Here is a 70,812-nt window from a genome sequence, read left to right on the forward strand (position 1 = left end):
TTGATCTGCTGTTGGAAATATGGATTGTTTCCAGCTTTCGGTTATTACAAATAACATTCATGAACAAGTATAAATATATGCTTTATTTATACTGAGTAAATAGCTAAGAAGGAAATGACTAGGTCATATGATAATTTTAACTTAAGAAACTGAAAAATTGTTTCTCAAAGTCGTTGTATCATTTTACATTTGTACCAACCGTGTATGAGAATTTCCGTTGCTATACATCCTCATCAACAATTTAACATCTCATCTACATTTTAACTTTTGACTTTCCAGTAGATGTGCAGGCTTACCTTATTGTTGTTCTAATTTCCTTTTCTCCAGAGACTAATGATGTTGAGCATCTTTTCATGTACTTGTTGCAATCCATATATATTCTTTGATAAAGTGTTCAAATCTTTTGCTTTTTTAATTTGGTTGTTGATTGTCTTATTCAGTTTTGAGTGTTCTATATATGTTCTGGATACAATTTCCTTACTAGTTGTGCAATTTGCAAATATTTTCTCCCCATGTGTGGTTTCTCTTTTCAATTTCTCATCAGTGTTGTTCAAAGAGCCAAAGTTCTTAATTTTAATGATGTTCCATTTATCAATTATTTCTTCGATACGTTGTAATTTTGGTGTTATATCTAAGAAACGTTTACTCAACACAGGATCAAAAAATTTTCTCTCACATTTTCTTTGGTGAGAGAAGTCACTTTTATGGTCTTTGGTGTTACATTTAGGTCAATATACCACTTTGAGTTTATTTTCGTATATAGAGAAAGATATACATTTTGCATATAGAGAAAGGGAAAGAAATTGGTGAGGGAGATTAAGAGGTACAAACTTCCAGTTGCAAAATAAATGAATCACAGATGTGACATGTATAGTGTGGGGAATATAGTCAATAATTATGTAATATCTTTGTATGGTGACAGATGGTAACTAGACTTATTGTGGTGATCATTTTGAAATGTATAACAATATCGAATCACTATGTTTTGCAACAAGAGCTAACAGTGTAGGTCAATTATACTTCAAAAGCAAACAAGCTCATAGAAAAAGAGATCAGAGTTGTGGCTACCAGAGATGGTTTGGATGAAGGCAGTCAAAACGTACAAGCTTCCATTTATAAGATAAATAAGTACTAAGGATGTAATGTACAAGATGATAAATATAATTAACACTGCTATAAGTTATATATGAAAGTCGTTGAGAGTATATCCTAAGAGCTCTTATCACAAGGAAAAATATTTTTTTTCTATTTCTTTAGTTTTGTATCTATATCTCATATGATCTATACGAGATGATGGATGTTCACTAAACCTATTGTGATAATCATTTCCTGATGTATGTGGTCAAATCAGTATGTTGCACACCTTAAACTCATACAGTACTGTAGGTGAGTTATATCTCAATAAGCCTTGAAGGAAAGAAAAAGAAAAGACCCTGAGTCTAGTAAGGGAACTTACAGATAAGCTTTAATTAATTAATTAATTAATTATTTAAAAGAATCAATTGATTGTGGCTTCTGTGAAAGGATGTGGGTGGAAAATTCCCTTTAGCATTTGTGTGCATCGGCAAGTTCTTATTTAACCCCAACTCTTGAATAAAAGTTCGGCTGGACATGAAAGGAGAGAAAGATATGGATCAAAGTTCACCATTTTTTTTATAAATGGATATTCAATTATTCCCATACAGTACAAGAATTGTATTCCTTCTTTGTGAAATTGACTTTGCACCCTTGATGAACTGACCATGTACATACATGTATGTCTATTTCTATAATCGCGATTCTATTTCATCAATCTGTTCATCCTCACACCATCATCACACTATATTGACTACTGTAACTTATAATAAGTCCTAAAGTCATATTCCTAGTCATCTAAGTTTAATCTTTTTTTTCCAAGTTGTTTTGTCTATTCTAGGTAATTTGTATTCCTGTACGAAACTTAGAATGACCTTGCCGATTTCTACAGTAGAAAACCTGCTATAATTTTGACTGAGATTGCATTAAACCTATAGCTCAATTTTAGGAGAAATGACATCTTAACATTATTGTGTGTTCCAATTTGTAAACAAGGCATATATCTCTACTTACTTAGATTTTCTTTGAAATCTTTTATCAGTTTTGTAATATTGATTGTACAGGCATTGTACATATTTTTCAGATTTGCTCTTAAGTATTTTATATTTTAGTTCTATTGTAAATTGTATTTATTTAAGTTTCAATTTCCAATTTTGTCTAGCTAGCATATAGAATAAAATTAATTTTAGTATATTTATCTGGTCTCCTGCACTATGTTAAACTCAGAGTGAGTTTAGTTTTCATTGTCCAATCTGTACGCCTTTCATTTAGTTTTCTTGCCTTACTGCACCTACTAGAACCTCCCACACAATGCTGAATAGAAGTGGTGAGAGTAAACTGTCTTGACCTCTTGCTTCTCTTACAGGGAAGGTAATCAGTCTTTCTTCATTACGTATAAATTTAGCTGTAGATTTGTCACAGAAGCACTTTATCAGGTCGAGAAAGTACCTTTCTATTCCAAGTAAGCTGAAAGTTTTTCATCAGGACTAGATTTGGATGTTGCCATATGCTTTTTCTGCATCTGTTGGGACAATCATGTGTTTTTTCTTTTTTTTCTACTCTGTTAATATTGTGAGCTATATTGATTGATTTTCAAACTCTAAAACATTTCATTCCTTGGGTAAAACTCAGGTGGTCAGTATATTATACTGTTAAAAGTATTGTTGGGTTCAATTTGTTATCATTTTGTTTAAAATTTTTGCATCTATATTCACAAGGGATGTAGGTTTGCTATTTTCTATTTGTGTATTATCTTGATCTGGTTTTAGGATCATGGTAACAATAGCCTCATAGAATGAGTTGGGAAATATCTCATCTTGTTTATTTTTCTTGATGAGATAGAGTAGCATAGGTATTACTACCTCTTTACTGTTAGAATTCACCTCTTATCTAGAACTAGATTTTCTTTCTGCAAAGATTTTAACTGCAATTACATTTTTTAAAATAAATTTATTTATTTATTTTTGGCTGTGTTGGGTCTTTGTTGCTGCGCGCAGGCTTTCTCTAATTGCGGCAAGCGGGGTTACTCTTGGTTTTGTTGCATGGGCTTCTCATTGCGGTGGCTTCTCTTGTTGCGGAGCATGGGCTCTAGGCATGCGGGCTTCAGTAGTTGTGGCATGCGGGCTCAGTAGTTGTGGCTCGGGAGCTCTAGAGCGCAGGCTCAGTAGTTGTGGCACACAGGCTTAGTTGCTCTGCGGCATGTGGGATCTTCCCTGACCAAGGCTCGAACCCGTGTCCCCTGCATTGGCAGGCAGACTCTTAACCACTGTGCCACCAGGGAAGCCCTGCAAATACATATTTTTAAATAAACCTATGGAATTCAGGTTATCTGTTTCTTCTTGAGTAAACATTGTAGTTTGTGCTTTTCATGTTATTAGCTTAATATAAATTTTCAAAGTTATGACACAAATTGTTCATAATACCCCCCTTTATCTTTTTAATAACTGTAACATCTGTAGTAATATCACCTCTCTCATTCCTGATATGGGTAGTTGGCTTCTTTTCTGTATCTTTTTTTTTTCCTTTTCTTAATTATCCTGACTAGAGTTTTATTAATTTTATTGATCATGTCAAAACCACCTTTGATTTTATAATTTTTTCTATTTTGTATGGTGTTCTTATTTCCTAATACACTGATTTTTGCTTATTTATTATTTCCTGTATTTTGAGTTTCATATAGGCAGCATCTAGTTGAGTTTGTTTATTTGTCCCTGTAGTGTGGTTATGGTATTCAACTGAAACACAATTAGGTCCTTTTGTTTCAGTGTTCTTTCAGTTTTTGAGTTACTGTTTTCCTTTCCCATTTATATTAATTTATATTTAAAATACGTAGAAATGTAAAACTATGCTTAATAATAACTTTAAATATAAATGGCCTAAATTTCCAACTAAAAATAGAGCTTTCAAATGTCAAAATTATACAAAAGCATATACTCAAGAAAGTGTCATTCTCTCTCCCTTTTATTCTACTTCATTCTCTGCTCAAGTTTTCCCATCAATTTTGTCTTTTCAAACTACGGTGAAACTCTGATTCATCAATCAAGCCATGACAGCATTTGAACTTGGGGAAAATACAACATTTCTATACTAATTATTAATTTGACTCCTGCTGTTTTCACTGTTCTCTTAGCTCAACTCAATTAGTATAGTTTTATTTGGCACCCAAAAGCTGTAAACACAAACGTAAAGACAAGGACTATTGTTTGGCACCACTTGATTACAGAAGTGCCAAACATTATCCAGAGTATACATATGTGTGCATGTGTGTTTGTGTGTATCATCAAAATGAGAACACAATAATATAATATCTCATAGGGAACTCATTGGCCTCTGAGAAAGCATCTGTGGGTCCAAGTACAAGTAACACATATACTTGTCCAATTCTCTCTTTTTCAGGAATTTTACCATAATTCAGGGAGAAAAAGAAAGAAAAAAGATAAATCCTACCACTTTTATTAGTTTATGTACACCCCATTGTTTCTTGCTCTTCAGTGGTATATATTTTTCATGGGGTACATAAATAGAGAGTGTTTTTTTTTAAATAAGTAGTTTATGTAGGCTTTATTAAATACAACATGCCCATGTTCTTCCTAATGGTATGAATGGTAAATGTAAGGAAAACTCTGAACTGAACTGACAACTTTTTTTTCACATTCTTTATTTGAGTTTTGGTAGGAAATGTACTCTTATACAGGATTACTTATTAACTGAAGAATGAGTAGAAATTTAATGATAATAATCAAATTATGGGTATAAAAATAAAATAATGTTTGCCTAACTACCTTTTCTTACATCTCTTTCTCCTTTCTTCTATTCCACTCTAAGCTAGCCAGCATGCTTGCACCTACATCACAAACTTGCTCAGTACTTTTTCCATCTCAAAATTTCAGTCTAAATTCCTTTTCCAAATTATGCCATATGCTAATTTCACATTCTTTTCTCTCACTTCTCAGATCTCACTTTAACATACCAAGACTTGTTCGTTTCATATTTCTAGAAATCACGTTGCAGTAAATTGACAATTTTGTGGTGAATTAATATCCAACATATTATTGAATCACTTTGCTAGTTGAAGTTAAAGCAGAAAATCAGGAAGTAACCAGAATTAATATCCAATATTTGGCTTTAAATAATGACATTTGACAAGATCTCATTTTCTTAGGTTAATATTTATTAATTTTTAAGTCCTATCTCCCACATTTTACTCCTTTATTCAGTTAGGAAATGGTTGTTATAGTCATAGGTGTCTTATGTAAGCAGAACTAGAAGAAAAGCATTACACTAAAATGCGAGTTGAGTATATTTTGATGAAAAAAAACTTCAAGGCACGATGAAACAAACAACGAATAAAATGTTCACAATGTTCACCTGTAAAATTATTCCCTGTAATTTTTTAGTTTTGTTGTTACTGTTGTTTGGTTTTTTAGTGTGTGTTTAATTTTGCCAACATGGTATGAAAGAGAAAGTTCTACTTAAGCTCTACTTAATAGGAGCGCCCCGTCAGCATTCTTGTCTTAAGCATGAAGATAGAGTTTAGTCCTCTGAGACCAGGTGGTGGACTATCCTGCAGCATTAGCTCATAGTCTGTGGAGAATTATAACACATGACAGACTCAGCAAAGAGATGGATTCCAAACCCTTTCAGAGCAGAGCTCTGAAAGATGGCAATAATATTTTGGCAAGGAAAAATCAATACACATGATGGCAGCAGTTTCAAGCTCAGACTGACTCCACCCTTTTTCTTCACCTACATTTCTAGCTTTGTTTCAGAATGTTTATTGCTGCAGATTTGAGAGGAGTGGACAGATGAGAAGCCTCTTATCAGGCTATGAATGTGTGAGGATCCACCTGGCCTTCTCTACAGTGAGGCTTCTAGGTCCAGGCGGATTGGATTTGACACTTGTCTCAGTATCCTTGAAAGGCAAGAGCAGATAAGAAATTTGATCAAAGTTAGGGGAAATAAGAGGGAAGTTAATCATTTGGTGGTTTGGAGTGGTTCAAGAAGTCTGGCAAGATTAGAAGTACTGGGCACCCTTGAAAGCTTTGAATAGGTAGTGTTAGAACAACTGAAAACACTTATTTAATACAGTGACTGATAATTTGTGGAACTTGACTGCCCAAGGGTTAATGCTGTTTGAAGATGGAACAATTTAATAGCAATTTTAAGGAATATATAGATAATAAATTACAGTTAGTTTAGAAGAACTTGATTAAAAATCCATTGCACAGAAATGACCTCTGAGAGGTCTCCCATCCAATTCTTTTCATGGAGTCACTGTTAGTCTCATGGTGAACTGGGGTGGGTGCACTGAGGTCCTGGCCTAGAGGGCATTTTAAATGCTCTCACTAAAATACAGTAAATTTATTGAACAAATATTCTGTGTATATTCACACAGATTATGTCTTATCTGGCTGAAAAAAAGAACAGTCTTGTGTGTTATTTACCAGATATTTATTTAGTACCTGTTATGGCCTGGGGAGCATATTGGATTAAATAAGAGAGTGATTTAAAGATAACATTGAAACATCTTCTGCTGGATTTTAAATGTGTTTTTATTATCTAATTAAAATGCTTAAGATAAGAACATTTATCTCCATGGGCAATCTAAACTTGTCTTCTTTTAAATACAGAATAAAGTCTAATCCCCCCACCTCCTCCCTTTCCGTTTTTCCATATTCATTCTTTCTCTCTTTTACTTGCAACAAATATCAAATGCATACCATAAGCTAGGCACCATGATAAGCTCTAGGGATCTGGATGTGAGCAAGACAAATGAGATGACCATCTGCATGGCACTTAGACCCCAGTAGAGGACACGGAAAAATAATCAATTTAAATAACATGTGATGACTGCTTTGAGAAATGCCAGTACTAAGTAGGTACTTATCAGGAACAACTGGTTTTTCTGTCCTTTAGGGAAAGCGTCCCAGGGCGAGAACATCTGACACTGAAGAATGCATAAGAGCTAGGCTAATAAAGTGGGTTGTGAAAATCGTGTGTCAAACAGAACGGAGGTGAAGATCTCGAAGTAAGAAAGAAGGTGGTGAGTTAGAGGAACTCTAACACCAGTAGTTTAGGATGATCAGAATGAAGACTGGAGTGTTAGGACCCGAGACAGCAAAGTGAGATGAGGAAAGCTAACGTGATTCTTCTTAAAATGTAGGTTTTTCTTCTAAGGGTGGTGAAATCCATTGGAAAATTATAAATTGGTGAGTGACAGGATAAGATTTGGACTTTAGAATAATTTCTCAAGAGATGGTATAGAGAATAAATGTAAAAAGAAGAAAGACTGGAAGCAAGGCTAGAACCTAGGAGGTTATTAGCCGAATCCAGGCAAGAGATGGACCATAGTGCTGACCTCTAGAGTAAAGATGTGTGGCACTTAGGAAAGAGGTCAGAGGTGAAGTAAACGTTTAGGGTTTATTTATTCATTCATTTATTTTACAAATATTTATTGAAGATCTATCATGTCCAATACTTGGTACTTGAGTATTAGGTGCTGGCGTTGCAGAAAAGAACAGACGAGACAAAGGCCCTGTCTTCGTGGAATTTATAATCCATTTGGAAAGACACTAGCAGAAAAGTAAGTAAAATATATAGTATGTCAGGGGATCATAAGTGGTGAGAAGAAAAATAAAGCAGGAAAGAGGAGGTAGAGGGATGGTAAGGATGTGAGATTTTAAGTGAGACAGTCAAAGAAATACTCACTGGGTGATATTTGAGCAAAGATCTGCAGAAGATGAGGGAGCAAACCATGCAGATGTTGGGAAGGAATGATCCAGGATGAGGAGGAGAAGGAGGAGGAGAAGAAGAAAAAGCAAAGAGATCTTAGGATAAACAATACCTAGATTACTCTAAAAATAGACGTTTAGCTCTCTTTCTCAAATGCATTACAAAATTACCTAACTCCTTTAATAGAATATAGACTATAACATCTCTCTCTTACTGGTAAACATTATTGACAATACTACAGAATAGGGCTTGCTCGGGGGCTAATGGCTTTCGTAGATGTGTTTGCTCCAACTCTGAATGTTTTGAGGCATTATGATCTGGAAATAAGAAAGAGTAACTAATCTGCCTTTTAGATTTCTTTTTTTTTTTTAATTTTTAATTTTTTGGCTGCATTGGGTCTTCGTTGCTGCATGCGGGCTTTCTCTAGTTGTGGAGAGGTGGGGCTACTCTTCTTTGTGGTGCGCAGGCTTCTCATTATGGTGGCTTCTGTTGCTGCTGAGCATGAGCTCTAGGTGCATGGGCTTCAGTAGTTGTGGCACACGGGCTTAGTTGCTCTGCAGCATGTGGGATCTTCCTGGACCAGGGCTTGAACCTATGTCCCCTGCACTGGCAGACAGATTCTTAACCACTGTGCCACCAGGGAAGTCCCTAGATTTCTTTTATCTATCCTCTTTCCTACTTTCTTTCCTAAAAGAGCTACGGGGATGCACAACCTGAATGCAACTCTATTTCTTATCAAGGAGAGGGAAGAAGTATTATGAAAGCCCTTTGGTTGTCAGAATCTTTCATTGCCCAATTTCACGTTTATAAGAATTTTCTGCATGGTTGAGGGAGTTAGAAATGGTACCATGTTCAGTCTTTCCCAGATAGTGTAGAGGAGGGGGAAGGGTAGCAAGATCATTATAGAACAGGCCAAGGTTGGGATTTAGATATAACTGGATGAGCCTCTTTGTGTAAGATTTGTAGAAGATAGAAGCAGAAGCAGTATCATTCTTGAAATCATTTGCTCTGGAAAACTCATCTTGACAACTATAGACTGGATCATGTGGCCTTCACAAGTTTCAGTACCACCTTTTTCATAGTATTTTTCACTCTGAGTTGAAACTGTTTCTTGTCAACCTTTCAGACAAGACTGTTTGTAGATTTATTAAAGATGTGGATCAGGTCTATTTCGTCACTAGCCCCATGCCAGGCATAATGCTTAGCACACAATAGTTACTCAATAAGTATACATTTAATTCATGAACAAGGTCATAGACCAATTTAACAGCCATATTTCCCTGCTAAGATTGACTAAAACCTACCAACTTTTTTTGTCGCATCAGCTACTATTATGCAGCCATGTTTCTTCACCATATTCTTCTGTAATCAGTTTTTAATATATGCTTTTACATTTATCTCTTACACAACTTTATGATGTTGCTATCAGCCCATCACTAAATTCTGAGATTTTAATTTTAATCCTAATATTGCCATGCAACATGTAGTTTTTATCACCTACAAATTTGATTAAAATTTCTGCTATGTCCGTTAATCATAGGACCATTGGTTAAACTGATTTCACACCTTTTATTTCAATATCAGTCCACCAAGACGTCTTCACTTATCTGGCACAGGATAATATGAGAGACATTGCCAAAATTCACTAACATGAACTCTGCAGAATCAGGAAGAAAGCTCTAATTAGTCCCAATCATGTAAAATTGTCCAATTGGAAGATAGTAATGTTGAGATTTTTGTCATATTATTTTTAAGTATATTCACCATTCTCTACACAAAAAAGCTTACATTATTGTCAGCACTTTCCTAAGTCAGAGTGAAGCATTTGATTAGAAATGTTAGAAGAATGCATGCTTGCAAGGCCTTGAGCTTTGTATAGGACAGTATGAATCAGACTCAATTGCTATGACTAACAAATAAAACAATGTGACAGCCAGATGAAGAATATGCTTACCATGACTCAACAAAGCAGTCACAGAAAGTCTAACCACCCCATCTCTGGATCATGGATATTATCAGTTCCTATATTTATTAAGCAGTTAATACGCTTTTAAAAAATGCTACATATTTTGATATGAATTTCTTTGATCTCTTGGTATAAGAAACATTTTGGTTGGATTGAGAAAGTAAGTTTCTTTCTTCTTTTTTCTAGGCTTATTTCACTAAAGTGTATACAATAGGAAAAAATAGATGCTACCTACTAATAGTTAGAGTTTGCAAGCTTATTGCCTTATTCTGAAGCATCCCGTTCAAAATTAATACATCAATTAATCAGGCTACTCCAACTAAAACCAAAATGAACTCAAGTGTAATAAAATAAATAACAAAAAAGAATTAATCTAGAATAGGTATAATCCCTTATTTTAAAGTACAAAAAATTCTAGCATGAACTTTAAGTTAAAAGCATCCATATATCAGCTCCAGAGAGAGGTTAAGTAGCTCACAGCTCAGAAAACACTTCATATGCAATTTTTAAAAAAAATATGTTTGGTTCTCTTTACCTGTGTTTTACAATAATGTGTTTTAAGAAAAAGAATGATATACTGTTAAGTCCAGAGAACAGATGCATCTATTTCTGTGGGAGCTATTTGGAAAACAGAAACTACTGTAGAAATACAAAACATATTACAGGAGGGAGAAGCAAGTATGAGTAAATAATTGAAATATTTTTAATTGGGGAAAAAATAAGTACTCTATGATTTTTTTAGAAAATTGTCGACTTCTTAAACTAGAATAAATCTCAGTCAAATTATGTTTAAACTTATCACTTCATAGATGAATTTATTATAAGAGTGCCCAATGGATATGTTCAATATTAAGTAAATTATATAATCTCTTTAAGGCTAAGAATCATATTACTTTTCTGTTTATACCCTAACAAACTTAGTGCAGTGCTTTGCACACAATAGGTATTTGAATAGCATAATTAATTAATTGATCAGAGACTGTTAGAATCATCAAGGAGATATGCTCTACACCTAGAGGCACTTACCTGAATTGTTGGAAAGTAATTTGGAGACAAAAATGTAGAAAGCAGACAATGTTCCTGAAAATCCAAATCTATAAGGTGAGGGCAAACAGCACATCTATGAAATGATTAAAGTGAAAATAAAATAAAATAAAAATTGGAATTTAGTTATCTGCTTTAATTTAACTGTTAATAATCCACAATGTCCCCCAGCTTAACTGTTTTTCATTCTCCTCAATTGCTTCTTAGCACTGAATCAACATGTACATCAAAATAAAATTGTTGTTTGAATAAAAAAATTTTCTTTGAAGAAACTCAAAATTAATAAAGCTTTTTAAAAATAATGATAAAGAGAGAAAGTGATAAAGAGAAGGCCAAGCTGAGAAATGTAAAGCCTATGAAATACTGTTGTAAAGGAAAACCTATGATCCTTTTGGAAATATTTGTCTAAGTATGTCATTTCGGGACAGCTCCCTGCCACATATGTAAGTTTTGTTGGAAACTGTGTTCATTTCTCCACTGTCAGGATAGGATCATTTTGTACAGTTTACAACGTGGACAGGCCCTCAGGGGAGGGAAAGCCTAATTTTTCACTTTCTGGTTTTGCTTGGCTAATCCTAGATTAACACTGCCTACAATAAAACTTGGGTTGTCCTAATAGATTCTGAGAAAAACAAAAATCAGATTAAAAAATATAATTTAGTAGAAGAATGAGATTCTACACAAAGACCTCTGTATTCCAATGTACATTCACACCACCTCAATTCAAGACAATAGACTTCAAGGACTCTTCCATTGACTTTTAAATTCCATAAAGCACTGAGATTTTTCTTTTCTATTCTCTTTTTACTAATATAACAGAAAGAATACACCTTTGACTACATCTTCACATTATGTATTTTTTCAAAAACACTTTTGGATCTAATCTGTGGGATTGTCTTTACAATCATTTTATGAGACATGAAGGAAAATTGGAATCATTACTTTGTATTCACATTTTGTTTTTTGATGCAATGTCACACAATTTTACTTGTTTAATCCTACTTATTCACCAGAAATTGCAACAAATCGTTTTCGGTAGTTAAAAAAATTAAACCTACTCTCAATAGGTTCACCAGCGGAAACAGTGAAAATAATGTTTCAAACAAATACGTAATTGAGAGGAAAAAAACTGTACTACACCTAGCCACTCCAATGTTTTCATTGATGAGGAAAACACTCATTTAAATATAAAGTTTCTGATCTGTTTGAAAGCATTTAGGGCTACTAAATTCAACTTAATTCATGGGGATTGAAAGAATGGATCCTGGAATCAGATTTCCTGGGTTTGAATCTTGGCTCTGTGTTCACTAAGCATGTGCTTTTTGGGAAGTCATTTTACTCATTTGCAAAACAGGTATAGCATTAGTCATGCTCACAGGGTTGTAGTGAAGATTAAATAAATTATATGTACATGTTATATATTCTACTTATATATTCTAGTTTTATATATTATATTAAATACATATAAAAACAAATACATACAAATAAAACTTAGAATAAGGCTGGCACGTAGTAAGTACTAAATAAAAACTGCTATTATTCTTCTTATTATTAAGGGCTTTGTTTATTGTTTTAATTATGGACAATCGTCCACAATTATATTTTCATGAAAATAACCTTCTTCCTACTAATAAAATCAAAACATGAAAGCCCAATTCATAATTGAGCACCTTATGTGCCAGGAACTGCATCAGGCATTAGATATTTAATATTTTTTCAAATTTTATTTTGAGATGATTGAATCTCTCTGCATTAACACTCTTTAGGGCCAAGTGCTTAAATGACACAGTCAAAAACAATTTCTGGGAACATTTTAATTGTGGGAGACACTCTTCCTCTTCCTCACTCAACCCCATTCCTTGCCTTTATCTATGCAAACTAACATTTATAAGCCAAGCATTTTCCTATAAGCTTTAAAAAAAATTATCTTTTGGATGGTGATCCAAAATAAACAGTTCAAATTAGATATGCTTTGGGAAAATGTTAATAAACTTGCCCTGGCAAATTATTTGAGTTGCCTTGTATTACTTTCATTTGGCAGGGATTTTATTTGGGGATTTAAAAAAAAAAAAAAAAAAAAGAAATGAAGAAAAATATAAAACTTTACAGATGGATATTTTTATTCTAAAGTGAAGCTTTTCTTATAAAACCACTCTTCCAGTTTGAGAATTAAGAACGTTTAATTTAAATTTAGATTATATAAATTAGACTGGAAAAATAAGGAAATCACCAGAAAGCTTAGAATCATTGGTATTGGACTGGATTCTCAGCATCTCATCTGTCAACAGGTCAGTACTTCCTGAGCACTTATTTACTGAGTGAGTACCTTCTCTTTGAGACTACATGCAAGGTACCAGAGAAACAGTGACCACCAGAACAGACACAGCCCTTTCCCCGTGGGGCTTTCATCCTTGCAGAAAATATAAAATAATAATTATGAGTAATCAAGTAAATTATCATAATAAGTAAATAACTACCGGAAAATAATGAGAGAAAATAACTGAACTAATGGCCACTTCAGGAATGTGGCCATTCAGTATGGCCCATATTTTGGCCTTCTTTTTCAATATTTTAAAATTCTGTGTCTTAAGATTTCTTTACCCCAAACTCTTGCTGCCCACTCCGCCTAAGTTCTAAGCTGTTGAGAAGAGGAAATGAGAGGTGTTCTCTTCACCATTTTTAGTCAAGGAGAACAAAATTTAATTACACCAATGCAGTGCTGGAAAAAACAGCTAGGAAGAGAGCTAACACCATGGTGGGTACACATGGGTACCCAAGGTGCCTGTCACTACCGCTGTTGTTTCCTCTGATTCACTGGTCACCCTTTCTTCTTATTAACTGCTAGGAAGGATTTTGCTAACTAGTATGGCTGCAATCATTAACAATTTGGTGAGATTCCAAAATCCACAGCCCCTAGAAATTTTCCTGGATTCCCTACTTGGAGAAACACTACAAGCAACTTACAGCACACTAAATCAGAAAGGTTGGCCTGGAAAACCATTTATGTAATTTCTCTGCTTTTGTTTTGGGGAATCTTCCAAATGAAGTGCCTAGAGAATCAGATATAATTTTGAGCAGGGTATGCTAACGTGGCTTCAACAATGATTTTACTTTTCTTGTAATTTTGCACTTGACATCATTTTTTCCAGTGGTGTGTCATGCTGTCCCAATTGACTGTCTGGCCATATTTTGCTCTGGTGTCTGCTATAGCAAAAAGTGCAGATATAAAGTTACCTTCTTCAACTCGATGTTAATTTCAGTGAAATCTCTCAAGATGCATCCTCTCCCCTTTTCCTCCGCTAAATCTATATGATTTCAAAGAGTCCATCAGTTCTTGATTATATTTTGAATAGGAAAGAGTAACTCTCTGATATTTTAAAATATTTCAAGAGACTTATTTTAGCTTGGGATTTCTTCTTAGTTAGTCATCACAATTAATAACTAGAAAACATATTTCTTTCTTATTTCTTCCCTTCCCCACCATAAATGTATGTTTTTTTGAAACGTACTTTTATTTGAAGTACACCACTTCAAATTGGGAGATGGAGAGGGCCAAGGAATTTTCATACAATCCTATGCAGTTTGATCACATAGTGCCTCCAACTATAACCTTTAGCTGTTGGCCTCTCACTGCCAGTCATACCCTAACTGATATTTTAGGAGTGACCATTTCGGCTCACACCAAGCAGCAATCAAGAGTGATACAACCCTGATGCTGAATCTAGGTCAATGAGGCTGCTCACTTTGGAGCTGACCTTGACCCAAACAACCGAAAACTGGATTCCAACTCCTACACACAGGGCTCCTCTCAAGAATACTATTACCTGCTTCTATATATTCCTTGGCATACTCAACTAACCCAACTGGCATTTCCATAATTCTCCAGGGAACTTAAACCAGTAAAGCAAGCAATAGGAATAAAGGCATTCAACATTTGTCTTACATTATGTGTGGGGTGCCTATATTTGTGGAAGGGAAGGAAAATGTCAGTATTTTGATGACTTGATTATTTTACATTATTTTTTTTTTCCTTTTTAGAATTTTTACTGCAAGGAAATTGAGTCAAGGGAAGTGAAACAGTTCAAAAGTGTGAGAACTCCTCGTTGAAGTATTTTGTTCTCATGATACTCATTTATATGTCATTTAAAAATTTTTATCCCCAAAATAAAACAGATGAAAATCGTGATGCATTTCTAGCTCAATTATTTAAATTGTTTTTGAAATTAACTTTTGACTTTCTTGTCATTCTTTCTTATCATCCTTGGCAAATTACCTGTGTTTCTTTCCATTTAAAAAAAAAAATTGTTTGTTTGTTTTTTTTAGTGGTCTCTTACTTGTGATTCTTGTGGTGAACACAGAGTTTGACTGTTTTCAATTTGTTTGCTAACTAGTTCTATTGTTTACTTTTTTTTTTTCTATTTTAGAAATAAATTCATAACATCTGGAAGTCTCAAAAACCCATTATAAATCCAAAGCCTTCCTATGCTGGAAAGAGTGACCTTTCTTTTTTCAGAGTGATGGAAATACTGGGAATAATTAATTTATTAAAAATTACATGAGTTCTAAAGGATACAAAGGAAATAGATTACTTCACATGCATTCTGTTGGATTAAGTGTTTCATATTGTAAATCATGACACTTGACATTTATTAATTGCATATTCTATGAAAGGCACTATAGTAGTTACTATTGGGTATAAAATGATGATTAAACCTGAATCTTGCTTTCAGTAGCTTTCAGTCTAGCAAGAAAGATAAAACACTATAAATTAAAAGAAACTAAGAGCCATGGGAAAGCTAAGGAAGATTAGAGGAGGAGGAGAATTATCTCAACAGGGAGGATCAGAGAGATTTCCTAAATTAGGTGATGTTTGGGTTGGGTGTTAAAAATTGAGTAGGACTCGAGCATATGGAGTTGAGGAAGGCTCGTTTCAGACAGGAAGGCAGCATAAGGAAAGGCATGGATACATATAAATATGTTAGGTATTGGAAAAAGAGAGCCATTCGATTCTCATTAGTCAGATGTTTTGACCTAATCACTTCATGAAACGTATCTAATATCTGTGAAATGATGAAGGGTAGAGGCAGACTCTTCGTATGGGTCCTGCAAATTTTAAGAAATTCTTATATTATTAAACACTTAACTTTTCCCCCACACTTTTATTTATTTACTTTTCAATGTCTAAAATCTCAAGGGGTACAGCATCATGTGGATTCTGTGTCCAGTGGCCTTCGCAGGAAGATTGCTTCCGAATTTGGCACAAACCATGCCACTGTTTCCATGAGCACAAGTGGACTGACTTTTCCCCTCATTTTTTTGGTTTTGTCTGGTTTGCCACCAGGAGTCACTGTGTTCTTTGCTTTGTATGCAAAAGAACATTTCTTGCCAAAATAGAATTCAGTTTTATTTCAGGCATTAGCGTCTTCAGTTTTAAGAAAAGCTGTGTTGTGCTCCCTCTTGTTCTGGAGATCCCACTTAAGCCAGCAAAAATGGCCTTGGACCACAACCTTCCAGACAGATCTGCATCTTAGAAATTCTATTCCCAGCAGGCGTCCACACGTCCCAAGATGGAAGAAAGGGAATGCCTAATATTTCAACTACTTCATTCCAATCCAGTCATTCTTTTTTTACATTTATGACCTATTACTTATGATCTACACGGGACTGTGTTTGCTGCTGTTCATGAGTATTAAAAGGGGATGGGAATAAAAAATAAGAATAGCTTATAGGCAGGAATAAAATAAATATATAAATGAACATAAATATAAAGCAAAGTTACAAAAATGGACATTGTCACATGAAAGCTAAGACTCCCGAGGGCAACACTCACATCCTTTGGAACAAAAGGAGCCTATTTACCATAGCTTCCTTCCACCAAGAATCTAATATTGGAATTATTCCATATACCAATAACATGCCTAAATATAAAGCTTCTTTAAACATGATTTAATGTATAGACAAAAATGCAGTCTTCAGACAATCAAGCAGAATATTTGTTACATGAGCAGTAATGCTGACCTGAATAGGGGTTAGTTGTACAGAGTAACAGTCATAATAAGTTACACCTGGAAAGGCCATGTTTACCTGCATTTATTTGGTGAGAGAGAAGCAGGTGGCTCTAAATTTCTTTGTCCTAAAGAATTATTTGGATTAAGGGACCCTAAATATGGCCCCATTGGACTATCTGAATATAAAAATATTGAGAGGAATTAAAATCACTCTCCATATGAAGCATGTAAATCCAATAAATTTGGCTTTGGCCTATCTCATGCTTCTATCAGAAGATCGTAATTTGCGCTTTCTTTTTATCTTCAGACAGAATTGGCTTCATTTGAAAAGCTATTGCAGCTGTGTTGGATACTGCTGAAAATTCCTAAGTATGACTCAGATGACGAATTATATTTGATAGAGAGTCTGGTGGGATTTGCAGAGTGGAGCTTCAATCCTGAGAATGATTAAGTTAACTGAAGATCCAACAGGGAACTTCTGAACTCCTACAAGATGTTACTCCCAGACTCTGTGTCACCTTTGTGACAAAATTTATAAAGTAATCACACTGTTCTGGAATGAGTCAGTATGTTAGGTAATGAGATAGATTCCAATTTTCTGTGAATTTTCAAATATAATTACAATAATTATGATGGCAAATAAATATCATTGAAACATAAGTATATAAAGACTTCATTCCAGGAGGACATAATCATAATACTTCATAAACGTTCACAATTCAAACATGTACATTAAAGCAGTTTCCAGGGGACTTCCCTGGTGGCGTAGTGGTTAAGAATCCACCTGCCAGTGAGGGGGACACGGGTTCCATCCCTGGTCTGGTCCCTGGTTCTGTCCCAGGTGCCACATGCCGCGAAGCAACTAAGCCCGTGCGCCACCACTACTGAGCCTGCGCTCTAGAGACCGTGAGCCACAACTACTGAAGGTCGCGTGCCTAGAGCCCGTGCTCCACAACAAGAGAAGCCACTGCAACCAGGAGCCCCTGCTCACCGCAACTAGAGAAAGCCCGTGCGCAGCAACGAAGATCCAACGCAGCCAAAAATAAATAAATAAATAATTTTTTTAAAGCAGTTTCCAGGAAATTTTACTTGCTCAAATTTTAGTCAACCTTTAAAAGTATATGTGAATATATTAAAAATATATTTGCATATATATATATAAGCATATACACAGACACACATATAGACACACAAACACAGATGTGAATTCTCTTGCATGCCCTGAGATTGAACTCCATCATTCAGTATAAATTAATGAGGATTTACTCAAAACTTCTTAAATTACAGCAACACTGGAAATTAAATGAGGAGCCGAAATCAGAATATTTCTTTTTAAAGATTAATGATGAGCCGAAATCAGAATATTTCTTTTTAAATTGGTCATTAACTCTACCACTGTATTCTTTCTCCATCTTTTTACAATCCTTCATTAGAAAAAAAAAATGTATTCACCCAATTCCTAAATTGCATAAAAATATTGTTACCACATCAGTGACTAACCCAAGTGGAAAACATGGTGAAAAAAATTTGGAAAGCCTGCTATTTAATTCCAATTCCAATGAGTAATTTTGAGGTCATGCAACCTCATTGAACTTTCTGTTCAATCTTGGGGTAATTTTCAGCTGAAAAATACCGGGAGAGAAATGCAGAACCTCAGGCTTAACAGCAAACGATATAAAAAATAGATAAGAATAGAGGTACTTAGTGTTTCCAAAATGAGTACGTGTAGCAAACTTCATTTTACTAAACATCAAGGAAATGTGAGTCCTGTCCAAAAGTAAAATTTCTAGGTTAAAGAGAAGTGGTTATCAATATAGTTCTATAGGAACAAAAATAAGGAGACAATTAACTCTACTTCAGGGAATAAGAGGAAATTACAGGGTCTTGAAGAACTGATCGTAGTAATCATTCAGAAATTTGCCTGTCATGTCCCACTACCAATCTCACTGCCTCAATCTTAGATATACCTGTGGTTAGAAGTGCCCCAGTCATTCAATACAACATGACATTTGCAACCACATTTTGGCTCTACTACACACATATTGGTATTTGTTTACATTATTTTAAAGGAAACACATCTCTCCAAACATGTTTTCACCACATAAAGTAAGTGAACTGACCCACCTCTCTAGGAATAGCAAAGAAAATTTGCATTGTATTTTACAATTGTAAGTTATCCTATTTTAGGCTGCAATTCTGCTATGGATTCAGTATATTTTTAAGTGAATCTTACCACAGATACATTTTAAATGGTTTTACAGTGATTTGAAAACATATAGAAAATGTCCATTAAAAAATGCACCTCCTTTGCTTAAAGAAGAAAGTTATATATGAAGCAGTACGAGAAAGAGAGAGAGACGGAGAAAGAGAGGGAGAGACTTCTCTTCCATGTGTTTTTCATGATGGAGATAATTGATTTTCTTATCGCTATTGTGGAGAGCACTGCTGACATTCACTGGCCTACTGAGTTCATCACAGCTGTGCTTATGCATCTCTCCCAAGCTCCATTTTCCACTGAACTGGAAAAGATTTGAATTTTTGTTTGATAATCTGCCACACCCTTGCTTTGCCTCATCTTTTTAGTCACCCTCTTTGTTAAAGGAGAACCAGATTAATCAGTGCTTTAGTTGGTGCAGGTGTTTAGATTTGTGTTAAAACTCTAAATGTGATCCAGAGAGCAAAATGACATGTCTGTGTGAACTGGTTAATATCAGGGAAGTCAGGGATGTATAGAAACCAATGTGTGTCTAGAGTACTACGAGGACATCAGCCCTTGGACTGCATAGTAGAATTCAACACTGTGTGTATTTTGTCCAGTCGTGACACCAGCTGAGATCCACATCCATCTAGACACTGTATTAGAAAACATTTTGACATGAAGAGGATAATAAGATCTGGGACATAGAATACAAAGGATCCTGGTGCAGGACCTCCAGATATGCTTGAGGTAGTGAAGAATGCCAAATCAGAAAATCTGGAGTATGAGATTTATCTCTGGATCTCTCATGGATACCTTAAAACACAACAATTATTTTTTTGTGCAAAATATCAGCTAACTTTTTAAAAATGAGTACATCAATCATGAATTTTTCTCATGGGTATAAAACTTTTATTTGAATAGATAACCAAATTAAGAATTTTAGGACAAACCAAAAATGCAATAGAAATTGTATATGTAATGCCTGAAATAAAGTATAAAAAGCATTATTTTAAAAATAATGTATCTAATTTTCCACATTGGAAAACAATTCTAATGAAGAAATTTCATCAATTTCAACTTTTATTGATCATGTACATAAGATAAGGTAATGAATACAGATACATAAATTTTTTTATGCACGTGTCAGAGACACCAGGAGAAAAATGAATCATGTTTCTGAATTGGTTTGAACACAAGGGGATTTTTTTTTAATATAAAGCGAAGATGATTGAAAGACAGAAAAATGTGTATAACAGTCTTTTCCCCCAACCTCTCCACTATGATCCAGTAGCAAAGCTTATTTTCATGACTGTTCAATTGTTACTTTTTTTCCCTAAGTAGTGTATCTCTGGTCTAAAATCAGAAGATGTACAAGAGATTGGTCCAACTAGTTTTCTTTTCCTGTCACCAGATGATGTCATCTACATTTGGACGTCTTTGTGCTTTTAGTAACTGGGCCTGTAGGGAGGCAAGTGTACAACTGTCCTCTCTTATAGAATAGATGTACACCTACGATTATACAAATAACATGTAAATTGAGTAAAACATTGTGTAACATGAATTGGGAGAAAGAGAAAGAAGAAGATGAAAACAGTTTTAATGGAGGAAAGTCTTGAACTGGGTATTAGAGAAGTGACTTCCATGAATTGGTGTGAGATGGGGAGAATTTTATGTGCACATACATGCATGGAGATGGGCATGGCTAAGTTGACATGGAAAAAATAAAATAAATGCAGGTGACCTTGATTAGAATTGAATAGCTCATGTAGAATAGAGAGATGAATGAAGGAACTATGGACTGATGATTAGGGTATAAAGAAATATCTTGATTAATAGAAACAACTTGGTACTGTGGACAAGCACATTTTTCTTGCAAAGATTTATCAAAGACCTATAAATAGTATTTGCCCCTCTTTAAAATATGACCCAGAAATTACTCCCCATATCCAGAAATACATTGAAAAACTATGTTAATGTGGCCTGGAAATTATACATACAAAAGTCTAAGTTGAGAAATATTTATACTAATATTTATACCAATCCAGATAAAATGAGAACTTTTGGTACTCTTTTGATATTTCATGTGATAAGCTCTTTCTCTTTCTGTTTCTTACAAAGTCAAGACATGAAGGGCTAAATTTTCCTCTAGAAAAATCCGTTTCAGCTTTTACAAGCAGTATAAAATTTGCACTCTCACAAGGAATTACTCTTTGGCTGGCTAAAGAAATTTGTGAAAAATAGAAACAGCTATAGATTAGCATCTAACTTTTAAGGTGCCATTCAAACATATCTTAGATACTTAGTCTTTTGACATTTGCCTGAAACTGAATTTCCAGGACCCAGAGTGGGTGGATGAATGAAAGGGACAAACAGAGGCTTTTCTTCCAGTTAATCTTTTACAGTTCCCTATTTAAATTGAGTTAGGGTGGATCCTGGCAAAATTCCAATATAAGAGTCTTCTAGGAAGATCAGGTTGGCAAATTAGTCATGCCCAAGAAAAGGGCATCAAGAAATTTCTCAAAATGATGCAGTTGTTAATAAGGGGAAATAAAAAAATACCCACATCTAAGCCTTTTATTAAAACTCAAGGTAGAGCCTTTTGATATATATTCTTAAGTTGTGCAAAGACACGTATGACTAAAATATGAAACAAACTTATACATACACAGATAGACACAAGCTCCAGATGTGCAATTTCTCCTAAGTTGTGGGTTGTGTCTTCCATAAGGGAAAAAGACATATTAATCATTTCTTTTACTGCTCAGGGGATGGGTGCTGCTCTCATATTTCAGAAAGGGGCTGGAGAGCGAGGGAAGCCAAACTTTTTCCTATTTAAGGCCAAAGCACAGGAATCTCAGTGGCTGAGTTTTATGACGGGCCCGGTGCTGAAGGGCAGGGAACAACTGATGGTGCTACTCTGAGCTGCTTTGCTTTTCTCCTTTTTGCACAAAGAGTCTCATGTCCGATATTTAGACATGGTGAGCTTTGTGCAAAAGGGGACCTGGTTACTTTTCGCTCTGCTTCATCCCACTGTTATTCTGGCACAACAGGAAGGTGAGTAGGTACCGATTTCAAGCAACTTTATGGGGTTTTTGCCTTTACTTCTCTTTACAAATCAGTATAAAGGGGAAACCAGTCTCCTAAAAGCTAATTTCCTCTGTCAGCTCCCAGCTGTGAAACGTAGAACTGACCAGGGTGGTGCTTTTTACATTTGCTTAAAGAGAATACTGTCCGTTTTGTATTTTAAAGTTCTCTGGTGGTTGAAGATAAAGATGTTCTTGTACTAACTTGTTTTCACGTTAACGGTACTGGAAACTTTTTTAAATGGCTTTTAAAAGTTCCCCTCCTGGATTGTTAACATCGTGGAATGCTTCCCTAAGCAGTCTGGAAGTTATTGGTCTCTTGTAATACCTTTATGCTCTCCTTTGTATGCTGGATTCTTTGTCAGGATAGAACATTAAGCATTGTTTACCCAGTAAGATAATGCATCTTAAAAATAGCATGCATTAAGGATAGTCTAAAGGAAAACACTACACATTATTAGAACCATTGAAATATATTTCTGTAAAATGGCAACAAGTTAATACCTGCAACGTTCTTTAAACGGGTTCAAACTGTAAAAGAGTTTCATTGTTCCTATTTGTATTCAGTTTCAAGCATTTACATGGTTGATTAATACGTATCTTCTAGTAATTTATGGTTAAGGCCCTAGTGTTTTCTGCATGTTCTACATTTTAACTGCATTTACATTGACAAAGAGAGTATTTATGAAAATATTTTCAACAGGAATGTTTGACTTTTCTGCAAACAAGGTAAAGATATTAGTACTCTTTGACTTCAAAAAGTTGATTTGTTCTATTTTCTAATAAGTGTAAATGATGGTTCTCATGTTCTAATTTCCTCAAAACCATGTTTGGTTCATTATCTTACTGTGTGAAAATATTTCTTTTAATTCATATGTTTCTCAGAGTCATTAAAATACCAGACATATTGGAATTAAAACTTTCATAGAATTGTCTTTAAATGCTAAATTTGAAGATACTAGAAGAAATCATTACACATTCATTTCTATGTGCACATAGTAAAAAAATGCTTACATTTAAACCTATAGTTTTTGCAAACATGGTGTCTGAAAACAGTTTTTCATTTTTAATGTCAAATATCTTTAATGTCCTATAGGTTGTATATGTAAGGAGGGGGGAAACACCCAATGATCTTTCTTCAGTTATATTCAGCCCATGGCCACAAATGAAAAGAAACATCCATATTCCTTGTTCCCTTCATTTCCTCTCCTCCTTTTTCCTCTCCTCCCTTCCTTTCTCCACCTTCTTATCTCTCCACCCCTTTTGACTCCTTTGGACCTCTTCCCCCTTGTCATTCCTTCACTCGTCACCCCATCCCCTTCCTAGGCAAGACCATCTCTCTTCATCTCTCCTTCTCCTTCCCCCCTTCCTCTATCACCTCCTCCCTCATCCCCTAGTGCCCTCCCTGTGGCTCCATCTCTTTTCTTTCTTCCCTCCTCTTGCCTCCTCCCCCTTTCCTTCCCTTGAATTCTCAGTCCTCTTTCCTCTGTTCCTCTCCTCTTCCCCTCCCCATTCTATTCTCCCAGAAGATGCCACAACCCCTAGTCCTTGGCTAAAATACCAAATGACTTCTACCACACCTCCACCTCAATCAAGACTTTTACCTTTTTAAAAATCCTTAAATTCTGCTAATTTCTGGGAAAAAAATCACAAAGTTCTCATTTATTGGAAAGACTACAAACCTTTAATGTTTAGTTCAAAAGAGTGACAAAATATTTGTGGTTGCCTAGTGCTTACAATCTTTTATAATCATTATGGCTGTTTTTCTTCTCAATCCCACTTTAGAGGGGAAAAAAGTGTTTGATACCTACAGGATCCTTATATCACATAAGTTCTTTTTATTTTCCCTTTTCCCTTTAGCTGCAGAATATAACAAAAAACCATGAAATTTTGCTGATCCATTTGTATGCTTTTATGCTCAAAAGAAGTTGTAAAGGATTTTGTTCAGTTTACTGCTTTTGTTTCTCATGAAAAAAGATGTTTAAGTTTTTTTTGAGATAGTAACATCTTATGTTCCCTGGAGGTTTTACAAAACAAGACCAAAAAAATGCTGGTAGATTAGTTTTGGGGAGGTTACAGGAGGTGGTTGAATATACAGCACATTGAGAATAGTCATATATAGTTCTGGGGTATGGGTTTCTTATAAATGCCCTGAGAATCCCAGAAACAGAACAGCTCCAATAAGCACTAACTTCTAGTCTACTCACACGAATATTCTAGAGCATAAAACATGTCCTCACAAAGAATTTTGGTCTTATTACAAATCTGTGAAAGTTCTATCTAATTCATGTATTTTCTTCTACCAATGGAGAAATATGTTCTATTTTATATTTCCTGTAGTTTATAAACATGCCAGATCTTAAGCACAAAGACTTGCCACCTAGTGGCTGACAGACAGTTACCATTTGCATAACCAGTGCCAATATAGATGTTACACAGCTGGATTCCGTACTTTATAATGAGATTTCAAAATATCACATGTGTGAATTTTAAGTATTAAACACTACTTTCCTAAGAAAACAGGTATATTACTGATAAAATATTGTCAAACACACATACTCAAACACAAACACATGGTAGCAATATTCAAAGACTTTTAGGAAATGGGCTTGAATGTTATGGCCACTTTCAAAATTCCATATATAACTATTCCACATATAATATATAACTATTTTTGTGAATATGTCAAGTTTCTGATTTTTTGGACTATTTGACATATTTTAGTTACTGCTTATTAAATAGATAAAAGGATAAAAAGTTATTACTAAGTAATATTGCTTCATTAGGGCAGGGAGATAAACTTAATTTTAATTCAAAATGTTCTCATGTTTGAGCTTATATTTAGTTACTCGGCTAATTCCACTGTGATAATGAACTCTGGGCATTTAATTGTTTTAGAATTAAGGTCCACTGTAAATGGACTCAGAGAAATCAGTTCCTTATCACAGGTTATGAGAGTCTATTTTCTTTTACACTAATTTCCGTTATGCTTTAAGAGGGGATTTGTAACTGATCAAGCACACTTTGAACTGCTAAATCTACTTTTAAATAGGAGGTTCATCTAAAATTTAAGCAGAAATTATCTTCAGCTCTGTAAAAATATAAATTCCAAGAAAATAAAGTATTGGTACAAAATTTTGTGTTTTTCATTAATGATACCTTGCATTTCCTCCCCACCTCTAGAGTATTCAACATCAGATGATCTAAAGGCCTCTAAGTAAATAGATATTCTGATTAAATTCTGAAATTAAACATCTCTGTATTGTAAGAGAAAAGAACAAAGCCACCGGAACAATTCTGGAAAAGAAAGACTGTGGTTATGTGCTTCTAACTAATTCAGATTCTTGGGTTGATGTCTTATCTACAGGCTCATTATAAAAAATCAAGAAGCGTTGGATATGAGTTTTCTAGGAGTAGAGTTGAGACTAAAAGCCCTCACAAAAGTCTCTGTTCCACACCTACAGAGTTGCATGCCAGAACTTGAGTAGTCACTCAGGGAGAAGAGTGCCATCTACTGAAACCCCATGGTTTCCATTGTGGATGACTGGTGCAGAGTTCCAAAGATTATGTAGCTCAGTTCTTTCATTTTGTAACATCAGGTGATCTCACCACCTTGAAGTGATTAAAGTGGATTGCTTAAGAGTTAAAGTTTTAAAGATGAAAGATGTTATTGCCTTTGCTGGACATGAAGAACATTTGTAAAGTTTCCAGGTCTACAATAACTTTCTGGAAACGTCTCAGTGGGCTGTTTCTCGTAAAACAGTTTTTCCTAGAAAAAAGTGTAGTGCTGTTGTTTTCTACATTCAAAAGAAAAAAATAAAATAAAATAGAAAAGAGAGGGGTGGTATGATGTAAAAAAATCTAGAGTTTTCAAAAGGGAAACTTGGCCTGTTTCATGTCAAGATGACAATGGAAAAAATAAGATAGCAATTCTTACACAAATCATTTGTTAACTGCAGTTTGGGGAGTTACATTAAACACTAGAATTTCTGTCTGTGCCTAATGAAAACACAGCAGAAATGGATTCCTTTCAGATTAACTAATAAAACCCTTGTATTTTCCATGACTGAGGTCAAGAACTGCCATTTAAAATGTAATCTTAGTGAACAAAACGAAAAGTTCAAAGAAGAGGACAAAAATTAAAGTGCCCCAAAGATGTAAACATTGAACATAAAGGATTCAGAACCTATTAAAAATTAAATTTGCTTTGAAAAGTCACATTAAGAAATTACTGCTTCAGTAAAATGGCATTTATTTTTCCAAAACTTTGTTTTCTATAGTATTTGGTGCGGAGGATAGCAAACAGGGACTGTGTTTCTCAAGTTAATTAAAATCAGAGAAATGCTCTGGAGCTGCCTGGTGTGTACATAAATGTCCAAGTTCAGAAGGGAAGCTTTTAATGAAGTTAGAAGTTCATTAATATGAATCATTTAGTAACTGTATTTTCTGAAAATCAATCTTAGACATCCTATTTAGGATGTCTAAAAACAAAATCCTATGTTTTTTGGCACTGGATACATAGGCCTTATCTGTTTATTGTTGTTGCTGCTGATAGGCTCCTGCTTCTCTGTATCTAGTAAAATGTACGCTGAGTTCCCAGTCCCGGTTAATCCTGTTGGTGGTCTGGATGTCATTAGGGTGGTCTTGGAGATTAAACTCTTTTTCATAAGGTCAGGAGAAAATAAACAACAGAATTCAACTCCAGATATTATCTTCTCGTTTTGAGGCCAGATTGAAAAGATATTCTGCAGAAAAATGTTATTCCTTAAAAAAAACAAAAAACAAAAAATAAACCCTGTCTTTTTAGATTCTGATTTTAAGCTTGCAGGATTTAGAAACCATAATGGGACAGAGCTTTGAAGTTAACTTCTTTAATCCTACCCTGCCCTTGAAACTGCAGAAAAGGAATAGAATGTAGTAGTTAAAGAGTATGGAATTTAGAGACAGCTTTCCTAGGTTCAAATATTAGCTTTACCTCTTACCATAGAAAACCTTGGGAAAATCACTTCATGTCTCTGTATCTCAGATTTCCCACCTGTAAAATGAGGATTATGACAACATCCACCTCACAGGGCCTGTGGGAAGATTAAGTAAAATAGATCTGAGAAGCGCTCAGGACAGGGCCTGCAACATAAGAGATACAGATACAAACTCTGCCTAGTATTAGTTTTACTAACACTGGAAAATAAAATTACTGTAAGGAAGAAATTAAAGTACTTAATGATTTAGTGATAAGGAAGGTAAGAATAACATTTTGGTTATCAGACATAAAACTTAAAGATGTTTGCCAACTGTAATTATACAAGTAGAATATATTTTCCTCAGTATTCCTATAATTGATCACTAATCAGATTATATTATAATGTAATTGCTGATTGTTAGGTATATGATACTTTTAATTCTAATTCTCTAATATTTTTATTTTTCACAGGGAAAAATATTAACCACCTTAAAGGAAATTTCTAATTGGAGACATAAAAATCATATAACTATAAAGAATAAAACAAGGAAACATCTAGAAATGATGATTCATAAAATTTCTTGGTTTTGGGGTTTGTTTTTTTTTTGTAGGGGACAAGAATAAGAAGAATCTACCTTGTCCATGCAAAACATTTTAAAATTGAAATTATCTACTTAGGTCTACAGATATTTCCTTCAGTCCTTTTTGTTAATTCATCTAACATACTTTAACATACTCTGATTAATAATAAGCAGCCAAAACATATTTATTAAAAATGTATGTTCTTCAAACATAAGTATCATTTAAAAGCCAAACATATTTCAGTTGGAAGCTATATGAATTCCTTTTGCTCACACTTACAAAATATTCAACTTTCTACCGTAACAGGAAAATAATGTTACGATAATTTGCATATCACATCTGTTATTTTTAGATTTTCAGATGAAAGAAAACCTTCTCTCTGAAGAGGATTCAATCAGAAGAGAAGAGAAAAGAATTAAACTTGTCACTCAAGCTAAATCAACAATTTGATTGGATGCTTTAGGGCATATTATTTTTACTCCAAAAATGGAATTAAGACAAACATAACTTGCATTATTTTTTAGTCACTACAGTAAAAGTCTATCAAATCAGCATAAATTAACATTTGAACAATGGAAACCAAAACAACAAAAAGGAAAGCTTTTAAGAACATCTGAAAATATTAAATTATGTTACTTGGTTTTATTTTTCTCTAAAGTTCCAAAACAGAGAGCTAGAAAATAAAAGAGTCAAAGAGTGGATTATGTCATACACTAGCTTCATTTTGTTTTATAACTTAGATGATGATTTAGTCTAATGCATTGTTTGAGTGAACACAGCGAAATTTATTTCAGGACAGTTCTTTGTACATGTCACTAAGTGACATAAGAGGTGGGGTTTAAAATTAATTACGCATTGGAACAGGGAGACTTAGTTTAAGCAATAACAATAAAGGAAGTAATTGGGAAATCTATTACTTGTCCAGCAGTAAAAATGAGATTATTTACCTTTTCTTTAACATATTTACAAAAGTATGTATCTTATTTTTTTTCATCAAAGCTGCTCTGAATTTAGATATCTAAGAAAAGAAGGGAATAATATGAGATGACTACTGTTTCTGAATTCCGTTTTCTATTTTATTTCTAAACGCTGCAAGTGGCTAACTAGAGCGTTTTATTCCTCTTGAAAACAAAACATTTTTTTCCTTGACTCTGCCATGATTTTCTCATATATAACTAGGCTATGGTCCTAAAACTGAGGACCGTGAGACATCTGTGTAATAGGTTTAGCTTCTGAGAGAACATGTTGCCAACCATATTTTGTCATGCACAAAACACAAAGTTAGAGGCAACTACATAAAATTCTCCATTCTTTCAACAAGGGTGACTGAGGTAGAACTGCAGAGAAAAGTCTGACTTTCAGCTACAAGTTTCTACAGGAACTGACTTTTCAGGAGAGCCAGATTTCTTTCAAATGAATGTGAGATAAGTTACGGCAATAAGCAAAAGTGCATTAATTCTTACTTTTCAAGCATTCCACCTTTCTTCTTTTATTTAGAACATCACCTTTAAAAAAAAGAGAAGTACACCAAAATAACTCAACCTTTATATTGAGACCTCTATGTTTTAAAAAGCGTAACACACATGGCTTCTAATAAAATTTGGAAAGAAAAGGCTAAATAATTTTCATTTATGTAACACTGAGTTTAACTCCAATTCTAAAAAATTCATTTACAACTTTAATGTCAATACTATGCTCATTTGTTTAAAAGTTTGCAGAGTGAATGTAAAATACCGTATCTCTAGGTTGTGATAGTACCTTCAATGAGACACAAATATAGGAGGATGAATACACAAGGGAAAATGTTGTATGTTAATTTTAAAGCAGAATAAGAACATAGGAAGAGAAGATATTTAAAATACAACATGCTTGACCCTAGTTTTAACTGTTATCTTCATTTATCTTTAATATGTCATCAGTATCCAACAGCTGATTTTTATAAAACAGGTCCTATGTCAAATATAGAAAGATATTCTTGACCCAAAGACAAAGAGCTAAAAAAAGTATTAGTATAAACTAGTCTATCTTTTTCTTTTTTTTCTCAGCTTTATTGAAGTATAAATGACAAATGAAATTGTATATATTTAAGGTGTACAACATGATGAGTTGATATATATACACATTGTGAAATGATTTCCACAATCAAATTAATTAATACATCCACATAGTTATGTGTGTGTGCGTGTGTGTGTGTGTGTGTGTGTGTGTGTGGTGAAAACACTTAAAATCTACTCTCTTAGCAAATTTCAAACATATATTGGCCTATGGTCAATATTCTGTATACTAGTGATATCTTCAAGGAAGCTGAGAAGCCTGATATCCACATTATTAATGGGAAAAAATCTTGAGCTAAAACTAATCTGTTGGGACACTTCATATAATGTTAATTTAGAGAAATTTTTAAAAAATAATTCATCTTAAGAAAAGGGAGCCAGTGTAAAGTTTGAAGAGTGTATGTCATGCAATTTTATTAAACAACCTTCCATCTCATCAAAATTTTCAGGCCTTTTCTGAAAACCAGTGAACTTAGTTCCTAAATATGTCAGTTCTGCTTAGAGAACAAATTTAATGCCTAGATCCTTTAAATTACTACTGTTCATAATAATATGAAAAAGATTGCACTTCTCTTAAGCATATCTTTCAAAACACCATTTAAACAGGCCTACTTCATTCACATGAGGTAAGCATTTTGGCATTCAGCTTTTATGCTCACAAAGTATAAAGGAATGCTCCTTTAAAAGCTTAGACAATATTTCTTTCCAATGTTCTCATCTGTTTCAAACATGGAGGAGGAACTAAAATAACTTTTAAAAATAAGCAGATTCTTTCTTGCTTACTTAAATTTGCAGTTAAACAACCATACTTTCTTTTATTAGCTGTAAACACATTGGGTAATTGTAACAAGAAAAGACTTTTAAACTTCTTGAATCCATCAGGGGTGTGGCACAAGATCATTAAAGTTGTATCTGCACACATAGATGGAAATGAGGAGGGGAGGTATGCTGTAGAGTACCTAGATTCCAAAATTCTCCTTTTTTTGTGAACTTTTCTTTATTGAATCAGCCAAACCTCTATACCCAAAATATTTAGCATTACTTCAGGTATGGAGAGGATATAAAAACGGGAACATGAAGAGGTTATCTTCATGGCTGTATGTAGTATCCAGGTAGAAAAATCTCAGGACTCTCTCTAAGGCCTCTTGGCCACAGGGCACCAAAATGTGTTCTTAAATGACTTGCCTTCTCCCAAGCAAGCCTCTTTCAACAGACAAAAGTTCAGGCTCTGAGAAAATAAAATTTCACTGTTTTACAAAAATACAAATACTGAACAAGTATATGATTTGTTGTTGGCAAAAATTTTTGCAGATGTTTAGAAACTTGTAGTTTATTTTCTCAACTACTGGCAAGCTATCATAGTAATCCTCAAGAGCTAAAGTTATACTCAAGCACAGTCCACAGCTAATGCTTTAAGAATTGAGACCTGGTTTTATTTTGGCAACCCCTAAGCTGATTCATTGTTAATAGCTGCTGAAATTTCAGTATCTTACATATAATTAGGAAACAAGTCTAAAATTTTGGTTGAAGCAAATTTTTGACCATTTTAAGCCACAAATACACATGGTCATGATTCATATTTTTCCCTATTACTCCTTGCCAATTTTTGTTTAAAAAAACTTTTTGTTTTTTTTTTTTTTTTTAGTGATTTGGAAACCTCTTTACATCCATATGGGGTATACAATATATTATATTATATCATATTATGTTGACCTACTAATGCCCAACAGAGCTAGCAGTGATATTCAATACATACAATAAGACTTGTTAAGATTTTCCCAGGAATCTGGAAGAGTTTTATGTTGCCAAGAGTAATTCAGATTTCCCCTGAATTTCTCAACTAGGTTAATAAAATCCAGAAAGTCTTCAGAGTTAGTGACAAAATCATCTTTATAGTTTAATGCTCCCATCTATAGTTAAAGCGAAGAATAGAAATTAGATAGAAAAACTTGTTTTCAATTGCACAATTAATAAATAAATGTTTAAGTGATTGTCGGATTTCCACTGGTGTTAAATTCTCACTACAAGCAAAAGTAAAATACCTACTGGCCCTAAGGAGAGTTTACCTTGGTATACCAATTTGATGTTAATAAACAGATTTGGTATTTAATGCAGTCTCTTACTACTTAGCAAATTATGGAGGAAGACCATGATATTCTTCATAATTTAATTTTGGATTTTTTTTTGAACGTGCAAAATATCACACCATCTCTCTTATTTTTCAGTTGTTGAAGGAGGATGCTCCCATCTCGGTCAGTCCTACGCGGATAGAGATGTCTGGAAACCAGAACCATGCCAAATATGCGTCTGTGACTCAGGATCTGTTCTTTGTGATGACATAATATGTGATGACCAAGAATTAGACTGTCCCAACCCCGAGATCCCATTTGGAGAATGTTGTGCAGTTTGCCCACAGCCTCCAACAGCTGTGAGTTTAAAGAAAATCTGTACATACTCAAGATTCATATTTAAACACATGAATAGTTCCTATGTCATAGGAGCCTGAAAGGAAGTGAAAGTAATGTCCAGCAAATAATCACATGGGTATTACCAGTAAAAGGTGAACCTTCCTGTTAAAAACCAGAGATTGGATGCAATTTAGGATAAGAAATTGGGACACACTTCATGGGAAAATTGTTCCTATCTATGTCTTGTTTAATCTGTATCTTTTCCATTTATTAGCCCACTCGCCCTCCTAATGGTCATGGACCTCAAGGACCCAAAGGAGATCCAGTAAGTAAACATTCTACAGTGAAAGGAAATTAGTTCCTTGATGAGTTTGCTTTCCTTTTTTCCCTTCTAATAACCTTTCCATATTTGAACTTTCATCATGTATACATTTCCTTTAGTACCACATATTTAAATAATGACACATGATAACTCAAACTGAGAATCCATAATTGTGCATGTAAAGATTCAGATTTCCCCATCTTTGTATAATGTCTTCATCCCTATTATTGGTTTGAAAAATAACATATAGGTCAATATACAAAGGAATAAATTACACTGAAATTATTCACATGATTTGGGTAAAAATGTATAGATTCCCAAGAAAACGTATCCCTTATGTTGATTTCTTATAAAGCATAGAAGCTACAATTTAATAATGATTCTAAATCACTAGGACTTTTCAGTGTTTTGTTTATTTTTATCTCTGATTTTTTTTTTAGGGTCCTCCTGGTATTCCTGGGAGAAATGGTGATCCTGGTCTTCCAGGCCTGCCAGGTTCCCCTGGTTCTCCTGGCCCTCCTGGAATCTGTGAATCATGCCCTACTGGTAACCAGGTAATAAATTCCAGGACTAAAACGTTGTCCCATTTAAAACTACCTGGTTCATTTTCTTTTCTTTAGTCTATATTACATCTCACTTCTGTGGGTTTCTTATATCTATTCTCTGATTTTGTGTATTTAACAAATTCCCATCTAGTGCTTATATATGCTAGGCACTCTTCTAAATGCTTTATAAATATTCACTTTTCCTCATAATTCTAATGGTATTGCTACTATATCTTTGCAAAATTTCCCAGCTTCTAAGCAGGCATATAATATATGCATTATGTTTGAAAAATGAACCATCAACTCCCCAAAGAATTAACCTAGAGAATTTAGGAATTGCTGTAACTATTCCCCTTATAATCCTGATGGTAAAGCCTCCGAAAGTCTGGGCAAAAGCAGCTGAAGAGCTATGAACACTCCTTAATGACTTCAAGTCCAGAGGATTATTCAAGCCTATGCAACTACTCTTGCCAAGCCTTCAGAGCATATCCTGCTCCTCTTAAAAAGCATGGCAACCCACTAACTCTGCATGTAAAGCAGATAACTAAACAAATAAATAAGACAACATTTCTACTGCATGAAATTAGGAGAAATTAGAAAACACATATACAAATCACTGCGGGTTGAAAAAAAAAGATTTTCAAAAATCAATTTGACAGGAAGCAAAGGATATAGTCTAACTTATTCTTATCTTGGTACCAAACAGAATCCATTGCTAGAATTCAAAATAAAATAATTTCCAAAACAATCCAATAAACACATGAACCTTTCTATTAAATCTCGTGCTTGTTTTCTATGGGGATGTTTATTTTTTGGCAAATCTGTTAGGTACATTAACCAAAAACTGGAGATATAAATTTTACTTGTATCATTAACTTTTGAGAAAGTAATTTGACATCTTCATTTTTTCTGCTCCAAGTAAGAAAGTCAGATTATATGATCTCAAGGCTCTTTCAGCCTTCGTCTACAATCTTATGTTTCTAAGGCTGTAGATATCACTTAGAAATATTTTTAGTAAGATAAGAGCATTTAGAAACAAATTATTTAGAAACAAATTGCATACAGTCAGTTGAAAGATTTGTGCATTGCATAGGCAAGTATTTCTGTAAGACATCTAATATCTAAAGTTACAGAGAGATAGAATAGCAAGATAATTCAATAATACATACCACACTCTCTGGCATGCTGAAAACTTTCTATCAGTGAACAGATGTTGCATGCATTTCTTCTAAATGCTTCTGAAAAGAACTATGATCTGTATATCAACATGATCTTATCTACCTGGTCTCTTTGCTACAGAACTATTCTCCCCAGTATGAGGCGTATGATGTCAAGTCTGGAGTAACAGGAGGACTCCCAGGCTATCCCGGGCCAGCTGTATGTACAAGTGTTTGTCAGCATTTAGAGAATAATTTAGCCTTCCACTCTGTTAAATCTTGAATGGTTGTTCTTCTAGTAATACAGTGTTATGACAGAATTGTACAAAATAGCTTATTCTTTGTTAAGACCGGGAAAGAAAATGGTAGGTTTATCATGATCCTTCTTTCCTAACTCATTTTTTTTCTTCACTGCCTCTTATTTCACGGCTGTTTTGCCACTTCTTCCTTCTTTACAAAACCACCTGTTCCAGGGGCACACCTGCCTTCATACTTAGGTCTCACACGCCTATATTTCCTAATTTTAACCAAATTTTGTTATTTTTCACTTCCACTTTTTCTCACCTGACTTGTTCAAAACCTTCTTTCAATGTCTGTTCATTATTCAAATGCTACTTTCTAGATGACAATCCACTTGCTGACAATCCAATATCACAACTCATCTCACCTCAAATCCTGAAATCAAATACAAATATTTCCAGAATTTATCGAGTATTTAAGTTCATCTATTGTAAATGATATCAATTCACATTGTATGCGAAGGGTTCCCTTCAATGTAAATGACTTGCTGTTTTGATAGAAGAAAATAGCAAAAAAGCATTGAAACCTAGGCACGTGTGCTTGACGCATGGTGTCCCATGTAAATGACCCTTGTTGAAGAATAGCCATTAGGAGGAGCAGTACTATGGAAGGTTATCATTTTACTGCCAGAAGCAGGTATGTATGTGTAAATGAGACATGAAGCTGGATTCCCAGGGATTATGGGAGATTGTTGCCCAGATCATTGGACCCCATAGCTGTGACTTCTAAAACTAGAGAGGATAAAATTTCAGCTATTAGATCGAAATGATCAGTTAAAGAAAGACCCTTAATTGGTAAAAAAGTAAATTGTAAGAAGAGAATTTTACTCATCTTTAAAGTTTTAGAACCTGTGACTTTTTTGTGTATATTTTAAAACCAGAAGGACAATTGTATTAACTATGTAAATGTAAACATCTGTTGTTACTCAGCTACATTCACATTATGAATCCTATTTTTCAATCAGATATACTGTTTTTACTAAAAAAAAAAACCTAAACAACTAAAAAATCCACTATTTATTAAGATTCCAGAAAAAAAGTTACAAGATAAAATTTAAGGAGAAACTCTAGTTTTATAAATTTATTATCAGTATTTATAAATAGTGTGCTACAGAGCTGAAGATTTTCTAGTTTAACCTGTATTTCTGAACAATGATAAATCATTTATAATTTATTGTTGTCCCACGTACGATGAATCTTACATACGCATCTAAATCTTCATATCAACACACCTCAGTGATATAGTTAAGAACTTTTGGGTTGATTTACATCATTATTTTTAGAAACTGGGGTTTATAGTATGCAGATCAATATTTTTCCACATTGAGTTGAGCTGCCAGGCAAAAATATGCTTCTTCACCAGTTCGAGTATCACCCTAATGTTGCAGAGATTCTCAAAGCATTTTGTATAGATTTTTCTAGATTTTGAATGCACTTTTTGGGGAACTCAGGTCAACATTTTATAACACCAATAATTTTTTTGACTCTGAGAGAATTTCATTTAGAGTGAAGTTTTTGTGATGAGATTTTCATTTAAAATTAATAAAATTAATTAATCTATGAATAGTTACCACATAATGAGGTATGCTGTTCTCATTTTTAAAGATGTCAGTATCATTTCAAACAGAGACATCTCTGATGCCTGGTTAAAGTGTATTGCAGGTGCATTTATTTTGTACTTATCCTTCGAATTTTTGTTCCAGGGTCCACCCGGCCCACCCGGTCCTCCTGGTGCATCCGGTCATCCTGGTTCCCCTGTAAGTATAGCCATTAATGGTGATTTCTTCTTCATGCATATTATATGAATCAAGTTAAGATAGATCTTGCTGTAATTTTGCCATTCCAGCATGTATAATCTCAATTAAGTAGAGAAGTAGCAATCAAGAAACTATCATTCCTTCAAAGATGTTGGAATCTCACATTTAGTTCCTTTTAACTATTAGCAATTAAAACCTTGGTAAAATTAAACCACATATTTAATTTGCTTGTCATATGGCTTCAAGTCTGAAACAATTCAGTTTCAGTGGAATTAAGTGTGTAGAATGGAATAAATTAACTCTATTTTGATCTGAAAAATTGTGGTTTCAATATTTATAAACTAGAATACAATTCGCTGACTACATTCACAAATTCTGATTTCATACTGTCTTCAAGATGTAAATGAATCATATGAAGATTAAGTTAGTTTAAAAATATTTACGTATTATTCTATCCACTAGGGTTCTCCAGGATACCAAGGTCCCCCTGGTGAACCTGGGCAAGCTGGTCCTTCAGTAAGTAACAATTGTATCTATATTTAATAAATTAACAGCTCTAGATAGAAACCACCTTCATTTTCTAAAACATAACCGTCGAATGCTACAAAATATAGATCAAATTTATTTAAAATAATAAGTTGTACTTTTATGATCGTTGAACTGGTTTCAAAGATCTTTTGGACTCAAAGGTTTAGATATCTTAGAGACACCTACTATTTTAATCTAGGAATTTCCTGGCTAATTAGCCACCACCACAGTCCACTTCCTAGTGCGAATACAAATCCTCTTTCTCTTAAATATGGATTAATTATCCTGTAGCCGCTCAGTTCACCTGCATGTCTACTCTTCTGAAATATAATTTTAAAATTAATTTAGTAGAAATAAGCATAGTCTAACAAAGTCCACCGAGAAAACATGCTGTGTAAATAAGGTGAAGTTAGTTTAATATTTCAAAATATTTGAAAATACCTATACATTTAAAATTTCAATATCCCAAAAAATGTAGAAGTGCATTTGGGTTTATAAATACACACATGTGATATAAAATACTGATACATGGTACTTAAAATTTTCATAAAAAATAAGTTTAATAAACAGTAACAACTGGATTTAATATAGGTATACTATTAACTCGGTGTGTCATTTTCATGATGAGAAACATTGATAGTATTTTTTAAAAGGAGTTTTTTTCTAGAAATACACATAATTAGAATAATAAATTGATTGTAACAGAAAAATCTACAGATATATTTGTTTTTTATTTCCTTTTTTTCAGGGTCCTCCAGGACCTCCTGGTGCTATAGGTCCATTAGGTCCTGCCGGAAAGGATGTAAGTTTTTAAGAATTGAATGGGTATACAGCAAAATTCAAGTTGGAATATTCTAAATAGTATATCCCATGTTCTAGGATCTCAAAGAGAAAAACCTTACTCAAAAACTTGTTGATATCTTAATAACTTTTTAGCTCATATTAATCTCTGAATGTCTACGTAATATTTGCATAGCTACATATACCAGTTTTTGAATTCCAAACCAACAAAACCTCCAAATGTGCTTCTTGACTCTGTCAAGAAAAGTCATCCAGTGAATACATCACTTAACTAGAGAAGACGCTTCTTCTCTCTGTCTCTTGTAATAAAGAAATTTGTATCAGTTTTTTACGAACTTGAAAACTTAAAAACACAATCAATATTATGCCAGTCTTTCTTTTCCATTTAATTTCCAATGGCAAATTCTTCCCACTGGATTGAGAGGTGGTCATAATACTTGTTTGGAGTGATGCCTGCATTTTTTATAAGTTTATATCAAGGTGGGAGAAGCTCTCCCCGTTCCTTTTACTAGGAAAGCTGTTCTCACAACCATATGTTTAGTCCAACCATTTTCATGAGTCCTTGGTGAGCAAAATGCAAAATAATCAGTTCACTAATTGGTTACAATGAGTTTTCTCTTACACAAGCTCCCATATATTCTTTATTTCTCCACCTAGGGGGAATCAGGAAGACCCGGACGACCTGGAGAGCGAGGATTGCCTGGCCCTCCAGTAAGTCTTCAGCATACAATGAATTAGTTGGAGTAATCACAATGATCTTAGATTGAAAATTACTATATAATTAAGTTAAACTTAAAAAGGGAAGGCATTTTCACTACTGGATTGTGAGTCTATTTGAAAGTTCATTAATATCTTTTTTATTCCTTATTTTTAGGGTATCAAAGGTCCAGCTGGCATGCCTGGATTCCCTGGTATGAAAGGACATAGAGTAAGTACAGTTTCTAAATTGACTCTAAGTTGTTGCATTTGGCTATGTTTACTTACCTAACCAATTTTATTGGACAATTGAGTGTGTGCCAGAAATGATTGATTCTGACTAGTTGTTTTGATTTTCTAAGTCTATCAACTTTATTTGTTGACCAAATCAACTAGTTATTTTACATAAAGTAATAAAGCTGATTTTAAGTGTATGGAAAATACTTGCAAAACAGTAAGTTTCTTACTGCCACTGTCAGAAGAGATGAAAATATACTATTGAGAATTATTCTTGACTTAGTCAATATGATTTACAGATCGAATCAAATGACTTATTCTATGCAAAACATTAGATAGAGTAAACCAGCTGAGCCAAAAATTGATCAACTTCATAGACATAAAAATCTACGAAACTGATACTTGCCTTAATGCTACATTTAAAGCAAATTCCTAATTGGACTAAATTGTACTTTCTAATTAGTTCATGTTTTTTACTGTAAAATCAATGTCCAAGGTCTTCAATGCACTTAAAAGAGTTTTAAATTATTCATGTCAATGTTGAAAATAGTGCTATGTGGTAAAGCTAGCTATAAAAAATTTAATGTAAAGTTTTTAACTGTTCTGAATTGTTAACAGATCTTAATATTTTTACTACTTTTATCTGTTTCAAAGGGCTTTGATGGACGAAATGGAGAAAAAGGCGAACAAGGTGCTCCTGGATTAAAGGTAAATCACAACAAAATCATAAATAAATTTATTTAAATATTATAGCTATATTTAAGATTTATATTTTAGGGTTTGCCTTTTTCTAAAACATACCTGAGTTTTGCATTTTAAGACCTAAATAACAGCGACTAATTGAGATGTTCTCTTAAAACTTCCATGAAAGCTGATAACTTGAACTGTCTAGATTAGAAATGATTGAGCGCCCAGAGTAACACGTTGATTACTTCTGTTTAGTCCTCAAGTTTTTAAAATGCAAAAACTGAGATTTACAGCATATAAGATTGCTAACAAAAATTTGGTGTTGTTAAAATGTAATCTTTTTCTTGGTTCCATATGTTTTTTATAATATGCTGTGTTGAAAAAGTTATAAATTTCTCCTCCTGTTATACAAAATGGTGACACATTTTACATGTTTCTAGGGTGAAAATGGCCTTCCAGGTGAAAATGGATCTCCTGGAGCAATGGTAATTATGTTTCTTATCATACAATTTTCTGTTTTACTATTAACTTCCACCCAACGCCAAACTTGCCTTGCTCACTCTCCAACCATTCTCACACATATCTAGTTTAAAATAAGACCACACTTTTAATTTTATTCTGTAGGGTCCAAGAGGGCCTGCTGGTGAGAGAGGACGACCAGGACTTCCTGGAGCTGCAGTGAGTATTCTTACTGACATTACACAATTACAACCCAAGTCACCGAGAAGTGTCTCAGTCAGTTTTCAGGCTGTGACAATCTGCAAGAAGTTTTCTATAAAATTGCATTTAAAGTCACCTCCATAAAGATTTTAGCCATAATTATATGCAAACAAATAAGTGTTTTATAGTTATTATCTGTTGAGGATTTTTTAACGTGTTAGCTTGGCATATTTATGCATTAATTTGCCTTCAGTTCTGTAAAACACAGAATCTAATCTTTCTACATCAGATCATTGCTGTACCTATCAGAATTTCAACAATTTCCCTCTAAAGGTATATAATTATTAAGCAGATTTTAATATACTTGAGGAAAAGTCAACTCAATTGAGTCAGACTTTTAGTTAAAATATTACTTGTGACCAGCCTTTCAGAAAGAAGATATTTGAGACTAACTTCTCTTTTTAGGGGGCTCGAGGTAATGATGGAGCTCGAGGAAGTGATGGACAACCAGTAAGTAACTTTTTATCTAACCCTGATGGGCTTAGTGTAATGAGAGATTATGGAATTTTGGAGTATTGGAATAACATGGATTGTAGACTTAAAACTCAACGTTGTTCATAAATATTTGATTCAAACTGACACTAATCCCATAAACAAAATCTAGAAACAATTAATCTAGAAACGGTAAGCCCATAAACAAAATTCTGATACTCCTTATTATACTTGGCCAGTTACTAACATCTGTATGGTGCTTACAATGTTAGTTAAGGGCCAATATTGGATATGACAATTAAAAGAGTCCTGCAAAATAGATAATAATGCTATCTCTATTTTATAAATGAGAGCTCAAGGCTAAGTGACCTGCACAAAGTCACCAGAATTCATGGCATAAGTTGTCGGGCATGGGTGATCCAAATTTTCTTTTTATTTTACCACACTATTTCTCCACATAATGTTCATCTCTGACGATAAATACTGTTTTTATCTAATTTTCCTCTGTATTGTGTATGTACCCACTTATTATTTATCAGTAGTGTTAGTTTTCTTTTACTTGATTAAGAGCTCTTGAAATGTTATTTATTTTTTTAGGGTCCCCCTGGTCCCCCTGGAACTGCAGGATTCCCTGGTTCCCCTGGTGCTAAGGTAAACATGTATTTCTGTAGAAGAATGTAAAATATATCTTTGAGACAACAGAAAATCATTGGGCTGCTTCTTGAAAGTGATTTTTTTAACAGTCAAGTGGATTTCTTTGAGCTATATAGATCTTTAAAGCCCTATTCTTGTTTCCAAAAGGGGTTTTATCCCTGGCCTTCGGCTATTCTGATCTCTTCTGATGTCTTTTCTTTTTTCCCAGTCTCTTTCTGCAAACAGAGATAACACAGTCACACACATAGTTACCATTTTTCTCTGCCTATATGATTAATGAAATTTTGCTTTAATTATCGTACCACTTCAGCCTTTGGGAGATGGGTTTAAACAGGACTGACTAGCAAACTGGCCAAGAGATTAGAAGTGGCAAGGGAGACTGACTACTTAGGGTTTTATCCCTTAGGGTGAAGTTGGACCTGCGGGATCTCCTGGTTCAAGTGGCTCCCCTGGACAAAGAGGAGAACCTGGACCTCAGGGACATGCTGGTGCTCCAGGTCTTCCTGTAAGTACCAAATATGGCTGATTAAGGGAGAGCATTGTTACACTTTATTTCATGAAAGCATATGTTCTAATGTTGCTATCAATTAAAATTACTTTTTTGCAAAGAAATGTTGCTTAGTGCTCTGCAATAACTCTACTATGATAAATATTGATTTGACTAGTACCGAAATTAGTTTTGCGGTCTGTACTTTTCTAGAATTTATGAATTCTATGGTTATATGACACAGAATAAGTAGAGGATGGATAGTTATCTGATACTTTGAAGACTGTGCCCCAAACTAATGACCAATCAGAAAAATTCGGAAGAGAAACAAGACCAAAAACCTCTTCTCTATGTACTTATTTAATAATTTAGACCAAGTGCGTATTATCTTTAATTTATTCAGATAATGATCATTTTTTGCGACATTTTATGTGTTGTGCTGTAGTTGGAAGAATCACCTAATCTCTATAAAGCACCCATCAATAAATTTATTTTAGTTATATAAGCAACTTCAAATATATATGCACTATTTGCATTCTTATTAATATGCTCTTTTCCCCTCCTAGGGCCCTCCTGGGAGTAATGGTAGTCCTGGTGGTAAAGGTGAAATGGTAAGATGCCCCCACCACTCACCCGCATTCAGCCATACACATATTATTGGCTTCCTCTGCATTTTGCAGGACAATACATTTAAGTTAGCTATTTAGAAAAGAAAGTTCAAGTTTGCCTAATGTTAACGTTCTTGGATTGTTTCTAGGGTCCTGCTGGCATTCCTGGGGCTCCTGGACTGATAGGAGCCCGCGGTCCTCCAGGACCCTCTGGTACCAATGGTGCTCCCGGGCAGCGAGGTGCTGCAGTAAGTTGTCTATTTTTCCTTTATTGTCTGAAAGGTGTGGTTTATTTCTCACAGTAAAAAAAGAAATAGCAGGCTCTTTGTTCTTGTTCCATTGAATTTATATTGATTTCACTCTGGTTTTATAATTGAATCAGGTGTGACTGGTGATTATTTTGTTAGTCTATTTTCCACGTTTTTAAACCAAGATTATGTCCCATTTAGGGTGAACCCGGTAAGAATGGGGCCAAAGGAGAGCCAGGACCACGTGGTGAACGCGTAAGTATCGCCCTAACAGATTTGATTATTTCTTAGAAATGTATACCATAATCAGGAAATAAACAGGTAAAAAATTTGCAGTGAAATTCAGTCATTATTTCTTTATTGACCTCCTTTCACAGGGGGAAGCTGGTTCTCCAGGCATTCCAGGACTTAAGGGTGAGGATGGCAAAGACGGTTCTCCTGGAGAACCCGGTGCGAACGGACTTCCCGGAGCTGCAGGAGAAAGGGTACGTTTCCCACGGGCATCGAAAAGGAAAACAATCATAGAACTTCATCTTCACTGTGAGGCAACCATGTTTGTTCTTAATTTGAGTAGTACTCAATCCCAAATATTGTTTTGAAGCATTTCACAGTATGAGAATTATGAAAAAGTTTTGGCACTTTAGACTTAAATATTTGCCTTTCACTATTTCAGGGTATGCCTGGATTCCGAGGACCTACTGGAGCAAATGGCCTTCCAGGAGAAAAGGTAGATAACTTTAGTTTTCGATGCTCAGGAATGCTGGTGCTACACATAGGTATATTCTTCTATACAGTTTCCCATTAATTAACACCTAACTATCCGAATGAAATATATTGGAGTTAAAAAAAATAATAATTCCCAATGTAAAACAATGGGAATTATTGCATTCCCTGCTCAGCCATTCTCTTAGCTTTGTAACTAACGTTATTTAACCTCTATGAGAATTCTTTAATTTATCTGTCAATTGGGAACTATTTATCTCAATATCATTGCAAGAATAAGCTAGACTAAAATGCCTGAAAGTTCTTTGGAAACTCTGAAGTGCAGTGCAAATCTGATTTCGTAACATCAAAGATATTTGATTTTATATGCACCAAACTATATTGCTAAGCCCACTAAATATTGCTTTCTTCAGCATGTGATGTTCATCGAAGTTGCCTTAAAATATTTCCGGTATGACAACCCAAGCTAATAGGTAACGGTGATTTACACTGAGCATGCCAGCAACACCCCACCTCTCTTTAAGGGACCAAAAGAAGTTCTCTAGTTGCAACCTAAGTACTGTCAACGTCTAGGTCAATGAAGGCTCTTTTACATACATGTTGATTTATTTCATCACGTAGGGTCCCCCCGGGGAGCGTGGTGGTCCAGGCCCTGCAGGGCCCAGAGGAGTTGCTGGAGAACCTGGCCGAGACGGCCTCCCTGGAGGTCCAGGATTGAGGGTAAAGAGGAACACTTGTTTGATTGACACTGTCATTTACTAAGAAGAAAAGCAAATGAAGAACGTTCAAAAATAACTTAAATCAGACTATACATTTTGTAGGCTCAAAACAAAACAAAATTCTTTTAAGAAAACTTAAGCTAGTATAGATTGAAGAACAGAAAATAGAATGCTTGACGAAGATATTTACAGACAGAAAAACGTGTGCAAATATGAAGCTACATATGTCAGTGGAAAGCTCAAAATTTTACAGATAGGTGCTTTTAGTTTTTTTTTAATTATCATTTTAAAATCAGCCGACTGACTGAATTCTTCAATTTAGGGTATGCCCGGTAGTCCTGGAGGACCAGGCAGCGATGGGAAACCAGGGCCTCCCGTAAGTACATTTTTAACATCTCATTTTACAAGTCCAGAGACTAATGAAATGCACAGTTTGAACTAGGCTTGATATATATTGTATAGCCTTGGTATGTACATTGTATATTTTGATCAGATTTTTATGAAACCTCTATTAATATAATTTTTTCTCATTAGGGAAGTCAAGGAGAAAGTGGTCGACCAGGTCCTCCAGGCTCACCTGGTTCCCGAGGTCAGCCTGGTGTCATGGGTTTCCCTGGTCCTAAAGGAAATGATGTGAGTTCCTTCCTTCATTTCTTCAATAAATATTTGACAAAAGGTCTTTTACTTTCTATATGGGAGTGCAGATGGCCAAAAATTGATCTCCACTTCAAAGCACAGAAGAGTATATGAAAATCAAAATACCATGTGAGAAGGGAGCTAAAGTATTTTTTCTGGAGTTCTGGGCAAAGAGTGGAACATTTATGGAAACCTAGCTCTCGAAAGTAGTTTTCGGTTGTGGATGTATGCATGTGTGTGTAGGGGGCAGATCAAAAACATGAGAGAATGCTATAATGAATAATTTCCTTTTGAGAATAAGTAAATACTGGCTACTTCTTTAGGGTGCTCCTGGAAAGAATGGAGAACGTGGTAGTCCTGGAGGTCCTGGCCCTCAGGTATGTAGCTTTCATCCACTCATTTCCAGTCTTCTAGTAGAAGCATTTCTCTCCAACTCTATGACTTCTATTATCTTTATCTCTGCTTCCATAACTGTTTTTTTTTTTCAGGGCCCTGCTGGAAAGAATGGTGAGACTGGACCTCAGGGTCCCCCAGGACCTACCGTAAGTTTACTCACATAAATTGGAAATGGAAGTGGATGGGACTGGGGCCAAGGGAAGACTTTGGGTATTACACAATCTCTGACACTATATCATTATAGTTCACCAAAGCAATTACAAAGCTTGTTTAGTTAGTTAGCTAAATACTAATATTGAGTAAAGTTGATGTTGTACATGTCTCCCTTGCATCACTTCCACAAGCCAGACTCTGCCCCCCTTTACACCATTAATTTTTTAATTAAGCAACTGGCCTGATGAAATGAAAACTGTGTGAACTAAATATGAAAGGATATCTTATAATGAAGCATCTCAATATTTTTTTGTACATAGGGACCAGGTGGTGACAAAGGAGACACAGGACCCCCTGGTCCACAAGGATTACAAGTAAGAATTTGTTACTTAAATGTCATTGGGCACCTACTTTTATCAGTACTTTCCTTTGATAGTTTTATTTGTTGAGTTAATCAGCTGTTCAGTATCCTTGTGACACTAAAAGATTATAATGCATCTTAAGCTTAAAATGTGCGGATCTGACTTCTACCTTGAAATAAAACAATAGGCAATGTTAATAGGCATAACTTCCATGCCTATTCTAGAATGAGTGCATTAATAATTTTTTAAATAAAATAAAGTTCACATAATTCTATATGCTTATACTTATTTTTATTGTAATTTAAATGTATATAGCTAAATTCATCTCACCACACTCATCAATTCATTTTTATATACAGCAACAGAAAGAATTGAAGGAGATGAACATAGGTTTGTAAGATATGATTATCATCTCTCTATCGTTGGATTTTGAGAGCTACATATTTTTTACACTTAAAAAGACTGCTAAAACCATTTTTGAATACTTTGCAGAAACATACTTACATGAGAGAAGCTTTTCTGTAAGCAATGTTTGAAGTGATTACACAATACAAATATGATTCCTTGTAGGGCTTGCCTGGAACGAGTGGTCCTCCAGGAGAAAATGGAAAACCTGGTGAACCTGTAAGTTGCTTGCCATTTTTTCAAAACTTAGAAACCAAAAGAATAAATATTAATCATTTATAAATTATTAACTTTTGCATTTTCATGCCATGGTATCTGGGCTTTAACAATTAGTTTTGAAATATTCATTAACAAAACAAAGAAAAATTATTCAGTCATAACTATTCCATGGAAAGTTTGAATTTTACCATAAAATAAAAGGAACTAAAGGAAGAGTACACAGCTCAAGATTGGACAAATTATACAGTATGCAAGTCAAGTGTGTATTTTGCTTATACTTATATAATGTATATTCTGATAGAGGCCTAATCATGCAATGCCAATCTCCTAGGGCCCAAAGGGTGAGGTTGGTGCACCTGGAACTCCAGGAGGCAAGGTAAATATTTCCATTTATTTTCTCATTTCTTCAGCATGTTATAGAGCAGTTGATTAGTGACACGTTTTTAGTACAGCAAACCAAAATATTCCTTTCTTTAGAAGCACGACATTGCAAATGTTTGGTGAATACACTTAGGGTAACCCGAGACATTTCCAATACATTAAATTTGCATCATCTGGAAAATGAAATTTTCTGACATGAATAAACACTGTAGAGTCAACTATGGACCTGAAATTTCAAAAGAAAACTTTTCTGGTGCATTGGCTCTCTATAGAAAAACTGTTTTGGTAGAAGAAGTTTAAAAATTTGCCCTTGTGGTAAAATGATAATAATAGTGTCAAAGCTAGCTCATCAGACCAGCTATCCAAGTTTCCTTGTTTAGATTAACTAATTTTGTGTTTCTGTTTGTCACTCAGTTGATCAAATGTCTTTTATAATTATAAAAATTTCTAAATTTTTCAAAAATGTAAGTTAAGAACCTTGTGGTCTATATCAAAACAATACAATTTAGGGTGTTTTTGCTTTGTTTTTAGCCTTGGTTTTCCTAACAGGGTTATTCCATTTTCCTACTACAGGGTGATTCTGGTGCCCCCGGTGAACGTGGACTTACTGGACCTGCAGGGCCCCCTGGGCCTAGAGGGGGAACTGGCCCCCCTGGTTCCGAAGGAGGAAAGGTAACTCCACATAATTCAATTCACCTAGATTTTACAAAATGCATTTCATGTCTTTCCTGTGATTTACTATTTCTCCTTTAATTTCAGGGCGCTGCTGGTTCCCCTGGGCCACCTGGTAATGCTGGTTCACCTGGTCTGCAAGGAATGCCTGGAGAAAGAGGGGGTCCTGGAGGCCCTGGTCCAAAAGGTGACAAGGTACCAACTTATTCTCTGTTAATTATGTAATAAAGCCAACTTTGTTGGTTAAAGGAAGGCAACATTTCTGGAAAATAATCTATTTTCAAAATTAATATTATCATTTTATTTATTTTTAGATTTTTTTTTATTGGAGTAAAATTGCTTTACAATGTTGTGTTAGTTTCTGCTGTACAATGAAGTGAATCAGCTTTATGTATACCTTTAACCCCTCCCTCCTGGACCTCCCTCCCACCCCACCCCCATCTAGTAAGTGTAATTTGAGATGGATTTCTAAAGCAACTTTCAAAGCAGAACACCTACTATACATTGCAGCTAATCTTGAGGGTTTCTCCTCTTCTTGGCATGTTTTCAGTGAAGATACCGCTAATCTGATGACACTGGCTTTTATTTGACAGGGTGAGCCCGGCAGTTCAGGTGTCGATGGTGCTCCAGGGAAAGATGGTCCAAGGGTGAGTACTTGAATTGGGGAGAAACAGAATTTATCTGTATGTGATATGGAGTAGTCCCTCACCTCAACTTCTATTTTTTCCAAAAACTCCTCATGATAAGTTAGACCATACTTTGCCACCTTCTGGGTATTAAGAAGACCCAAATGACATGATTGTTAAAATTCCTGATTTCTATCACTAATAGTTCAACAGTGACCTAAGAATGGAAAAAATCTCAGAAGTATGATAAATGTTATAAGCTGAAGTCATAATAAGTCACTAAAATTCAAGATAATCAATACTGCTGATGAGGGAACTTTTTGATTTTAAAAAACATTGAAATTCCATGGTACATTCATACCATGGAATATTACTTAGCAATAAAAAGTTGATACATGCAACAACTTATACAAACACCAAGGACATCATGCTGAGTGACAAAAGTCAATCTCAAAAGGACGTACTGCATGATTCCATTCATGTAACATTTGTGAAATAATGTAATTATATAGAACAGCTTTATGGTTGCCAGAATTGAGGAATAAGGGAGAGGGAGATGGGTGTAACTATAAAGAGGTGACATGAGGGAGTCTTTTATGATGATTGTACCTTTGAATATCTTGAATATGGTGGTGGTCATGCGAGGCTACACATAATAAAATGTCATAAGGCTACATACACACACACACACACACACACACACACAAATGAGTGCATGCATAACTGGTGCGAACTGAATAAGCTCTATGGGTTGTACCAATGTCAATTGCTTTGTTTTGATACTATACCATAGTTGTGTAAGATGTAATCCTGAAGGAGGCTGGGAGAAAGATGCACAGGATTCTCCTGTATATTTCTTTGCAAACTTCTGTGAATCTATATAACTATTTCAAAATAAAAATGGAAAGAAAAACACATTACAATCAATTCTATTCGCATTAGTAAACACCTAGATATGACTGCAGCAAATAAACATGATAACTAAGCCATTAGATAGACATTATCTTCACTGTAGTTGCCTTAAACAAATTCATAAATGCTTCATTTTTAACAGACTAGATGAGTAAGCCATCATAAAATTTTTTTAATCTAATATTTTATTTATGTAATATAAGTAAAACTTTAATATTTGAAAACTTTAATATGTGTAACAATACTTTAAGTGGTTAAATGAAATATTTTGAATTATCATACAATTGAATAAGGCAATGCACTTTAATTCTAAAAGATACGACTGTGAAATCTTACATCACATCTTATTTATCTTCTGCAATAGAAAGAAAAAATGAATCTATAAATTGCCACTGAATTATATAATCCATGAAATCTTATATTTACTAAACTCTGCAGTATTTACACACTGAGTGAAGAGCATATCATTCAAGCCATCAAAGCAATCATATTATCTAGTTTATTAGATGAACAGTATGTCCTTATATATGCTCTTTGATTAATAAGGAAAATGATGCTTTTTATCTTCGAAATTAAAGTATATTTCTATTTTCTTTAGGGTCCTACTGGTCCTATTGGTCCCCCTGGCCCAGCTGGTCAGCCTGGAGATAAGGTAACACTTGACACTATTTAGAAACAGAAAATGTCTTTTGTCGTCATTGTTGTTTGGATGCAGGGCAATATAAATTATTTTTCTCGTTTTTAAGGGTGAAAGTGGTGCCCCTGGACTTCCGGGTATAGCTGGTCCTCGTGGTGGCCCTGTAAGTGTTTAAGACATTTCAACATAATTTTAACCCCATACAGGCAGCAGCTACCTGTGCTTCCCTCTTTAGCAATTCTGCTTCTGGCCCTGAGTCTCAATGATGGGATACTGTCTTTAGGCAACATATGACATGCAAGGAAAGGTTAAAGTCCTTAAATCTAAAATTCACAAGAGACCATTTCAAATCTTGCCATCTTTCCTAAATAATTCTGGAAAAAATATAAAAATTGCACAAGTAATATGCATTTGTAAATGAGTAGTTCTTAAAGCTATAGGATCTTTGCCTGAGCCTCCTTCTAGATCTAAAATTCTCTACCTTCAGGGTTTGCAGACTCAGGAGAGATACTTAGTAAATGTTTTTAATTAATTAATTTAATGATTGATTTCTCAAAACTTTTACCATATTTTTATTTTTTTAAATCCTTACATTTTTAGAAGTTATACAAGTAAGTGTTTTAAACACTTCAAAATTCTCAAATTATTTTCCTTGCAAATAATATCACAGTCAGAAGCAGAAGGAATCAATGGTTCTGGTGTTGTCTACTTTGAATTTTATTGAGAAATGGAAAAGTCTTCAGAGGTTAAGCTACGTTAGTTAGCTTTGCACACTAATACTATCTTTTCTTAGCTTAAAGGAAAGATAAGATGATACAGAGGATGACGTGTGATCCCAATGGGAAGATGTCTTCACTGTGACTAATGAGTATATTTTCACTTAAGGGTGAGAGAGGTGAACATGGGCCACCAGGACCTGCCGGCTTTCCTGGTGCTCCTGTAAGTATGAACATTAAAACATACATATCACACAGCCCAGCATCACTATCTCGCTGAAAAATAGCAGAAGTATAAGTCAAGTCTGAATTCTAATCTATCTCAACCACTCATTCCTTATGGGGTTTCATTTATCCACCTCCTTTTTTTTTTTTTACACATTATCTCTATTCTTACTGTTTAAAAGATGGAGATAAAAACACCTGGCCTGTCTTTATGCCAGGTTAATGAGGCTAACATGATCCCCTAGACTTAAAGCACTCTGAAAATTTGAAAGGTTCTTCCATTATTAGATGGTACTAATTAAAATTTGCTCTAAGCCCCATCTTTCTCAAATGCATTCACTGGTGATTGTTTTGAGATGCACAATCCTCGGAGAGAGGTTCTCCTTTATGACAAAGAATGTACATCTTACCACTTTCTTGATAATTTTCTTTTATCATAGAAACTCTTTTTGGGGGGGCCACATAATGGGGCATGCGGGATCTTAGTTCCCCAACCAGTGGAAGCTCGGAGTCTTAACCACTGGACCACCAGGGAAGTCCCTGTCATGGAAACATTTTCATTGTCTTTGTTTCTTCCATGTCTTCAAAGACTCTTCTCTTCCAATTTTATTTCAATAGCTCTCCACCTGAAGAATTCTATTTTCTGAAGGAAAATAAGGACAAGCCCATTGTATTGTGAAAGATGTAAGCTCACGGGCTGTTTTTGTTTCTGAATGCAGGGCCAGAACGGTGAGCCTGGTGGTAAAGGTGAAAGAGGTGCTCCTGGTGAGAAAGGTGAAGGAGGCCCTCCTGGAGTCGCAGGGCCCCCCGGAAGTGCTGGGCCTTCCGTAAGTATTTCTCTTTCTCTAAGCCTTCTAATGGAAAGCACTTAGGTTTGTCGATACTTCAATATTTCATACTGAGAGAGCTTGTCATGGTGACAAGGGTACAGTTTTCCTAGGAATACAGTTCTGAGTTTGACGCTTGACTCCAACAATCTAGATATGACCTCAGTCAAGTTATTTTAATGTCCTCATAGAGTTACTGGTTTTGTTTTTGTTTTTCTTGATGTAGCTTCTCATTTCTGTAGTAATGTTTTTCCCCCAGTTCTACTGAGATATAATTGACATATAACATTGTATTGTATAAGTTTAAGATGTACAACATAATGATTGTATGTATTACAAGATGATTATCATGATAAGTAGAGTTACTGACTTTCAAAGGCTTAATGCTTTTCCCAAATTTTGATTTTGGTGCTATTCTTATAAACCATTTCCATCTCCCTTCCATATAGGGTTCCCCTGGTCCCCCAGGTGTCAAAGGCGAACGTGGCAGTCCTGGTGGTCCTGTAAGTAATGATCCTCTTAACTATTATTGAAAAGCATTAAGTAATATCAATCTGTATAAAAACTGCTTTGAAAGCACTAGATTCCTAAAGAGAGTATAAAATTATAATCACTCATTCATATGTGAGTTATATGTACATTCCAAGAGGAAAAAACAAACCATAAGTGATCCCAGAGTAGAATGCAGGTCCTACCACATTTCTTACAATTTATATTTGTTTTTAGTGGTTAATTATTTGTTTTCCTTGATTTTTGACATCAAAAATATATTTATAATTTCACAGGGTGCTGCTGGCTTCCCTGGTGGTCGTGGTCTTCCTGGTCCTCCTGGCAATAATGTAAGAACCTTTTAAAGTATTTTTTAACCATATATTCCATAAAGAGCATTCATATATACATAGGGTGAGAAAATTATCCATTGCTACTTCTCTTTGTATTAAACCCCATATAAAATTATTTGAATGTAGGTAAAAGAGGGGAAAAAAATTACTTGTTCATTATAAAATATTCAAATTTCAAACATTTCTTTGTAGGGTAACCCAGGCCCCCCAGGCCCCAGTGGTCCTCCAGGCAAAGATGGCCCCACAGGTCCATCTGGTAGTAATGGTGCTCCTGGCAGCCCTGGGGTGTCTGGACCAAAGGGTGATGCTGGCCAGCCGGGTGAGAAGGGACCACCTGGCTCCCAGGGCCCTCCGGTGAGTGGTTTCTTTGCTCTATTGATTGACAGTAGTTTTATTTTCAATCACAAATCCAACAGAGGAAAACATAGTCACATAAATAATAACTAAGATTTCATTATCTGTCACAACAGGGAGCTCCAGGCCCACTGGGACTTGCAGGGATTGCTGGAGCACGAGGTCTTGCAGGCCCACCAGGCATTCCAGGTATTAGGGGCAGCCCCGGCCCACAGGGCCTCAAGGTGAGTATAGCTATCTTTCACTGGACTCTTGCTTCCTTTGATAGTCTTCAGACATCACATAAACATAGCAAGTATGTAATGATCAAGTTTTCCTGTAATTAGATGCAAATTCTTGATATTTTCAAATTTTCAGGAAGCATGCATATTACTAAAAGTCTCTGGAACACAAAAACAATGCACATAATAGACTGGCCTTGAACATCAAAACAAATAGATTGATATCACCGAAAAATATCTTGTCATCTCAAATACCTGTTAGGAAACTTGTCAGCATTCTTCAGTCTGCTGACTGTCAGTCTTGAAGCAGGAAATAATGTCAGGTTATAGACCTATGAAAGCCTTTAATTGCTACCAATTATCCATCAACTCAGTTCATTTTATACTCCTGACTTTCTTTCACTGATATTACTATAACATCCTAGTGCTTAACGTCTTAAATATTTATTTAGCAAATAGGGTAATAAAATCGTATTTTATTAGGACACACCTTTTTTCACTTTGAGCACCTCTTTAAACTAAATGTCATATACGATTGTAGTGAAATTACAATATAATATTTAAGTCTAGTCAATTTATATGAACATTTCCAATAAATGTATGTATTCTTTAAATAGAGCCAAATGTTCAATATAACCTAATTCTACTGGGTACCATAAACCTATAGCTTCATGATGGCTCATCATTATATTTTTCTTACAATAGCCATGTCTATTTATGTACCTCATATTAGGATGTATTCTAATATGAGACTCAATGTAATTACTCAACCTTTTGGTATCCAGGTTCACTGGGCAAGTTAGAAAAGACAAGAAGCTTGCTTCCCCAAAGCTTTTCCCCTATGGCAGGGATAGTTTTAGGAACAAATTCTATAGAAATTGGGAAATAAAGACAGCTGATAATATCACATTAATTGATTTCTTAGGTTAAAACACAAATTTATTTTATTCTTTTGTACACAGGGTGAAAATGGGAAACCAGGAGCTAGTGGTCTCAATGGAGAACGTGGTCCTCCTGGAGCCCAGGGTCTTCCTGGTCTGGCTGGTGCAGCTGGTGAACCTGGAAGAGATGTAAGTACTGGTTCTTAGAAAATACACAACAAGCCGGGTAGTATTTGATAATTTATTTAAGCAAGGGTCAAATTGGGCCCTACTTTGGGTCTAAAAGTATAAATATTGCCACAAGCCAAAGTTCTCCTTCTTTCTCTAGTAGTAGATATTCTTTCTATTACAACTTAGAATAGCCTTAAATGTTCATGTTCTTTAGTATTTACCCAATGAATGATCATTAATGGAAAAGAATATGATCTTTAGCTAAATAAGAAAAAAGTTGGGGATAGGGAGAGCCCCAATTTACAACATTCCTTCTGGGTAAAAATATTCTGCATGTTATCTGTGATTAGTCTTTCCTTAAATTGTAGATTTCCATTATCAGCTTAAATTACGGTGTGTCAAGATGTTATTTATTATTTCTCCCCCAAGGCTCCTTTTTAGACTTTTTTTCCTAGTCACTTCTTGCTCTCTCACCCTGTGAAACTTTAGCACCATAGATATACTGCATATCTGTTTAGGTATTGTCACTCCTTGCAGGGCCACACCCATTGTCATATCTAAGATTTTTCACTCCCAAGAACCAATTTTATCCTCTTTAGGATGATATTTTTCCCATTGAGAATGCATGGCTTAGACGGTATTTAAAAGACGGTATTTAAATGGTTCCAAAGAATTTGATTTCATTTCTTCCTCTTTTTTTTTTCTTTAATCAGGGAAACCCTGGATCAGATGGTCTGCCAGGCCGAGATGGATCTCCTGGTAGCAAGGTATAACAGGCACATGTACAATAGGTTTGTGTAATTAAAACAATAGCTGCTGATCAGATCGATTTTGGAACTGTGAACTTGTCCACAGGGTGACCGTGGTGAAAATGGCTCTCCTGGCCCCCCTGGTGCTCCTGGTCATCCAGGCCCGCCTGGCCCTGTCGGTGCAGCTGGAAAGAGTGGTGACAGAGGAGAAACTGTGAGTTCTCATGAACTTCATCTTTCCCTACTTATCTATTTTCATCAATAAGGAGCTCAGTAGGTAGAAAATAGAATGTCATATCTGCCAACCAAAAGATCTACTCTCAATTGTTTCACAGTTTTGTATGCTAGTCAGTCCTTAGGCAACTGTGGTAATAAAGATATATGAGAATTTCTGGCAGTAGTCAATGAAGAATTCATTATTAAAATTCAAAATGGTATTAATCACGCCAAGTGTATATCCACTTGGTCAATATAAGGTTGAATTAACAGGGTTTTCTGAGCTTTCCTATTCAGACACCCTGGTAAAGCAGTAAACAGGTAAAGGATTTTTAAGGAGAAAATAATACTAACTTTCAATAATAGCAAACATATCATTATTCCCTCACAATGAAATTATTAACGTTTAAGTAAAACAAAACTGTATCAATAAATAAACACTTCCCTGTGCATGTTCATTTGTTTATTTTTATTTTAGGGCCCTGCTGGTCCTTCTGGTGCCCCAGGTCCTGTTGGTTCAAGAGGTCCTCCTGTAAGTCTTTTTTTTTTTTTTTTTAACTAGTTCTACAATGTAGGAAATATTCTATTTTCTGGCATGCTCAGCAAAAAAGGATGACTAAATACATAACTATGGAACCAAATTTAAACTTTCCTTTGATGATATAGAAAGCAATTTAGGATCTAAAAGTTCCTTGGGGCTATGAGATTACACATCAATTATTGGGGCTCCATACAATTCTCAGTCCAAGATCAAAACAACCACAAGAACAATCTTTATCATTCCAAGTATGCAGTGTTTGTTGATGAGATTTCTAGCTTGTAAAATGTTATAAAATGGACTTAATTGTTATAAATCCTATTTTGTTTTTCCAATGTGTATGTGTGTATGACCTTAACTCGAAATGTGTTTGTGAAGGGTCCCCAAGGCCCACGTGGTGACAAAGGTGAAACGGGTGAACGTGGTACTAACGGCATCAAAGGACATCGCGGATTCCCTGGTAACCCAGGTGCCCCAGGTTCCCCGGTAAGTGTACCCATTTTGTTAGAAAATCCCCTCAGTGCATTTTAACTAATGAGATAGGCAAATCTTAGAGACCAATGATAGAAAAATGTTCATCTGTGAAAGTCTATGCTAAAAGAGATTAGAAATGGATTTGAGGGCTTATTTGAAATAGTAGTTGGCATGAGACAATGGGGATATTAAAGGAAAAGGAAATCATATTTTATCATGATCCCTATGTTTCTTGATCTGATCTTGAACATACAGTTTCCTAAGCCTTTTTAAAGTCTTCACTCATATTCACCTTCCTTTCCTTTCAGGGTCCCTCTGGTCACCAAGGTGCAGTCGGTAGTCCAGGACCTGCAGGCCCCAGAGTACGTACCACAGAAAGATATTGGAAGGTCCATATTTTAAAATGTTAGCACTGCAGGAAAATATTCTAGCATTGTGATATCATGATAATTTCTTAGGGACCTGTTGGACCCAGTGGGCCCCCTGGCAAAGATGGAACAAGTGGACACCCTGGTCCCATCGGACCACCAGGGCCTCGAGGTAACAGAGGCGAAAGAGGATCTGAGGTAAGATATCACTTATAAATATGTGTATTTAATTTGCTTTAATTTTCACATTTTCAGAAACACTTTACAATATTTTAAAACTGAGATAGTGAGTTAAACACAATGCAACTACCAAACCTAATTTAGGACCTGAACAATGGCTTTAAGACATTCTCCACCACATGAAGACTTTCTCATCACACTATAATGACAGGGAGAAAAAAACCTTTCTTACAGTTTATCAGGTAACAGTTATATCAGAATAAAGACATAGCCCAATTAATAAGATGAACTCTGCCAGAGCTGATCTCATATTAGAGATCTCACAATTATGATAATCTTAATGATTTACAAGTATAAAGTACATTCCACTTCTCAAACGGCTTCCATGTCTCCTGTTTTGCTACTGATATCATCATTCCTAATACATTCCTATCCCACACTTTTGGAGTAAACAGAAGAAAAGCTATTATCCCCACAAGTTACACAATTAAAACACAAATAAGTTAAGTGGTTAGCCCCAAAACACAAAGTTAGATTCCAAAGTTGGGATCAGAATCTAAGTTTCCTGATCATAACCCCTCTGTCATGGCAGCATTAGAATTGCTTACATCATTTATACAGAAGGAAACACAAGAGAGTAAAATGTGTGTTCCAACACCAATTCTTCTTACACACTGGAACACGCTAAGTGTCATAACAATGAATTATAGTTATAAATTGGTTAATATTTGATCACAAAACAACCCAAATAAACTTTTACTGAAACAATTACTATGACACAATATATCAATTGTTTGGAATGCATTTTGGGGGGCTAGCAACATATTTTTTTCAGTGGATACCGAACAAGTGCCCCTCAGTGATGTATGCTCTTACCCTTCCTAGGGCTCCCCAGGCCACCCAGGACAACCAGGCCCTCCTGGGCCCCCTGGTGCCCCTGGTCCATGCTGTGGTGGTGGGGTTTCTGCCATCGCTGGCATTGGAGGTGAAAAATCTGGGGGTTTTGCCCCATATTATGGAGATGAACCAATGGATTACAAAATCAACACCGACGAGATTATGACTTCACTCAAATCAGTCAATGGACAAATAGAAAGCCTCCTTAGTCCTGATGGTTCTCGTAAAAACCCTGCTCGGAACTGCAGAGACCTGAAATTCTGCCATCCTGAACTCAAGAGTGGTACGCTGGGGAATCTTTCACACTCATGGCAACAGGATAACAGAGAAAACTGCTTATATTAGAATTTAGGGGAAATGAAAATTTTACTGGGAATAGAAAACATTATATAGCAGAGACAGTACTTAAAGAATGTTAGTTGAATTGAAACTCCTTGATATTCTGAGTAAGACAACATGAATTTTGTAGGTGTACTTAAACTGTAATGTAAATTCAAAATATGCCAAACGTAGGAAAATCTAAAGACAGTTTTACAGAAATTTTAATACAAATTATAGTTTGGCATGTCTTTTCATATCATCACAAAGTTGTTTGAGTGATAAACAACGTATATCACTGTGTTTGTAATTTGATGCAGACATAATTTGTAATTTAATTATTGCAACATTTATTTATTGAAACAATTTTTACAATAAATCTAATTATCAATGTTTTCAAATTAAGAAGCAATCTAAAAGTTCCTCTATTCTGCTACACTATAAAAGTACAAATACATAAAATACAAATACATTAGCAGTCAACATTATGAATGCCTTACAAAATCATTTTGGTCCAAATCCCATTACTGGATATTATAACCAATTCCATTGTCCTTTTTGTGACTATTCAGGAGAATATTGGGTTGATCCTAACCAAGGTTGCAAGATGGACGCTATTAAAGTATACTGTAACATGGAAACTGGGGAAACGTGCATAAATGCCAGTCCTTTGACTATTCCACGTAAGAACTGGTGGACAAATTCTGCTGCTGAGAAGAAACATGTTTGGTTTGGAGAATCCATGGATGGTGGTTTTCAGGTAAGAAAAGATATACCATTTGTCTTTAACTAATCCATCTCTACTTACCTGACTGTTTTGTTCCTCCCATTTGTTCATCACAAAACAAATTTAGTTAATAAATAGAAAAGTGAAAAATTTTATATACTCAGGTAACTACTTTTATAACTTGTCTCTCAAAAGCTAAACTAGATTAAATTATTCTTTGTAAGTTACCAACTTTTCTTCAATTCTTAAGATCTTCTTTACTCTAGCATTGTATGTTATACATACAATAAAGACATAGTCATACATAAAATATATGAACAACTTATATTACAATGACCATACTACACTGCATGAATCCCTTATGTATAATTGCAGCTAAAATATTTGACCAGCCTTATTTGTTCCCTATCACAGTTTAGCTATGGCAATCCTGAACTTCCTGAAGATGTCCTCGATGTCCAGCTGGCATTCCTCCGACTTCTCTCCAGCCAGGCCTCCCAGAACATCACGTATCACTGCAAGAATAGCATTGCATACATGGATCATGCCAGTGGGAATGTGAAGAAAGCCTTGAGGCTGATGGGCTCAAATGAAGGCGAATTCAAGGCTGAAGGAAATGGCAAATTCACCTACTCAGTTCTGGAGGATGGTTGCACGGTAAGTAACAGCATTTTTATAAGCATGCATCATAATGAGCTTAGCATTTCTCATTTAATCATGCTACTTTGAAAAGAAGGAGTAAAAATAATGAGGGTGAACAAAAGATGGCATTTGGTGTGAGTTATATTGAATCTACTGATTCATTCCAGGGAAGGTTAAATCACACAAAAAATGAGCATACCTTCTCAACCTCCAGGTGAAAACCAGCTGATGTGAAAGCAATTGAAATTTAAATCCATGATATAAACTTTGCCAGATAATTTAGACAGTTACTATCCACTCTACATAATTGCCATCATACGGACTCAATCTAAAATCTCTTTTTAATTTTAAAGGTTAACTTTAAATCAATCATTTGTTATTATCATTTATGAACAGAAGGAGAATTCACTTCTAATATTAACAGATTCCAATGTGAGAGACCTATCCACTTCTTAGTAAACCAGCTCTATACCTGGTAACAATGACCAGAACCAAGGTTTCTGAGAATGGACTGGCCTGTGGCAATCTCCTTGTTGGGTTTACCCTGAAGCCCTATAAGGCTTTTGGTTAACAATATGGTTTATCAACTGGGAGGATTCTCACTTTGAACTGGAGCAGGTCTCAGATGTATGGAAGATAATGTACATGGCAAGTTGGCAACTCCCTTCAACAAAATTTTTTTTTTTTAACTTCGTCAAACACAGAAACTGTCTAAGTAATTGTAATGTCATGATCACTTACTTTTTTTTTTTTTTTTTTTTTTGCTCTTTTTTACAGAAACACACTGGGGAATGGGGCAAAACAGTCTTCGAATATCGAACACGCAAGGCCGTCAGACTACCTATTGTAGATATTGCACCCTTCGATATTGGTGGTCCTGATCAAGAATTTGGTGTGGACGTTGGCCCTGTTTGCTTTTTATAAACCAAACTCTATCTGAAATCCCAGCAAAAAGTTTCACACTCCATATGTGTTCCTCTTGTTCTAATCTTGTCAACCAGTACAAGTGACCAACTAAGTTCAAGTTATTTATTTCCAAAATTTTTGGAAAAAGTGTAATTTGACCAAAAAAGAATACTTTTTTTTTTTTTTTTTTTTTTTTTTTGCTGTTACACCAAATACAGTTCAAATGCTTTTTGTTCTATTTTTTTACCAATTCCAATTTCAAAATGTCTCAGTGGTGCTATAATAAATAAACTTCAACACTCTTCTAATAACACTGTGTTACATTCTTTGAATCCTAGCCCATTTGCAGAGCAATGACAGTGCTTACCACCAAAAGATAACCTTTCTTCTGAAATAGTCAAACATGAAATTAGAAAAGACCTTCCTGTTTCAACTACCTCAACCTGGTCAGAAACACAGATGAATTCTATAAGCCCCATAAGATGAAAAAAATTGTATAAAATACCAAAACTTATAAATTTCACTGATTAAGTTCCTAAAATATTGGTTAAAAGAAAAAGAGTAGAGTGTAGTACAAGAATTTAAAGAAATATTTTTGAAGCCATAATTATTTTAATCTTGAATATCAACTGCTTTTAAAGGTGCTTTTCCTTTTTCTTGTCATTGCTGGTCAAGATTACCAATATTTGGCAAGGCTTTAAAGACACATGTTCTGGTGCTAATGTACTTTCACTTTTAAAACTCTAGGTCAGAATTGTTGCCTTACGTTCAAAACACAGATGCACACCATCTGTACATGTCTCCGGTCAAAAAGATTTCCTGGTGTGTCACTGCCGGGGACTCTTTCTCTGCAACCTGTAAAAGTCAACAACAAAAACAAAAAACAAATTTTGGGGCTGCTTTTGTCACAATAACAGAGAATGTGTTGAAATTAAACTTTGTAAGCTTGTATGTGGTTGTTGATCTTTTTTTTCTTACAGACACTCATAATAAAATATCATAATAAACATTCCTGGTTTTTGTCAACTTTTCATAGATTTAAAAAATGCAAGTTTACAATCTAGTGATTTTTCTTGAAAAAAGCATATTGAATCCTAGCTCTCTGGCTTAATAATGCAATGACTTTCAGGAATATGAGATGATATAACTCATGCTGGGAACAGAGATAATGCGCAATGGGGAATCTTGCAGATTTTTAGATCATATTTAGTGGAACTCCTTGGGGCATATTGAAAACTGAGGGCTTCTATATGACACAATCCCTGGAAATAGTAACATAGTAAATTAGGGAGTCTCCAAAGTGGTAGTAATCAGGGAGGAAATTGCTGGTAATTTAGAAGGAAGTAAGCAGGGTCTGGCAAAACAGACATTAATATTAAGAACAGTTGCAAGCTTAGGCTTTTTCTACCACCTCTAAACACTGCCTCATTTCCCTCTTGAGTCAGCCCCTTCTCCATCAACAAGTTATTAATCTTTTAGTTACTGCAAATGAAAATAGCATCGTCTTGCATACCTGACTTTATAGTTTGAAATGTATTCACTCTATATAATTAATAATAATAATCCTTTCAAAAATAAAAATTCCATCAGTCAAATGTCAAGACTCTTAGTCTACTTATCCTCCAAGCTAGAGGCAACCAATGTTAGCAGTTTCTTGTGCATATTTTCAGAAATATTATCTATCTATCTAGCATCTATCTATCTATCTGAGTCTATTTGTGTTATGCATTAGAAATTAAATTCCTTGCAGTTTCATTTTAGACATATTCAAAGCCAGCAATACTTGGTCAAGTCTTTCTCACATTGCATCACTCTGACATTGGCTCTCCTGCCTCATCTTTCATTTATAAGGACTCTTTTAACTACATCAGCCCAGCCCCCAACTAGATAATTCAGGATAACTTCCCCATTTTTAGGTTAGTTGATTAGCAACCTTAATTCCATCTGCAATCTTAATTCCTCCTTGCCTTGCCATGTAATATAACATATTCCCAGGATCCAGGGCTTAGGATGTGGACACATTTGGGAGCTATTATTCTGCTTACTTCAACAATGATGCACAGAAGTAAGGAGAATGGTGGTGGTCATAGCTGTAGTGAGGGCAGTAATAGCCAGGTTTCTAAAGAAACTTGGCCAGTAGTGCCAGAAATGTCATTCAGTGCCCAGCTCGTTGGTTTCACCAGGCTGCTTCTGGGGTGTGATCTTGAAGATGGCTCTGAATGTCAGCATTCCCTTCATAGCTGTTCATTTTATGAACCTGGGTTCTATAACTTGCTCTGAATTTCCCTGAACGTCAAGTAAGATCTATAAGTTGCATTTCTTAAATCAGCCCAAGTTGGTTTAGGTTGTTTGCATGAATCCAAATGTTTTGGCCTGAGTAACTGGGAGAAAAGTTGCCAATAGCTGAGATGGAGGAGACTATCAAGGTAAAAGATTTGAGGAGCTAAAAGATTTAACAAGATGGGGCAAGTTAAATTTAGAATGCCTATCAGTCATCTAAGTAAACTAGCTGAGTTGGAAGTTAGGTATAAATCTGGAGGTCAGAGAGAGGTCTAGATTAGAAAAATTAATTTAGGAGTTTCCGCATATATATGGCTTTTATATCCATGGAAGTAGATACAATCATTAAATAATTGAGTATAGAAAGAAAGGAGAAACTGTATAAGAACTGAATTCTGGGATATTTGAATATTTACAGGTTGGAGAAGTGAGGATGAAGCAGCTAAGGAGATGGAGTAGGAATAAAGGGAAACCAGGAAAGTGTAGTGACCTAGGTGTGAATAAAAATGTTTGCTGTTTAAATTTTTAAATTATAGCATATTAAGAGGATAAGGATGCTTAGGGTTGGTGTATTACAAGGCCACTAATTGCGTATTTTAAAAAGTAAGGTCACATGAGGTTATATCAATATTCCTATGTCCTTTAGATGGCAAATAATGATGTAATTAAATCTTCTAATTCACAGTTATAGTATCACTTTTTTACCTCTTTGTTGGTGGAAAATTGAATACAACTCTTTATCTTCAAGCTGGCATTTAAGCAAAAAATATTTCATTTATAAAATTTATTTTATAGGTCTTGAGGGTGAAATTTTTGCAGTCATAACAGCATTTTTGGAAAATGGAGAAAAGTAGGAAGAAAAATTAATTATCCATGTCTCACATCTGTGGATACTTCCTTAAAGTCTTCGTTGTATATGCTGACATAATTATGACAAAATACACTTGTAATTTTGTATGCTGCTTATTTCATTTAACACAATACCATTTTATCCATAAGAATTTTTTTTATTTTGTTAATAATTAGGAAAAACATAGAGAAAAATAGCAGTAATGGCTCCAAAGTTAGAAATAACATCAAAGAGATTGTACTTTTATCTAGTTTATATTAAAATTTTACTTGTCTGAGTTTTATCTTAGAGGAATGTACTTATTTTTAAAAGTGAATCATAAACTGTGAAAAATATTTTCTTTTCAGGCAAAACTCTCCATTGAATCATAACTCACTAAGTGAGCTTGATACAACATTGGTGAAAATATTTTATATGACAGAGCATACATGAAAGCTCTCCCTAAATCTTTATGTTTCCCAATTTACCACACCTAAGGTTTTCAGAAATTTTTGAAGAATCACTTGCTGCTGAGTTAATGTCATAAAGAAAAAAAGGCAATCATCCACAGCCAATATTTTTTTAAACAAATTCTTTTCTTTTTTTAATTAATTTCTAGTACCATTTTTATTTATTTATTTATTTATTTATTTTTGGCTGTGTTGGGTCTTCGTTTCTGTGCGAGGGCTTTCTCTAGTTGCGGCAAGCGGGGGCCACTCTTCATCGCGGTGCGCGGGCCTCTCACTGTCGCGGCCTCTCGTGTTGCGGAGCACAGGCTCCAGACGCGCAGGCTCAGTAGTTGTGGCTCACGGGCCTAGTTGCTCCGCGGCATGTGGGATCTTCCCAGACCAGGGCTCGAACCCGTGTGCCCCACATTAGCAGGCAGATTCTCAACCGCTCCACCACCAGGGAAGCCCACAAATTTTTATCTGATCATATTTTTCCTCCTTTTTCTTCTCACCTCTTTAAATCTTGTTCAAAAACTATTTCCCTTTAAAATTTCACTAAAATACACAAAATGACTTTGGCATCTTTTAACCATATCTAACATGATATTCATTAATAGAAGAAAGGCTACCCTATGTAGTCCATAAAGTTTATAAATGGGGATTACTATATTTCACACCAGTTTAGTGGTGATGGAAATGCAATGATACACTTGCTTCAATTTTGAAAAGGAGATATTTCATAATTAAATAGGTGGGAGAAATAATAAAAAGATTTAAGCTCTGTCTTAGATTGGGTTCCCTGGAAACAGACTCTATGGCAACTTATGTGAAGATTTACTGGGGAGTCATCTCGGGAGATACAGAAAGTCAGGTTTGGACAGAAGGAGAAGCTGACCCACATGCAACTGACATCGAGGCTTTGGGAAATCCTCAAGAAGCTCTGGAACTGAGATGGCCCTTTAGAGTTGTTATAATTCACAGTAAGAGTGATGGGTCTGTGTAACCTTGACTCAGATGGTCATTGACTCTGGGCCAGAACCTGGAAGGGGTGGGGAGTGGGAGAACCTTCTGTAAGGCAGTCTTAGTGATTGAAGGAAATTTTTAATGAGGGGCATGGCTGTGAGTCCTCAGTAACAGATATTCCCAGGAGCTGACGCTTTGGCTTTGAAGAGAGGATATGGGTGGAGCAACACATGATCCACTGGAAGCTCCTACTCCATGCTCAGCACTCTGCCAAACACGATAGGGAAATATAACACATGATCGCTCCTTGTTAAGAATGTGCTGTCTAGAATGGATAAGTTGAACCCATATGAAATGGTACAAAAGCCTTCAGATGGTGAACAAGTAAGTGCTAAATTATGCTGGGCCAACCATCTGAGATATAGGTAGTAGATGAGAAAAGGAATTAGCCAGTGGTGATTATATTGTCATAAAAGTCTTTAAGAAGATAAAACTTGAGTTGTGTAATAAAGAAGGGGAATAATTTTGGTAAATTGTGGCAAAAAAGAAAGCCACTTTAGAGTTAGAAACAAAAAAAGAGGAGAAATCGAAGCAGGGATAATTATTCCATGCTCACAGGACAGTGAAGAATCCAGGCTACCTAAATCTATTTATTTCAACAACATTACTGAGCGATTATTAAATGCAAGGCTCAGAACCAAGTGCTCAAAAAGTTTCAAGTAGAATGAGATTCCATGGAATTTAGAAAATAACAATGTCACAAGACTCTACGTAGTAAGTTGTATTAGAGAGATCCAAGGCACTTAAAAAGGCCCAAGGAAGGAACCGTCATGTCTGCTTGGAGGTCCTCAGGAAAGGCTATGTGAAGTATATTTGGCAACTTATATTAGCCCAGTTTCAGATGAAGCATGGATTTCATGTGGTGGTGTAAGAGATAAGGCTGGAAGTATAGTCTGGACCAGAAAGCATAGAAGAGCCAGGTGACAGGTTTTTGTCTTTTTTTTTTTTTTTTTCTAATCTACATCTCAATGTAGACCCGTATAAAGGTTTTCACTATTGGAAGGCTGCTACTTGAGGAGAGCCTTGAGGTCAAGGGAAGTGTAGTGAAACAGCATCAGATTTACAGGAGATGAAGAGATACCTACTGTGGAAGAAAGAAAGATGAATCAACATTTTAGGGAAGAAGAGGATGAGACTGAAGAACCTTGGCAAGGGATCAGAACATCTTTATTTTCAAAGACTAGACTGAGGAATGAGTCACAGAGTATAGACATAGTTGCTGGGAAGATTAGGTTAAGAGGGGACAATGGGGACAGCAAAAGGAGGACATCAGAAGTCAGGCCAGAGATGTTCCTATTTAACACAGAAGAACTCAGCGGAAAGTTACACAACTCCAGTCTTACTCACAGCTCTCTACGTGGCAGTTCACCACGACAGTGATTCCTTTGGAAGGGTAGCTGAACATGATAAAATGTGTGACTGTTTGGAGAATACTAGGTCAGGGGCAGTTAAGTAGATTTGGAAAGTACCCTGATACAGATGGTCGATGAAATCATCTGGCTCCAGAATGAAATCATTAGGGAGCAAAACTTCCAAAGGAAAGGGGAAAAGGACAGCATGGTGTGCCTGTGGTGGGAGGGGTTATGTGGAGAAAGCATCATCAAGCGTTGGATTTGGCATCCTTGGTTTTTAATGGTTTAAGAAAAGGAGGGTTTAATTTTGAAGGCTAAGGTTGTGATTAATTCGAGGGTTATGAGGAGAGAGAGGAGACTAAACAGAAGGAGGGTTATCATTTGTGCTACTGATAAAAATGACTGGGGTCTGATTTTCAAATCTTGTCTTGAATTTAAACCACCTGGAAACTGTCATCAGTGGCATCAGCAAGAGCACAGATTTGAAGGAGTGAAGGCTGTAACTGCCTGTAAGAATCCACAGGGCACAGCATTATGCAGAGAAACTTGTCAGATGTCTCAAGGAGGGGCTTGGACTGCATCTTGCTATCTGAATCTTTAGGGCTTACATTTGGACTACAGATGTCTTCAATTTCTTTGCATTTTTCTCATTAAAGTGACTAACAACTGTGGTCATTCTGTATCTCCAGCTGCCTTTCGTTATAAGATCTATCGCATAACAGTTTCAACTCTTGGGAAAATTGTTCACATTGCATTTCTACCTTCCTCTATTTATTACCATCTGAATCCACATTTTTTACTTCACATATGTGCAGACCAATTTCTTGTAGTATTGATGGCATTTAACCGTAATTGCTTATATATGTAGGCTTTTGTTACACACTCTTTAAATTGTGGTGAATCATATTCTTAGATAAAAATAAATGCACTCTTCATGTTTTTGTTTTTGTTTTTAACTTGTAAGATAGTCCCATGGCAAGGCATCGATGTGAATTAAATATCATTTGAGGTGTTTGTTGATGGCATCAAAATCAAATCCAGCAGAGAATTAAAAGTGTAAGTTGTATAGGATTATGCTTAATTAGTACAATTTCATCTTTAGGGATCCTTATTATAACAGTCTCACGGGTATCTTTGCTTAGATTGATTTTCAACCAGAATTTTCATCTTTCTTCATATTTCTTTCTATTGGTCTTCTTGAGTTTAGTCATGAAAGGGCAAAAATGAGAATAAAAACTGCATTATTGCATCAAAGGAGGCTTCAGGTAATCTTTTCCAAAGTTCATGGTTACCTTTAACAACCAAGTTTTGGGATCCTACAACTAAAAAATAATATTCCTAAGTTTCCCCTTTCTCTCTTTTCCCCTTAAACTCCAGAGGTTCCCAGTGATCTGTTCTGGCTCACAACTCTCCTTTGACGTCCTTCTTGAGTGATCCCATTCCCACCCAAAGCTCTAACAACTCCTTGATGTGATGGCTCACATATCTTTAGGTATAACACCCACTTTATCTCCAGAGAGATGCTCCATACACACATCAGTTACATCCTCAGCCTGTTTCCTTTTCTATTCCCCATGTTAGTAAATGTCATCGTCTTCCATCCAGGTACCTAAGAAGCCAGAAACCTGAAAATGATCCTAAATCTCTTGTTGTCTCACCCTCTCACTCTTTCATCAGATTTTGTTGATTCTATTTCTTCAATCCCTTCAAGTCCATCTCTCTTTCTCCATCCTCAGTGGCATTGACTTCTCATTCCCTGTTACTTTTTCTCCAAACTTGTTCTAACTAATCTCTCTGTTGTCAGTCTCGCTCACAGTAAAAATTCTCCCTGAGTATTGCTGCCGAGGTGATCTTTCCAATATGCAAATCACAATATGTATCTTCTTTGCTTAAAACTTCAGTATTTTGCAGTAAAGGTTCTATTGATGTTTTGGATGGTTCAGATTTTGTTCAAAGGGATCGGCTTGCGTGCAAGATATTCAGCGTCTTTGGCCCATCCATAAAATGTTAGAATATTTCCCAACTGTTATAACCACAAACACCTGCCTCACACATATCCAAGGGTTCTCTAGAGAGGATGTTTACACTCCCAGCTTATAACCAAAAATAGTTGCCTAAAAAAAAAAACTTCTTCAGAATAATTTTCAATCTCTTTAGCTTGACATACCTTCATGGTACCTCTTTCTCCTTTAACTCCAAACAATCCCTTGTAGGCAGTCTACTGCCATGTCAGCCTGATTGGGATTCCCTGAACAATCCACAGCTCTTAAGAACTGCATACCCTAATTTATGCTGTTCCTTATATCTGGTATGCCTTCATTGCTCAAGACACTGTCTTAATCCCTCACAACTCATTAAGAGAAAACCTTTTCCAGGTAGTCTTCCTTGCTCTCCCTCCTCTCCAAATCCCAGCCTAATTTAGAGGGCTTAGTTCTGTGGTTCCACTGTGCGTACTCCATTTAGATCAGTTGTAACCATGTATTTATTCAATTCAGTTGGTATATTGGTCTGTTTTACCCACAAAATGGTAAAATGGTAAAAACAGCATATAAAGCATGGAATGACTTCCTGTAGCATCAACTGGATACTACATTCCAAACAAAAAAACATACCAATATCCTTACATGAAAGACACAAGCAAAACATGCACTCACAACAGATTCTTAGGCTATAGTGTAAATTAATCGGCCACCACTGTGAAATTGGTTGTGTTATGTGAATTTTAAGTTCCATTCTATTTTATATTTGTATCTGCAATTTTTACAAATGATATTTTAAGTGACTCATCATCCGTTAAAATTCATAGTTCTGGAAGATCCCCAGTGTATCCTGTTCTTTCTCCTACCCCCAGATCACTTCTGGTGGCACTATCTACTCACATTTACAGGAACTCTAAGTAAGCCAATTTGATAAAATGACTGTAACTATACTTTCCGCATCCAGTGGGAAAAACAGACAGAAAGTGTATGTGAGTGTTTTCCTGCATCTTCTTTTACACCTATTACAATCAAACATTTTAATATTTGTCAAATTCTGATAGATGAAATTTAATATCTTACTGTTTTGGTTGTAGTTTTTATTTCTAATGACATTATATATCTTCCACATGTTTATTGGCCTTTATATTATGGCTTTCTGAATTATCTATATAGGATTTTGCATAATTTTGCTTTTTTGTACTGATTTTTAAGGGGTTTTTTTTTTTGCAAGTAAAGTATATGAAGTCTTTTCTGTCATAGTTATTACAAAAATTTCCCCTGTTTAAACAAGCTCTTATGCATGCTCATTGAGTTTTATAATATAGATTTACAATTTTAGAATCTGATATTTCAACATTTTACTTTGTTATTTATATATTTGTTTTCATTACCATTCCAAGATTATTAAACTACTCAAAATAATTTATACAAATACTACATTTAGAGGTTTTTTATTTTTATTTTTTTTTATAGTGAATACAGAGAGATGTCAGAGGAGCTAGTTAGAGTAGCAAGTATTAAATTTATTTATTTATTTATTTATGTCTGTGTTGGGTCTTTGTTTCTGTGCGAGGGCTTTCTCCAGTTGTGGCAAGCGGGGGCCACTCCTCATCGCGGTGCGCGGGCCTCTCACCATCGTGGCCTCTCTTGTTGCGGAGCACAGGCTCCAGACGCGCAGGCTCAGTAATCGTGGCTCACGGGCCCAGTTGCTCCGTGGCATGTGGGATCTTCCCAGACCAGGGCTCGAACCCGTATCCCCTGCATTGGCAGGCAGACTCTCAACCACTGGGCCACCAGGGAAGCCCCTAGAGGTTTTTTAAAAAGTGAAATATTCAGTCCATTTGGGAAATGTCTTGGTTTAAGGACTAAGGAAGGAAACATTCTTTAAAATGATAAATGTCTATGAAGTAACTGTAACACCATTTATTGAATTAATGAGAATTAATTTAATTATACATTAAAAATATAATATAGACATGTATCTATATATTTATATATATAAATCTAATATAGATATATAGATTCTTGTCTAAATACTCTTCTTTTCCCATGGTCAGTAGATTTTTATTATTTTTTTTCATATCTAATAGGAAGAGTGACCCGTCTTTACTCAGCATTTCTGTTTTGGGGGGGATTCCTTATCACTTTTCTTGCATATTTTTGATTCCAATGAGCTTTAAAATGGTTTTGTCATGTCCCATGCTTTTAAGATCCTACAGGGATTTTAAGTAAGATTGTCCTAAACTTATATTTTAATTTAGGAAAAAGAATTACATTTTTCAAATACTGAGTTTTCCTATGTGAGAAAAAGGCACAGTTATGCCCATTTTATCTTATTTTACATACCTTGGTCAAAAGTTATAGCTTTTTTTCAATCAGGTTCTATAAATGTCTTATCATGTCAGGTCCTTAGTGTTGTATGTTGTTATTGCCTTTGTGGACAGAATCATTTCTTCTGTTATGTTTTCTATCTAGTAATATGAATAGAAACAGTAATCATAATACAATAGTAATAATGGCATGTGCTTCATGCCAGTACATATATCAACTGTGTATTCTCTAAATATACTTTTCCAGTTACACAGTAGATATTTTCTCATCATTCATTCAATGAATGTATTTTGAACAAACACAAATATCAAGCAGTATGTTGGATCCTTGTAAAGAGCCCCTGCCCTTATAAAAACTACAATTAATAGAGAAGACTAAGACTAATCAAATAATCATACAATTATAGAAAGCATCATCATTTGTGCTATAAGGAAAAAATACAAGGTGCCAAGAGAATTTATAACGGGGGATGTTATCTAACCTGGGAGGTAGTGAAGGGTAAGGACTCCAGGAGGATTTCGTGAGGATGCAGCCTTGAACAGAGCTCTAAAAGGTGAGTGCTAGTAAACCGGGCAGAAGAAATGCAAATGCAGCTGGCCTTTGACAGGATGGGGAATCTGGCTTAGGAAATGGACAGAAATTCATTGTGTGTGAAGCAGAGAATAAGGCAGATGGTGGCAAAATGAAGCTTGAGAATTAGGCGGGAAGTCAGGTCATGCTGGAGCCTCAGAAAGTTTAAGTATTTTTGTCTTTATCCTAGAAGCTACCAGTGAAGCTTTTTAAGGATCTGTGTGTGTGTGTGTGTGTGGGTGTGTGTGTGGGTGGGTGGGTGCATGTCTGTGTGCTGTGTTGGATGGTGGCGGAGAGTGAGGTGACATATTCAGGTTTATATTTCAGATTGATCGCTCTGGCTCTCCTGGGAGTAATGGATCAGAAGAGGGTAAGAATGGATGCCTGAAAACCTTTTAGAAGGATATTGAAGGAGCCCAGGTGAGAAATAATGATAATGTGAACTAGGATAGTGGCAGTGGAGGTAGAGCGAAGGGTATGGCCATAAGGAACATTTAGGAAGCAAAACTGAAAATACTTAGCAACGCCAGGGTTCTGGCATTGTAAGGGAGAGAGAGGTGACAAGAATGACTACCAGGTTTCTGGTCTGCCTAAATGGATGAATGACGAGGCTCTTG

The 70,812-nt window shown here is 35.2% G+C and overlaps 1 protein-coding gene and 1 pseudogene across 2 annotated transcripts; one reads left to right on the forward strand and one right to left on the reverse strand.

Annotated features, from left to right (window-relative positions):
• Positions 1 to 7,290: 7,290 nt before the first annotated feature.
• LOC309662237 (large ribosomal subunit protein eL33 pseudogene) lies at positions 7,291 to 16,992 on the reverse strand (annotated as a pseudogene). Its single transcript has 2 exons — positions 16,901 to 16,992; positions 7,291 to 16,401 (listed from the first exon to the last, which is right to left on the reverse strand). The product of its transcript is annotated as a large ribosomal subunit protein eL33 pseudogene (transcript).
• A 4,867-nt stretch (positions 16,993 to 21,859) lies between these two features.
• On the forward strand, positions 21,860 to 60,391 carry COL3A1 (collagen type III alpha 1 chain). The gene is made up of 51 exons (XM_082466960.1): positions 21,860 to 22,078; positions 31,929 to 32,131; positions 32,386 to 32,436; positions 32,874 to 32,987; positions 34,278 to 34,355; positions 36,138 to 36,191; positions 36,654 to 36,707; positions 37,468 to 37,521; positions 38,178 to 38,231; positions 38,395 to 38,448; positions 39,108 to 39,161; positions 39,581 to 39,625; positions 39,765 to 39,818; positions 40,266 to 40,310; positions 40,890 to 40,943; positions 41,353 to 41,451; positions 42,000 to 42,044; positions 42,191 to 42,289; positions 42,491 to 42,544; positions 42,667 to 42,774; positions 42,963 to 43,016; positions 43,634 to 43,732; positions 44,054 to 44,107; positions 44,266 to 44,364; positions 44,691 to 44,744; positions 44,856 to 44,909; positions 45,237 to 45,290; positions 45,849 to 45,902; positions 46,234 to 46,278; positions 46,857 to 46,955; positions 47,043 to 47,150; positions 47,549 to 47,602; positions 49,092 to 49,145; positions 49,240 to 49,293; positions 50,016 to 50,069; positions 50,791 to 50,898; positions 51,348 to 51,401; positions 51,684 to 51,737; positions 51,933 to 52,094; positions 52,211 to 52,318; positions 53,278 to 53,385; positions 54,081 to 54,134; positions 54,223 to 54,330; positions 54,811 to 54,864; positions 55,249 to 55,356; positions 55,653 to 55,706; positions 55,803 to 55,910; positions 56,778 to 57,072; positions 57,680 to 57,867; positions 58,249 to 58,491; positions 59,254 to 60,391. The coding sequence occupies exons 1-51, from the start codon at positions 22,000 to 22,002 to the stop codon at positions 59,398 to 59,400; spliced, it is 4,395 nt and encodes a 1,464-aa protein (XP_082323086.1). The 5' UTR covers positions 21,860 to 21,999; the 3' UTR covers positions 59,401 to 60,391.
• Positions 60,392 to 70,812: the final 10,421 nt, after the last annotated feature.

This window comes from Balaenoptera physalus, assembly GCF_965194825.1.
Source record: "Balaenoptera physalus genome assembly, chromosome: 6".
NCBI classification, from domain to species: Eukaryota; Metazoa; Chordata; class Mammalia; order Artiodactyla; family Balaenopteridae; genus Balaenoptera; species Balaenoptera physalus.

Coding starts and splice junctions, on each gene's coding strand:
- COL3A1 (XM_082466960.1), top strand. CDS start 22,000: ATGGTGAGCTTTGTGCAAAAGGGGACCTGGTTACTTTTCGCTCTGCTT. Junction 47,603..49,091: donor CAGGGAAAGATGGTCCAAGG/GTGAGTACTTGA, acceptor TATTTTCTTTAG/GGTCCTACTGGTCCTATTGG. Junction 52,319..53,277: donor CCGGCCCACAGGGCCTCAAG/GTGAGTATAGCT, acceptor TTTTGTACACAG/GGTGAAAATGGGAAACCAGG.